At 34.4% G+C, this 60,403-nt stretch overlaps 1 protein-coding gene and 1 long non-coding RNA gene across 5 annotated transcripts in view; both read left to right on the top strand.

The window, feature by feature from the left end:
* The first annotated feature begins 28,809 nt into the window (after positions 1-28,809).
* LOC111921685 (uncharacterized) lies at positions 28,810-31,652 on the top strand. Of its 4 annotated transcripts, none has more exons than XR_006187481.2 (4): positions 28,810-29,563; positions 29,638-29,771; positions 30,191-31,098; positions 31,332-31,652. It is a non-coding gene; the product is annotated as an uncharacterized LOC111921685 (long non-coding RNA). The 4 variants fall into 4 exon arrangements; XR_006187479.2 differs by having other exon boundaries at positions 29,638-30,327; positions 30,468-31,098; XR_006187480.2 differs by having other exon boundaries at positions 29,708-31,098.
* Positions 31,653-57,848: 26,196 nt separating this feature from the next.
* LOC111921684 (calcium-transporting ATPase 12, plasma membrane-type) overlaps positions 57,849-60,403 on the top strand; it is a 3,429-nt gene continuing 874 nt past the window's right edge. The window contains exon 1 of the mRNA XM_023917269.2: positions 57,849-60,403. This exon is cut by the window's right edge and continues 874 nt beyond it. Within this exon, the coding sequence (XP_023773037.2) occupies positions 57,946-60,403 (2,458 nt within the window). The 5' untranslated portion in view covers positions 57,849-57,945.

Below are 60,403 nucleotides of genomic sequence, written 5' to 3'. Positions count from 1 at the left end.
CATATCCTTAATCTAGTCCCTACTAAAAAGGTTGCCAAAACACCTCACGAGATGTGGACTGGGAAAGTTCCCAATTTGGACCACATCAAGATTTGGGGTTGTGAAGCTTTTGTGAGGCGTGAGACTCATGACAAGCTTGAGCCCCGAAGCGAGAGGTGTATTTTCATCGGCTACCCACAGAGATCCTTTGGTTACCTCTTCTACAGACCCAGTGATAATGTGGTCTTTGTAGCAAGAAGAGGAGTCTTTCGTGAGAGAGAATTCATAAGCCAAGGGGATAGTGGGAGGCAAATTGACCTTGAAGAACTTCAAGAGTTGAGTAGTGAAGGAACCTCAAATGCTATCAGCCAACTTGAGGAGGAAACTCCTGTTGAGCCGATAGATGAGTCTGTACCTCCAAGACGTTCCACTAGGGTGAGGAACACACCTGAATTTTATTATGGTTATCACATCACCACTGAAGGTGATACATTTATTAGTGATAGTACACTAATAGATTTGGATGAACCTAATAATTATAAGGAAGCTATGGCAGGCCCTGAGTCTGCGAAATGGAAGGAGGCTATGGACAACGAGATTCAGTCCATGTATGACAATCAAGTTTGGAACTTGGTTGACAATGTACTAGGTCGTAAGACAGTTGGGTGCAAATGGATCTTCAAGAAGAAGACCGACATGGATGGGAAAGTACACACTTATAAAGCGCGACTGGTTGCGAAGGGCTTTACTCAAACTCCGGGAGTTGACTATGATGAGACCTTCTCACCAGTAGATAAGATTAAGTCTATTAGAGTGTTGTTAGCCATAGCTGCATTTCATGACTATGAAATATGGCAAATGGATGTCAAAACCGCTTTCCTTAATGGGAAGTTGGCTGAGGATGTTTACATGGCTCAGCCAGAGGGTTTTGTCGATCCAAAATACCCTAATAGAGTGTGTAAGCTTGAAAAATCCATTTATGTATTGAAACAAGCATCTCGCAGGTGGAATCTTTGCTTTGATGAGAAAGTTAAAGAGTTTGGCTTTTCTAGGAGTGAGGATGAGTCTTGTGTGTATGTCAGGGCTAGTGGGAGCATAGTTAGCTTCTTGGTGTTGTATGTGGATGACATACTTCTCATAGGAAACGACATCCCAACTTTGCAGGAGGTTAAGGCCTGGCTTGGGAAGTGTTTTGCTATGAAGGACCTTGGGGAAGCTGCCTATATCCTAGGGATAAGGATATTGAGAGATAGGAGTAAGAGACTAATTCGACTTAGTCAAAGTACTTATGTGGATAAGATACTGAAGAGGTTCAGTATGCAAGATTCCAAGAAAGGAGAATTACCAATCCAGAGTAATGCCAAGCTAAGTAAGACTCAGAGTCCGAGTACAGAGGCTGAGATAGCTGAGATGAGTCAGATACCATATGCTTCCGCTGTGGGCTCGATCATGTATGCTATGACTTGTACTCGCCCTGATGTGGCCTTTGCTTTGAGCATGGTTAGTAGATATCAAGGGAACCCTGGCAAGGCACACTGGACAGCGGTAAAGAACATTCTCAAGTATTTGCGGAGGACTAAGGACTGGTTCCTTACCCTCGGAGGCAGTGATGACTTGAGAGTGGAAGGATATAGTGATGCTAGCTTTCAAACTGATAGGGATAATTTCCGCTCTCAGTCAGGCTGGGTCTTTATCCTAAATGGAGGATCCATTACTTGGAAAAGTTCCAAGCAGGAGACAGTAGCTGATTCGACTTGTGAATCAGAGTACATAGCAGCAAGCGAGGCAGCAAAAGAGGCGATATAGCTGAAGAACTTCATCGGAGACCTTGGAGTTGTAGCAGCTATAAAGGAGCCAATGGAAATTTTCTGTGACAGTGAAAGTGCGGTTGCTTTGGCTAAAGAACCAAGAGATCACGGGAAATCTAGGCACATTGACAGAAAATACCATTTCATCAGACATAGAGTATAAGAAGGACTCCTCGTAGCAAAGAGGGTATCATCAGATGAGAACCCGACAGATCCCCTCACGAAGGGACTAAGCAGGGTTAAGCATTTACAGCATGCAAGGCGCATTGGGCTGAAGGATGATATTAGTTTCAATAATTAGATTCCTGAAACTTGTAAAATGTAATTGACATTTGATGATAAATAAAAGTTGTTATTTATTTATGAGTAAGGTGTTACTATCTTGTGTTGATTGTTTACTATGTTTCAATTTTGCATGTTTTTACTTCCAGAATAATTATGTTATGGTATATATCATATTATTCAAACCATCCACAATCGGTCAAACTTTGGAAGTAAGTATTGATTCAAGACTGTCATGAATCTGGCTTGTATGATTTGTCTAAAGTGCTTTAGACAATGCAATGGTTGCTACAACATTCATGAGTACTCATAAGGGCTGAGTATTGGATTCAACCCACACTCACTTGCATCACTTCATGGAATTTATCTCGAGTGATCGTGAGACAGTAATATCATATAAATCTTCAAACCTAGAGATATGAGTTGTTGACTATGAGTTGGTTATTCATTGATTGTACGAAAACGCATTGGTAACTCGATGTTATAAAATGTGCCTTTGTGAGTAATTCAACAAGTAGTTAGTACAAGCATATCAGTCGAAGTTTATCTGTTCCTTCTAGAAATAGAAGCGATATATGGGCCCCTCGATGATTTGGTTTTGACCTATGTACCGGGCCCGGTCAGAACCTAATTGATGTGTTCAATTTAGTTCTATGTCGAAACAAATCGGAGATCAAGAAACAAATGCTGGACAATAAGTAAGACCATGTTCCATGTGTTTGTCCGGCTGATATCATGACAGCAGAGGATTATATGATCACTTATCTTAAATGACCTATCATCATCATCTCAGTTCCGAGAGACTTTGAAAGAGCTACGATGCTAGTCGGATTTTGAAGTCATATTTGCAAATATAGTTATTAGACTTATCCAAGTGGGAGACTGTTGAATATAGTGTCTAAGTCCATAAATTTATTTGGTATGTACTTGATCCGACCCGGCATGGTCCATTTGGGTTGCATGACATTGCAATACTTGGATAGACTAAATGAGAGAATATGGCACTTATGATTATTAATATATTATAAGTTCTAATATATTAATAATAGTATTATTTAATTAGTATTTGATCAAGTTTTAATCTAGTATTAATTTGGTGATCAAAGTGAGACTAATTAAATATATAGGGTTGATTATGACAATCATCAATTCTTTTATGGTGAATTAATGATCCATGGTTTATGGGTTATGGATGTAACCATTTGGAGCACCATGGATAGTCCATGGGAGTTACAAACCCATGAGTCATGAGAAATGAAGAGTCATGACAATTAAGAGTATTCATGTGAAAACCCTAATTGTGACACCACTATAAAAGGGACCCTTTGGCTAGTGAAATCGGACCTAGTAAGGTTACTAGAGAGGGCATAACCGATTTTGAGTGCTAGAAGTATTCTCTCAAGTTATTCCAAGTTTTGTGGTGTTGTGTGAAGCATTTGAGGCACAACATTTGGGGTGCTAGGCTCACAAAGTCTTGAAGGAATCCAAGCAACAACAAGGTATGTATTTCTACTAGTTTCTATGTTTCATATATTCCCCATGCCATGCTAGTTAGGAAATAACCTTGAAAAAGAAATTTGCATGTATATAGAGAAAACATAGATTCAAGGTTATTAGGGTTGTATGTACACTTAGGAAGTGTTAGAATGCTCAAAACCCATCAAGATTCTCAAACTCCCGACCCTGAACTTCTCAATCCATCAAACGTTGTACCACTTCTTTTCCTTCTCGGAGGTCGCGCACTCATTCTGGATATGCGTGCTCTTACCTTTGCACGCTCGGAGGATTCTCCCCCACTTCGATCCTGCTTAACCCTTGCTGCTCAATGCTCGAAAAGAAATCCCAATCCTCGCCACCATTCCATAATCAACCTGCTGAGGAACCCCAAGCTTACCATAGCTAGGGATCTAACCAATCCATTTCTAAAATCATGCGGCTCCGGACTAGCAAGACATACCAAGTTCCTCCCAGGCATGCTACAGTTACTGCACCCTAAGCAACCTCCCCCAATAGGGCATATCCCTTAACTACCATTCAAATATCCAAGGTATATAGATGGCATATAACTCGATCACGATCAAGCCGCCCAAAAATAAAATACTCATACCGATAATGATGCAGAACAATAACAATATAATCATGCTCAAATAAAAGAACTAAAAACGAAAATCGTATACCTGCAACGTCCGATGTTGCTCGCGCCTCCAAGGTAGTCATCTGAAAAGCCCTGCCTCCTACCGCAGGCGCCTCTGCACGGCCTTGACGGCCGTATGTGATCCTCAAAGTTGCAGGGGCAGGTGCCATCATCCTTCCTGTTGAAAACAAACTGGGGCACTGGGTCTTCTTGTGGCCCCGCTGATTGTAGTGAAAACATATCAAGTCGGATCCCTGAGTGGTGGTAACAGTACAATCCCTGCTAAAATGACCAGTCCGACCACACTTGAAACATCCAGACTCACCGCCGCTACCACCCCTGCACGCGCACCCGTGCGCCCTGCCACACTTCCCGCATCGGCTGCGGTCCTGATAATCCCTCGATCTCGAATCTGATCCCTTGGGCCTTTTGCCCGAACTCGCGGCTACCTGAACCTCATCCGGCTTCCTCTTCCGGATCTACTCCAAATCAATTTCCCTCTCTCTGGCCTGAGAAATCATATCTCCAACGTCTTACAGCCGGACCTGCTCACGAACTCCCTGATGTCAGCCCTCAACATCTCGTGATATCGGGCCTTCTTCATCTCCTCATCCGCGACATACTGCAGTACAAGAAGAGCCCTCTCCCTGAACTTGGCGGTGATCTCCGCCACAGTCTCAGTGGTCTGCGTCAAATCCTGAAACTTCTGTGCTAACTGTTGCACCTCAATAATTGGCGAAAACTCCGCCCTAAACCTGGCCGAGAAATCGTTCCAAGTCATTGCGTCCAACGCAACATCATCCCCCAAAGCATGACCAATCTCCTCCCACTAATCCCTCGCTTTGTCCTTCAGAAGACAGGAAGCGAGTCTAACCTTGTCCCCCTCAGGACACCGGCTCGTACGAAATGCGTTGGCAACATCGGCCAACCATCTGCTGCTGGCGATGGGGTCCCTATCCCCATGATAATCTGGTGCCCCGCAAGCCCTGAACTCTCGAAATGTCAAGGTATGCGCTCCCATCAAAGCCATCATCTTGGTACGGAAGGCTCCCAACCTCTCATCCAAAATCTCTAGTATACCCTCCTTGACCGTGCCAAAGATCACATGAGTCTGATCTAGAATACTGCGCATAACCTCGGCTGATATCAACTCCCTCATCCGCTCCTCTAGCTGCTCGGCTCCTGAACCCGAGCCTGATCCCTCTCCGACGCCTGGTCCGCCCACTGGTCTCTCTCGTAATGTCACCATGCTGAAAATATAATACATCCTCTATCAAAATACTCATCACTACTGCGAGACCAAACACACACCCTACCAGGTTCCCGGTCTCGTCTCGGCCCTTCCCGAATCGAGTACAGATCCTCTGCTTTCAGTAGTACGGGCCCATACTACATTCCACATCTATCCGTACTGTCCTCAGGAATTGCTTCGACTCCACCAGGTCCCTTGTCCACTACTACTGCTCCCAACACTATCTCATCCTAGGCTTACCCTAGGGAAACCTCTGACTCAACTCAAACTAGTCCTCAGCTGCTGAAGGTCTCCTTGTGATGCCAATTAGCCATTACCTGGATACCATCACATGTGACGAGGCTCAGATAATCCTTCGAGTAAAAGACTCGTCCCTACAACGGTTGGATTCAAACAAGAGCTGCAAAATAGGGCCAAATCCAGCACTCTGAGATTATTCAACCCTGATCACATGTGACGTGATGTATCCACCTAGTAGCTAACTCCCATCACTCGGAATCCCATATTGCACAAAGCAAACAACATTCAGACAAGGGGAAAATCTAACCAGAACATACTCAAGCAATCATATCCACATAGAAAGAATTTGAACTAGCATACAACACAAACTCATAAACTCAGGCATAACCTAAACAGGCTATCCTACTACTGTCTAATAAGCACTATCATGCAGCTCAAAGCATATATAATAGGCACATAAGGCATACTCCCTAGATCCTTAGTCCTAATCTAGCATGCTGTTCTACTAACTGATAATCATCACATAAACTTGTATGGGTAATTTGGGGTACTTACTTGAGCTCGGCTGATTGCATGCACCACACCCTTTTCTCTTATCAAAATTCTTTTCTTTTGAATTTGTTTCACTTTTCTAAAACTGTTTCATTTCTAAAACTCTTTTTACAAAACTTGTCCTTTCATTTTGAAAACTTTTATCCCAATCCCTTAGTTTGAGTTCAGACACACCCGAGGGTATATTCGAATCCCTCAAACCAAGGCTCTGATACCAACTTGTAATGTCCCAAAATTCAAGACAAATTTTTTTTTTTAATAAAACATTACTTAAAGCAAAGTCATCAATCCAAAACATAATCAGAGTATTAATTTCCAAAACAAATGTTCGTTATCAGAGTAAACATTCGTAGGCTGTCTAATATATGGTGTGTGCCATGCGATCACCCCGAGCTCTTCCCTCCGCTACCGGAAGTACCTGAAACCAAAACTGAAAACCGTAAGCACGAAGCTTAGTGAGTTCCCCACCCTACCACATACCATGCATAACCACATACTGCACATACTGGGCCACGCCCGCTATCCTGGGCCTCGCCCCCTACCTCGGGCCTCGCCCGCTACAATGGCCCCACTGCTTCAGGCTCCGCTTGGCTTCGAGCCCCGCTCGGATACAAATCTGTTTCACTTAGGCCTCGCCTGTCACAGGGCCTCGCCCACTAACAAATAATAGCACATAAACATATCACATCACATAAGCTAAACACATACTAACAGATCTTGTCCTAAGGCCTCGCCTGTCTCTGGGCCTCACCCTTGTCCTGCTACTGATGAGTCATGGAACCCCGTCCATACTCCTGCTGATAGTGAGGTACGGGCCCAACCCACCCTCACTCCTTCCTTAACTTGGGCCTCGCCCCTGATCTGCTGCTAATGAGATGTGGAACACCATCCACACTTTGCTATTGGTGAGTTACGGGACCTCGCCCACACTCACCTCCCTACCAGGCACATACAAGTATCACACAGACAACAAGTATAAACTATCACCTAAACCATTCCTTAGGCGCTCACCCGCTATCATTGGACCTCGTCCTGAATATCATACTAGCATACTGTGCCTAGAGCTAACCCCCGGGTCTTCTACTCATAACTACATGGGCCGACATTGTGTCCGTAGACCCATTCACACAAAATGGAAACTCACCTACACTTGCTGAACTTGCTGATAGCCCCTCTAGCTGTTTCCCGGCAACTTCCTGAACTCCTGCTCCACTAGCTCCCCGAGCTACCAATATCAATGCAACACTTAGTCTAACTGACCCCCGAAAGTCAACCCAGTCAACGCTGGTCAAAGTCAAAGTCCTGGTCATAGTCAACCTCCCAGGTCAACCCTACTCGCCGAGTCTGCCTACTGACTCGTCGAGTTCATAAGCTCAGAGTCCTTCCATCCACGAATCGACTCGCCGAGTCTACCGATTTCCAAGTCCTGACTTGTCCAACTCACCGAGTCTCCACTCGACTCACTGATTTAAGTCTTAACTCGAAGGGTTTGGGGTTTTGCGTCTTGACTCGCCGAGTCCAAGACAACCTTCAACAAACTCGCCGAGTTCCTACCTAACTTCATTCGACTTGCCGAGTCTACCCATGTGACTTGCCGAGTCACTCCAGCTCTTAATCCATGTAGTGGCTCTTTGAGCCAAACAGGGGCTCCAACACATAGATCCATACTTCCAAGGCCTGTTCCCCACGTAAAGTGGCAAACTTTACGTGTAGATATGGAGATCTAGGCTAAATACACCATAAACTAGGGTTTAAGGCAACCATGCTTCACCAACATACCAAGAGCTGATACTTTATGGGATTCTAGACCAAAACATGCTTGGATCTGTGGTAGCAACCTCAGATCTGAACTCCTAACTTGAAATGGTTACAATCATGCCAAGAATGCCCAAAACACACACATAGATCTAGGTGCAAAGGAGTCCAAGAACTAGTTTATTACCTCCAAATGCTCAGAAATGTCTTCCCAATCCCGGATCTATAGCCCCCTTCTTGCACCTCCAAGATTATTCTTCCTTCTCCAAGCTTTAATGCACTCTTCAAGGCAATACCGCAATAATTAGCTCAAAAATGGATATGGCGGATAGGGTTTAGTGTTCTGGGTTAGAGAGGCAGTAGAGGAACCCTAGGGAAGAGAATGAGGCGCTTAAATAGGCTCCAAGTCCCGGATTTAGGGTTTTCCTCGTTCAGACCAAACTCGCTGAGTCTCCTTGGCTGACTCGCCGAGTCGGTCACTTACTCCTCGACCCGGATCCCGCTTGGACTCACCGAGTTCCTCCTTGGACTCGACGAGTCGTCCCTTAAAATTAGGGTTTTCTTTCCTTTCTTGGCCATTCTGACTTTGGGTGTTACATGGAAGGTCTCTACTGTTTGTTTTTGTTACGCGTTTAGTTCATGTCTTACCTAAAAAAATTATTTTGCCCTTGATTTTTTAATTTATTTAAATAAACACACCCTCAACCCCACCCCACCCCTTCACCTTACCTAACCTACCATATTATTTTTCTCTATTTAAATAATAGTCTTTTTAGGTAATGTAAGGACCAAACACGTAACACGAACAAATAGTAGGAACCAAATAGTAACTTGATGGCAACATTAAATCTTAAGTTTTTACAAGTTGTGACGAATCATATCATGTGTAAGACATGACTTAAGACGACTTCTTATATATAATAAATAATTCTATATATATTTTTTAATTTTATTTATTTTTATATGCATATATGATTTAAGGTGACATTTTTTTAAAGCGTAATGTCAAATACAAACTTTTTAGTCATTATGCAACATAAAGAATCCATGACAAACTTTTTAAAAACTTTATTTCAAATATTTGTCCTAAAAAACCATGTTCATCGATTTTCTTTTGGGTTACCATAAAAACCCTTAAGTTTTCAGGTTTTTTTGTTCGGTTTTGCCTGAAATTGAATTTTATGTCCGTTTTTACCCTCATACTTTCCAAAAATATGTTCGATTTTATCATTTTACCGGTTATAACAAGTTTTCCATGCAGTTACCATTATATTAACTTTGCAAAAAAAACCCCTTAAGTTTACAACTTTTACGTTTTTACCCTTAAGTTTATAATTTTTTACCGTAAATATTTTTTTTCTTCATATTATACTTATTTATGCAGAAAAATCGTATTTATATACGAAAAAATGTTTTCTTAAATATTGCATTTACGTTATTTTAAAATGTTATTTCTTTATATATATATATATATATATATATATATATATAATAATAATAATAATAATAATAATAATAATAATAATAATAATAATAACAATAATAATAAATGGTCCGTGTGGATTCTCAAGATCTAAAGTTTAGACCCCATGGTTTAAAAAGATCATAGATGGTCTCTGTGCTCTCAAAACTTATGACGATTGGTCCTTATTGCTAACTCCATTAAGTTTTGTCCGTTAACTGAAGGACAATTTCGTCATTTCACAACCACATGGACAATTTCACGACCACATGGAACCTACTTTTTGATCATGACTTTAAAAACTTCTTGTAGAATAACAAATTCTTGAACAATTAATTGAATAATAAAAACAAAAAATACATTATTTCTTATAGAATACGGGTAACAATAGTTAAGAATTACATTTATTGTTAAAGAATAAAATTAAAAAAACTTTCAAAATGGGAAAGAAAACATCAAAATCTAACAAAGACACTAATACATTCTAAAAGAATAATGTTGGTTAGAATCACTTTCAATTTTGCGGACCGTTCTTCAAGCATCAACTTATGTGAAAACAAAACCAAATTGTAGTTTAGATTCCAAAAGAATTGGAATTCATGATTCCATTCCAACAGAATTGGAATTCATGATTCCTTTTATGTTCTTCATGTCAATCTCAAGAATTGTACCACACCTTTATGTTTTCTTTCCCTTAGATCGCAATGTACTCTATATCTATCAAAATTCACAAATTTACAATAAGATCATCAAGAGAATTGATTTTTTTTTATCTATTTAACTATTAAAACCCAATCAAAGAAGAGATCATCACCATTGTTCTTCCTTCTATTTTCTGTCAAATGAAGCAATCAAAGCCTTCCCTGTTCTTCTCCTTTGTTTTCCTACCAAAGAACACCACTAGATATGGGTAAATTCCCAGTAATCAAGAGAGCAACAACCCTCTCTTGGTCATCCTTGCTCATCACCGATTCCACAAGCAAAAGCCACTGATTTGTTGCTTCCATTACCATTAAAAATTAAACCAAAAAAAGATGAAGAACGAAGGGGCTGCAGAAACAGCCCCCTGCTAACCTGTTTCACTGCAACTCCCCCTTCCCCTTTCCGTTTCAATTGTCAATAGCCCCATTTTCATGTTCTCTTCCTTGTTAAAACAACAAACCCAAACACCCATCTTTTCCCTCTATTGATTTCTGTTTAAAACAAGAAAAAAAAACAGAAACAAACCTCAAAAAAGTAGACAGAAATGCCGACTGCCACCACCCTAGACGACCCACTGCCGCCCTACAACTCCCATCTGCACCCACCGAAGGCCACCATAGCTTTGTTGCTTCTTAATTCGGTCTATCCAAACCCCATAGGTCCTCCCATTTCCCATCGTTTTCTTCCTTCTCTGTTGTTCCCATAGACCACAAAGCCCGAAGACCACATCGAATTGCGAAGCCATCCGACAAACCTTCGTTGCTCCGACCATTGTTGTTCGCATTACTTCTTCAGACCCTTTTCATCTTCATTCATTGACACCTAGCAGCCGACCAAGAAGAGCGCATCGTCGCTCACCGTTGAAGGAAACCCACCGCTCGTCGATCACCAGTGTTCGTTGTCGCTGCTACGGTGCCTTCGTCACTGTTACCGACCGGTTACATATCCAAGCCACCCTTCTTCTTCTATTTTGTTAGGGTTGCGTTATCATGATCAGATGAAGATGAAGAGGTTTTCCCCCATCAATTATTTTTGGATGATCAGAGAAGGGTTTCCAAACACTACAAGTGTCGATGCTAGGGCTTTATCGGGTGGGAGATTGAAGATACGCTTATTTATTTAGGTTATAAGTCAATACCATGATTATATGGATTATTTTTGGAACTTACTAAACAAATTACTAAATTATCTTGATTTATTTATTTAGTTATTTAATTTTTTATTTAATTTTGATTGACCCATATTTATGCATACAATAACACAATAATTACATTAAACACCTAAACCTCTCTCTCTCCCTCCCTCTCTCTCTCTCTCTCTCTATATATATATATATATATATATATATATATATATATATATATGTTGGATTAATGTCTAAGTACATAACTATAATTGGTAAGACTTGACCCGACCCGACATGATCCATTTGGGTTGCATGGCATCGGGACATTTGGATTGACAAGATGAGGAAAAAGGATACTGGTGATTTATATTAATATATTATAAGTTCTAATATATTAATATATAATCATATTATTTAATTAGTATTGATCAAGAATTAATTTGTAATTAATTAAGTGATCAAAAGGAACTAATTAAATATGGACTCTTAGATATATGTGTGTGATGGGCCAAGTTCATTTAGGTTGGGCTAAGCTTTCATGGATAGTCCATGGAGTGTTTAACCCATGGATCATATGAAATGAAAGGTCATGGGTATTAGGGTTTAACCCTAATCTCCACATTATATAAAGATGTCCTTGGTTGGTGAAATTTTCACTAGTGTGTGTACACAAAAGGGCAAGACCAATTTCACTAGAAAGAACGAAAGTATCCTTATTCTCAAGATTAGTCAGATTGTTGATGGTGTCGTGTGAACCATTTGAGGTGTCACACTTGGGACACTAGGCACTCAAGCTTCATGGAGTTAAGCAACAACAACAAGGTATGTATTATATCTGTTTTGTTACCCTAATATCAATGTTTTGGTATGCTAGTTAGGATAATACCCTGGATATTCATATTTGTATGTATAATAGAGAAAACATAGATCCAAGGTATTTAAGGTTGCATGTACACCTAGGAGTGTTAGAATGCTCAAAACCCAATAGTGGTATCAGAGCCTAGGCTTGTTTTCAATTATACTTGATGCTATTTGCAAGAAAAATCGTTTTTTTGGAATCTGCCAGTTCACCACGAGGTGGTAAAATTTACCACGTGGTGGTAACTGTTCAGTGAAAAAAAAACATTTTTTGGCCTGTTTTGTATTAGAATCATTACCACAAAGTGGTTTTTGTTCATAAAACTTGATTTTGATGTTATGGTAATGTTTATTCTCATCCAAATAAATGATAATTGTCAAAGTTTCAAGACTTTTTTTTTAGTTTATGTGATTAGCTAAGTTCTTGAAAATTGTTAATATGAATTATCTTGTTCTTATGAGTTGTTTTAGATTAATAGAAAACTTATATGAAATTCTTGATATGGATTTTTCATGCTTATGAGTTTTGGTAGATCATAGGAATTATTTACAAAAGGTGTTTGTTAGTTAATTCTTGATCTAAATGTATTTTAATGGAGTCAATAATTTGTCCTCAAATTATGGATTACCAAAAGTTTTTGTGTTACTTTGTTTATGAGTTGATTTAGATTAATAAAAAAAAATTATGTGCTATTTGTTTTCAATCCATATTGATCTAAAAGAAGTTCATAAAATATGTTTTTGTAACTTGTCTTCAAGTTATATGAAAAGTCATATTTATGAATCTTAAAACTCATAATTATTGCCAAAGGTTACACAAAAATGAAGAGTCTTTTTCATTAAATTGTTTTATGACTCCATAATTGGTCCTCAAGTCTACTATAATAAATGAAAGTTTTTTGCCACATGTCCTCTTCTCCTTTATTTGGACACATGGCATTCTCTAGAATTTTTAAAATTTTCTATTTTCCACTTGTCATTTTATTGTATTTTTCATTTTATTAAATTAAAATTTCACATTTAATATGTAAGATATTTATTAGAAAGGGTTTATATATGTAACGTATTCAATACATTAAAGTCTCATAATTTTAATAATTCAAAAAATTTCTCATTTTTTTTATAAAATCAAACATTTCAAATTGTTAAATTTCATATTTAATTTTTTTTAAATAAACCCATGGAATACATGGGTCTCACACCTAGTTATGAATGTTTAAGAGTCACTTCTTTAAAAGTGTTATTAAAGAATAAGAGGTTACATTAAAATGAAGAGTCTTCATTTAAATGAACCATTAAACTCATAAGTTATGAAACGAAAAGTCTTGAATAGTTTCAAAGCTTGCCCTCAAGTTTTGAAATTTGTAAAGTTACCCCTTCATGTACACTTTAATTCCAAATTGAACCTTAGAATTTTAAAAAGTTTAAAATTCAACACTTATACTATTATTATAATTTTAATTATATATATATATATATATATATATATATATATATATATATATATGTATAAGATATAGTCAATCTTACCATTAGTAGGTCTCATTCACGCAACCGGTCTATAAGGGGGGTATAAGGTTACTGCCTATAAAATGGCAGTTTAATGGGTGTCCACTCTCACCCACCGCTTCCTTGACTGGTGGAGGGTCGTTAGCTGAACGGGTAGGAAAGGACTATAATTCTCCCTTCATTAAAAGTATAATTATAAATACTAAGTAACTGAACACTTATAAATTCCCAATCATAGTTACTTAGGAAAATGTGAAAATGTGCTAACCCATGAAATTACACTTTGTACCTTACCAAGTCGTTAGTGGAGCGTTTGTGGTTAACCGACACACTAATAAGGACTAGTAAGAGTGGCAAAGGGTAACTTAAGTTTATCATAGATCGGTGGAGCGTGTGTGGTTAACCGGCACATCGATTATGTGATAAATATTAAGGGTATCAAGTATATTTGCATGGTTATTCACACCTTGTTTGTGATCCTCAGCATCCCATTCACAAACCTGAGAGGGCACAATCGAGATTCAAACATGCCATTGAAAGTTCAATGTACTCAAAAGATCTAGGAGTTTCAAATCCAATTAAAACTTAATTATATTTTGTTGTCATGGTGGAAATTGGTAAATCGTCATTTACCTACCTTCAACTATTTTATAACTTGGATTACGGCACCCCTCTTCCAGTTATAAATAGGTTGTTGGGTCCTAGCCTTAATATTTCATATTGGGTGTCATATTAAGGACTTTAAATCAACTAAACTTGAATTTCTCCCATTATAGATGTCTTGTTAAGACATCTATGGTCTTCCCAAATCTTTAGGAACAAGCTTCCTAATGAAGATGATATCCTAAATGGCAATCAAGGTGAAAGATCAATCCCTTAGTAGTGCATAAATGGGACTGGAAATCATGCTTCACTTCCTCCACCTCCTCCAATAAATCTCCCTATCCCGCAAGTTTCAAGACTTGATAAGTTTTAAGTCACTCAATCCCTATTGGCAAGCAAAGTCTATGTGTGTTTACATCTTAGAGGTTATGTCACATATTGACAAGCCGGGAGAGTCGGGTGTCAAAGTCTCGAGGTAGCTGGCCGTTGACTTGGTTCTTTAGTCACTCCCTGATGACAAATCTTGACATAACCCTTAATGATCTTACTTATTTGCTTAATGATGTTGAATCAAAAATGATTTGGAGCATTGGTAAAGAAAATTTGGTTGGAATATCTACTTCCCAAACCTATTTGGACATTGACAATGGTGACATTGGAAGTCCAAAAAACTTTTTCTTCTCAATTGAAAGGGATCGGCCATGGTCAAGTCGTTTGACCTAATGGTAAGGAGAAAGTCTAAGTCTGTGATAGTCCCGTATACCATTTCCAAAGAGTCCATATATTTCTTTTGCCAATAAAAGGGACACTGGTTGCGAAGCTGCCCAATTTACCTAAAATTTCATAAGGAAGGTAAAGTCAAAAGGTTTGACTTTGCTTCGGGTAAACTCCATTATCTAACTCTATTAAGTCTCTTTTTTGAGATTATTAATTCATAATGTAATCTAATTACATTTTGATGTTTTAGAAAATCAAAGGAAGCTTAAAGAAAGAGTATGCTGATTTTGATCGTGAAAATGGTTCGGTGATCAGAATTTTGAGCAACTGCTTAAGAGTTACGATAGATTGCTTAGGAATAGATATCAACATAGTTTTCATATTTATTTGCATGGTAAGGATAAGATTTTTCCGCAAGTTTTTTTTTTTAATTTTTGTTTTATTTATTTTAAGTATCCTTACAATGACATTTGTGAAAAAATTGTTGTTTATATGTTTCCATTGATAAACAATATTGGTAAATAGATTTGATTCTTTCATTTTTGATAGTGTCATAATTTACCAAATAAGAAAAGATTCTCATCACCCAAGTTTTAATTGGATAGAAACTTGGAATCATGCAAGTTGTATTGTGTGATGAATAAGAATTTTCATCTTTGGGAAATTAAGACTAAGACCTTGTTCACATGTATGTGTGAGTCAAGTGAAGGACTAAAGGATTGGGTACACTTGGTTGTGTGCTGGTCAGGTCCACCACAAAGGTTGATAAGATTATTCGTTATGATTTACTAAAGTTTAGTAAATATGGTTATGATTACAAGTTTAAAAGTAATTCTGGAACATTGGAAAAGTTTCAATGTATGACAGAACGGATAAGAAGAATCAAATAAGGCAGGAAGATAAAAGTTTCTCCAGTCTGAAGAGATGGGAGAGTACTTGAGTATCTTGTTTTATGATTATCTTAGTGATTATGAAACCATATCACAATTGATCCTCTAAAGACACCTTAGTTAATTTGTTTGGCTAAGAAGAGGAATCATGAATGGTTGAAATGGTTAAATCAAGAAATAAATCATACTTCGTTCCAAATCAAATCTTAGAGTCATACTCCAATATTGAGCCTTGAGTGACATAATCTTAAGAAAGGTTTAAAACACTTGTCAAATGTAGAGTAAAATGTTTTCTTACTCTTGTACATTTGAAATTGGTAAGTTGTGATGTTTTTGATAAAATAAAGACCAACTAAGGCCAATTATGTGAAGTGCTTGTCTTGATTAGAATCCACACTATCTCTTAAATATTTGGCAAGAGAGTCTTATATGTCAAGAGGACAGTGGGAGTCTAAAAGATCCTGAAATAATTTCAAGAACTAATCAAGAGTATTGTTAATCACTAGCCCACGACCTTCAGTCCATATGTGTTTGGATTTGCCACTGACCTTGTCTTGTGATTATGGTTATGACAAATTCACATGGATAGGAACTCTTACACCACATAAAATCTAAGTGTCATAAGGTTTCTCTCCGATTCATGAAAATGATGGTGAGGAAACACTTTCACTAAGTAGATTTTAGGTAGATGGCAAGTGTGATATTTGCATTCTCAAAGTCGTTAGTGGAGAGTGTGTGGTTAACCAGCACACTAACATGGACTTTTGAGGAATGGCAAAAGGTCTAAACAATTAAGACTATGATTACGACATCCATTTTCATAGTTCTCAAATTGTTTAGACACACATGTGAGCTGTCTAAGGAAAGGTGTGTGATATTGATAAAGTTTTATCAAAGCATCTCGTATCAGAAGTCTGAACTTTGGTAAGAAAGTCAATAAAGTATTGATTTCTAGAAGTTCAACTGATTTCTGAGTAAATGTCAAAGCTAGTGGGAGCATGAGTGTATTGCTAATAATCATCATGTTAGTGGGAGCATGATAATTATGATAAAGGTTGCAAGTTAGCAATGTTAATTATAGAAAACAAAAGGTTTCAATTGGGAAAAAGTTGTTTTGCTATAATTAAGGGAGAGGAAATTATACTTCATCTCAAATCTATAAGCTTAGATCATGAGATTTTAATCATATTTAGTCAACTATATATATATGAATGTTATGTTGGAATGGCTCAACATAAGAAAATTCTATATATGGGTCCATTATTTGCGTTCTAAAATTCGATTATGATTACGACATCCCTTTTCATTATCTGAATTATGAGAACTTGGCAAATTGAAATGGAAATATTATAGCAAAGGACTGGTCTAGTATCATGTCTTTATGTGAGACGTCATGAATCGTGTCCCATATGCTTTAGATATAGGATCAATTGCATGTGCTATAATATTCATCATTTCTAAATTTTTCAAAATGCCTGGGGCATTAAGAAGGGAAAAGGTCTAGAATTGGATATGACTAAAAGGATTAAGTAATTGTTGAGGACAATCTAAGGTTTACCAAAGATTGGTTGCTCAGGGACAGTTGGAAGTATAGTGTTGATTGTTGGAAGGACCATATTGACATATTTTGAAAAGAGGCAACTCTTGTTCAAGTGATAGTCAAAATGGAAATATGGGAATGTGGAAGTTGTTCAATAAATCTGTGTAAGATTAGGAAACTTAATGCAAAAAGGATGTTTCCAAGGAGTTGATCTCCTTTGGAATGCTCTGTAATGTTTGTTGTCAAGTCTTTGTGACTTTGTGCATAATCATTACAAGAGGATCAATGCATATAAGTTTAGAATCTAACAGATTACGGTAAATGGCATTAATTTGGAATTCCTGCATTTTCGGTAAGGATTCGGGAGTGTGAAAAGAGAATCATTGAAATTATGCTCAATCAATCTATTTCAAAAAGTAAAGATCATAGGAAAACATAGTGTGCATACTTGGTGTATATCATGACTAGTGTTTAGAAAAACATAGTTGACATGCTTGGGGCATGGGACAACTACTGTTTTAATTCAAGTATAAAGTTGATAGTTTGAAACAGTATGAAATGAATGATAGGTAATCGATATGGTGATAAATAAAAGATGTTTTATTTATATTCATAAGTTCTGAGACCATATTAGATTCGATTATTCTTGTGTTTCACTTTGCATGTTTTGACTTCCAGAATAACTAGGTTGTTCTTCCTGAATGACTAAGTTATTCAAACCATCCACAGTCGGTCATATGTTGGAAGTAGATATGAATCAAGACTGTCATGGGTTGGATTATAGAGGTCTAAGATGTTGGAAAAAGTGGTACTACAACACTCATGAGTGCTCATAAGTTCTGAGTATTGGATTCAACCCACGCTCATTGGGATCACTTCATGGATTTTATCACGAGTGATCATGAGACAATAATATCTTATATTCTTCAAGCCTAGAGATATGAGTTGTTACTATGAGCTGGTTATACATTGATCGCACGAAAACGTATTGGTAACTCGATATTATAAAACGTGCCTTTGTGTATGATTCAACAAGTAGTAGAACAAGCCATATTAGTCGAAGTTTATCCATTCCTTTTACCCTTAAAGGGATAAAAGCGATATTCATGGGCCCCTCGATGATTTAATGATGATACATGTGAGTGCTTGGCCAAGACATGACTTATTTGATTTGTTCAATTAGTCAGTCGTCATAAATCGGAAATCGGGAAACAACAGATTGACACAGAGAATGATTTATAATCCATGTCTCAGTCCATATGATATCTAGAATGTAGGAATATATGATCGCTTATCTAATGGACAAGTCATTGACAAAGTTCGGAGTTCATCGACAAGGTCAGAGTTTGACAGAAGCTTTTGAGAGCTATGATTGCTAGTCGGGTTATGAAGTCATACTTGCAATAATAGTTTTAGACTTATCCAAGTGGGAGACTGTTGGATTAATGTCTAAGTCCATAACTATAATTGGTAATACTTGACCCGACCCGACATGGTCCATTTGGGTTGCATGGCATCAGGACATTTGGATTGACAAGATGAGGAAAAAGGATACTAGTGATTTATATTAATATATTATATGTTCTAATATATTAATATATAATCATATTATTTAATTAGTATTGATCAAGAATTAATTTGTAATTAACTAAGTGATCAAAAGAAACTAATTAAATATGGACTCTTAGATATATGTGTGTGATGGCCAAGTTCATTTAGGTTGGGCTAAGCTTTCATGGATAGTCCATGGAGTGTTTAACCCATGGATCATATGAAATGAAAGGTCATGGGTATTAGGGTTTAACCCTAATCTCCACACTATATAAAGATGTCCTTGGTTGGTGAAATTTGCACTAATGTGTGTACACAGAAGGGCAAGGCCAATTTCACTAGAGAGAACCAAAGTATTCTTATTCTCAAGGTTATAGTCAAATTGTTCATGGTGTTGTGTGAAACCATTTGAGGTGTCACACTTGGGGCACTAGGCACTCAAGCTTCATGGAGTTAAGCAACAACAACAAGGGATGTATTCTATTTGTTTTGTTACCCTAGTATCAATGTTTTGCTATGCTAGTTAGGATAATACCTTGGATATTCATATTTGTATGTATAATAGAGAAAACATAGATCCAAGGTATTTAGGGTTGCATGTACACTTAGGAGTGTTAGAATGATCAAAACCCAACAATATATATATATATATATATATATATATATATATATATACACACCTTAATAAGTATTTACCCCTAAATGTTGAATTTTAAGAGGTACAAACGTTACTGCAATATTTACAAGCAATTTATGCATCACAAACTTAAGGGTCAACAAATGAACGAGTCAAAGTTAAACAAATGTTCCTTCGATTTCTGCCTCTTCACCAGGTTCTCACTCCTTATCACCTAACAACCTCTCCACTATATCACTATTTTTTTGCCCGATGATGGTATACATCTGTTCATCTTCTTTACAAATTATATCTCCCTTCCCTTATCTCATTCACCATTGAATACCTTCTACCTTCAACCCCATACTTCCCTCGTCACCTCCACCACATTCTTTCTCTCATTCTCAAACCATACTCCTCTTTCTGTCGTCGATTTTTCTGTCTCCATCTTAGATTGGTCGGGTCATACAAACGACAATGCAATCATGAGGCTCAGGTAAGCATGAATCATCGAACCCCCACCACAAGGCCAAGCGATAAACACACCAGGGTTGCTGTGATTTGATGAAGATGGAAAAAACTTGGTGTGTTCTCACAATCGAGCCCTAAATCTGTATGGATTCAAGATTATGTTTTTATATTTTCATTCTCTCTTTCACTCTCATATAATGTTTTCGATCATTAGGCTTTGTATTGCTTCCCTCCTGGATTATAGTAAGGTATGTTATCCTTAAAAATTCCCTTTGTTGGTACATGTTTTTATTTCATCGTAAGTTATCTATTATCGGTTTTTGTCTTTCTTTGAGTCCCAGAGTTTCTATATATCACCTGAAGCATATAAAGGTTACTCTTTCAGATTGGTTAAAAACCGAAGGAAATAGAGATCGACATATGAAGACAGAACTTTTGTGTTCTTGTTGTTGATTATCTTTCATACGTCGATGGTCAATTTTTTTTACCCCATTGCATTCTTGAAGCTGATTTAAGAGCATATAAGGCATTTGGTGAAATTCTCATAAATGTTTTGTGATAATGGAGCTATTACTTGATGGATATAAGTTTTTTGGTGAAATTCGTATAAATTTACTTGTTCTTTTTATTTTTTGTTTGATTTTCAATCCCTAATATCTGTTTTCACATAGCAATTTTTTTATTCATAATTCTTTTTGTTACAGGGTCTTGATTTTGACATTCTCTTGGGTTTTTTTACTTTTGGGTCCTTGTTTTGGTTTCCTATTGCTTTGGGTTTTGATTTCCCAACTTTGATGGAGGAGGAGGATTGTTCTGTTGTGTGGTAAAAGTTGGATATTCTGATACTAATTTACGGACTAAATTGCCCTTTATTTACACTTAGTAATTTTCTTTCTTCTTTATATGCCTTTAACATCCATCGCTAACAGGGTCACATGGTTCTTAATCTTTTTTTTTTTATTATTATTTGTTATCATGGTCACTTGTGAGGAATTGCAAGGGCACCTCAAAAGTTAACTTTTTGAATTTCATACGGACTTTTGAGGTCAAATGGCTGATTTTAATTTTTAAAAAGCACAAAGCAGGAAAGCATGATGGTTATTTGTTTTTTGTTTACATTGCTTATTTGATTCCCAATTTGATGAAAAAAGGTTGTTTTTTGTTTACATTGCTTATTTGATTCCTAATTTGATGAAAAAAAATGTATTTTTGATTCAACATTAGGTCTTTTTCATCTTAATTTAACTGTCTGTCAAGTTTGTTAATTAGATGACTAATCTTTTGGAGGCCAAGTTCCATGTATGGGTATAAAAATTGAATTGTTTATTGATTTTTTCTAGGTAGGTATCTATATCCAGTCTCATTTCTTCATACAAATAAGGAAATTGTTAAATGAAGTTTGTACAAAAGATATTGGGAAAGATGGTTTGGTTGCTTTCCAATCGGATCATGTGAGTAAGGTTAGTTAAGGTAATTTCTCATTTTCAGATTCTTTTTCTTGCATTATTCTTTCTTGCTATATTGACACAGGAAAATTTAAGAAAATAAAGTTAAGCAATAGCATTTTCGAAACCAGGTAGGTCTCATAATTCATCCTCTTAAGACACTATTGATCTTTATAAATGAATTACAAGGTCTACCTACATTATTCTCTCCCTCCGCAGCTTCAACCCTTTACTCTCCTGTACTATGATCATATGTACGTATTTTACATGCCAAAAGTAGAATCCTCAATTACATGTTTCACTAAACTTTGTTCGTGGTAGTTGTGTATTGAAATTACGTATTTTTCCTTTAAATGTAGTATATGTTTTATTGTAATGTTGACAAATTTCATAGTGCATATGATATGATGTTTGATGGTGGTTCTTGCAGTTAAAGGATGTTAACTAGTGTTTTTTGATGGAGGAATAACGTGAGGGACATATTTATTCAACGCCTATAAATGATACTGAATATGGAAGTCATTATGTTACTAGGATGGATCAACAAGAAAAGATTTGGCTTCATCTACATCTAGAAGAGTGAAGGAAGTGGCTTTGCATCTTTGTTGCTTCATTTCCTCTAACATAAATATCATTTCTTGATAGAAACGCATAGGTCCGTTCGTCTTTTAATTTTAGTTCTTCTTCCATGTCTTTCCCTTTTTTTTCTATTTCTTAGAAGGTGGACATCAATTCGATGTTGTTTTTTCCCTGTTTATAGCTTGATGTTTGTCAAAATAAAGGACAAAATCCAAAAACAAACAACCTATTTTCATTAGTTTATTGATCTAACCACTAAATATTTTGTCCTAATTAAACCATTTAACTGTTTAAAAAAACATTTTTTTCCAGTTAACCGGTTTTGATCTCAGTTTAAGATACTTAAAGCTTTAGTGGTTTAGCCACCTATTTTTTTTGGTAAATAAACCATTTTAGCCTTTAAATGACTAAATAAATTTAATGGTTTACTAACTATATCTAAAGAGTAAAAAATATTGAAACAACTAAATTGATAAAATTCTGAATGTATTGATGAGTATGTTATATATCATCTCCTTTTCAATTTATATTTTATGTTTGGGACTAATACATGTTACCTTTCAAGACTCATTGACACTTATTTAAATGAAATGACATTTATTTAAATGAAATGTTTATTGTGTAATGGTTTGCTACTAAAAGAGTGTTAATGTTATAAAATATTGTAAACATCATTTTTAAAAGAATCTTGCTAAAATTTTATCAAGTTATGCTTAGTTGAAGGGCATTTCAGATATTTATTTTTTCTTTTTCATAGATGTAGGTGTATGTTACAAATGAGGCAAGTTCATTATGTAACCATCTCTCAAATGGGTCGGTCACCCTAATGTTATTGTTGATGTCAAATCATTTGGTTTGAAAGCAACGATCAATGTTATTATTTTTATATAATATTAATACACAGTGTTGTTTAAACCAAGTGGTTTTATAATAGCAATACACATAAATATTTGAAGCCATCATTGTATTTGACATTAGGTAACACATTCCGCAATGCAAGAAATAGTGTTTGCATGTTTGTGTATGTATGTGACTGTGTATGCATGTGACTCTATCGTGTGTAATTATTTGTAAAAACAAATGATAGTAAGCTGCTATTTCTTGATAATAAATGAATGTAATTTGCTATATCTTGCATTATATTTTGTTAAATTGCATGAAATTAACAACTTGCTTTTGTTTATAAAAGTGTGTTGCTATTTCTTGCTAATAAGTAAAATAAGTTGCTATATTTTGCATTTAGTATATGAATGTAAGTTGAAAATTTGGCACCTGCTGTCTAAAAGAAGTCAAATATAGCCATAATCATGGATCCTATTATCCTTATTATAAGCTTGATCATACATCTATTACGGTCAGAATGCAAGAAAAAACAAGTTATTTTCATTGTAGATTCCTTTTTTTCGTCTTATTAATAACATACAACTTTAATTAATTTGTTGTCGTAGAGTCATTTAGGAGCTTCTAATATGATATTTTGGTCATTTGTGTCGAGCTCAATATGATTGATTTTTATGGTACTAGAGGGAAAGATTATGGGCTACCTTTGTCTATTTTTATAGCATATTAGTGGCTTTTCATGTTTTGAAGATCTCTACACTGTCAATAAATGTAAAACACTCAACTATTTGCACAAAAGAACCAATCGCTTCTAGAACTAATTTCTGAAAAAACTATTTACACCCGTCGCTTGGTACGGGTAAACGGCTAGTGTGTATGTATATATATATATATATATATATATATATATATATATATATATATATATATATATATATATATATATATATATATATATATATATTGGAGAGATTTACTAGGGCTACTGGAGAGCATGTTGTACATGGGCCTTGGGCCCCGCCCAAGCTAAGAACTTGGGCCAAGACCGTTTTTTAGAAATATGACCATGTCATGGCTTTAATTCTTATATTTTTTAGTTCTCTTTTTCATTGTATGCTCAACATTTCGTGCAACTATAGTTGCACCAAGATGTACTTCCACGCTTAACATCAATCAAATAATCAGCGGTTAGCCCATTCGTGAAACGATAGATTCTTCCCCTTTCCGTTGGCAACATATCTTCCGATATTAGAAGTGTGTCCGAAATCTTTTTCATATATTTATCTACAGATAATTTGTCTTTGCAAAGTGCAAATAATTCATCCACAACTTTAAAAGGTCCCGATTTTGCACAAAAAATGACTTTGATTCTTCCCATAAACTTATCCCAACTTAAATGGGACATTTTCTCTATAAAAGTGGGATAATTTATCCTTGTTTTTGATCTTCATGACACTCACTTACCCAAAGTACTTGTTCTATCTCGGCAAGGTAACAAAACAAATGGTTACTTTGGGATCAAAAACTCTCATCCTACTTTTTGACATAAGAGCCAAAAATGATTTAAATGTGCATCCATTTTTAGAGTTAGGAGCGAATCTGAAAATTAAAATGTTTTTTACTGTGATCCGATCCGAAGTCATAAGAATTATGTGAGTTTGGATCGTAGTTTATGAACCATACCCGGTAGCCCTTTTATTGAAAGGGTTTGATGTCTTAATGGGTTAAAGAGTTAGAGTTTTTGGTATTGGACACTTTATAGCATGTTCATGTTGAAATATACCTCAGGGCGGGCCCCATATTTGTTTATTGGGTTGAAATAAGCCCTAGGCCTATGCCCAATTGTATGTTTGGTATGTGGTACTTTTGTGGGAACTCATTAAGTCTTGTGCTTACAGTTTATGTTTATGGTTTCAGGTACTTCCGGTACAAAAGGAAAAAACCCGGTGTGATGACACAACATCCTACCCTCATGATTTCCGTACTTTTTGGTTACTATTACTCTGATGATTTTAATATTGTACATTGTGAATGTTTTGGAACAACTTTATGACTGAAACTATTGTTTTTAAAAATGAAAAATTTTATCACTGTTTTTGGTTTGTTACAATAGAAACTCGACTTTGGTTTTCTGCCTTTGAAATCCAAACTTTCAACCATTCAAAGTCGGAATTATAATCTTTCGACTCATAAACCTTAATTCGACAACAAGGTATTTTTGGATCATCAAGCCTATGTCACAAAACTCATTAGCTATATGTGAAACCCATACTTTCGTCAACTTAACCACAATAGAAAATATGACTTGGACCATCAATACTAAATGATGAGATTTTAAATTTTGGATTTCGTTGCTTATGCTTTGACCATTCAATATCCAACCATTCGACTTAAACCCATCATCACTTTTGATTCACAATCCCATTCACTATCAAACTATCCTTCTTCGACCACAGATACCTAAAATTGAACTCTTCCTCCCTATAGGGTTATCTTCGACCTTAAGCATCATTAAATTCTCGTTCAACCATAAATCCTTTGATGTTGAACTGAGCCACCATTGAAGTACCCTTCATTCCTTTCGTCTTTGTCCCTTCACATATGAACCCACTGAATATATCGAATCAGAAATAAAACATATCGATTTGATAATTCCATCATTGGCACACCATTGTTGACCATGTAATACGAATTATGAATCGAATTTCAAATAATATCACCGCCATTAGATATCAATTTGACCAACACTAATTAATTTATGCTTCTCAGTTCTTGTATTCTAATCAAATAAATTTCGATATCACTCCAGTTCGTTACTTCGACAAACAACAAAATTTCAATTTCACTTCAATTTTTCATATCCAACCAATCAACTTTCAATAAAATTTCTTGTTCTTCGGCTGTTCTTGGTTGTTTTTCATCGGTTCTTTGACAATCAAGAACTCAAGTAAATTAGAGTCAATCTTTCAATTTGAATAATGTTTGGCAATCTGCCTTTGCTTCATCGACTTGTAACATTGGTTCCAATTTCAGTTATGATTTTATAAATGACCCATAGATTATTGACTTCACTAAACCGCATCGAAATCTTTTGAACTCTTCAATAAGATTAAGATAATATTGAATTTGGAACGAACCGAGAATGAACAAGTAGCGATCTCATGAAACAAATTGAGATACACAAACTGATGCAGCGTAAAAAAACAACACAAAGATAACCAAGAATGAACATGTTGATTCTAAAAGAATAGTCAGGACAATCTCTTCAAAACCACGTTGATTCTACGAATACCGTGGGATTGGCTTCAAAATCTGGGTTAACACACACATAATTTGGGAGAAAATCGAAAGTTCATAAAATTGATGATCGACCATCCAAATTACATCCAAAACAGTTAAATAAGAAGCAGAAATTAAAATGAAACTCTAAAAGTCCATGGGCCAAATAAAAACCCAAAAATTAAGGAAAACAACAAAATTGTTCATAACTCCATTTAGAAAGCGATTTATGGACTCAAAAATGGGTAAGTCCCCTTTGGGGACTTATTTAGACGTGCTCCTTTCTCCAAGCTTCGATTTGACTGGTCGTAGGCCCGAAACGGAGATTCGTAGCCAAAGTTATGGCCATTTCCGTGAAGCCCCTTTAGTCACACGATCCTCCACACTAGGCCCACATCACAAACATACAAACAGATTAATCAAATCAATTTGGTCAATTACGCCTTTGAGAACGCGTGATTCAGTGAAAAGGACGTAAAACACGAATTCAAGCCGATAATATGAAATTTGAGAATAATCTTGATGCCGATTATCACCAAATCGAATGACAAATCAAATAATATGAATTTATTTGTGAATCGAAAAATGATTTTGAAAGCCATGTGATCGATAAAGCAAATATCGGGAATCAATTTTATAGAAGAACGGTAAAAATTTGATGTTGAATTTTACATAAGCTCTGTATCTTGAAGTCATGAAATCGAGAATTGGTTTGACTTAAGAATGACGATCATCTGATGTGAACGGTTTGATTTTGGGTCAAAAGAAACATGAATAATAATGAGATTATGATTTGGATTGGGCTCAATATACGAAAAGAACATGGGCTTGATTTTTGAACATATCACATCAAATGATTTTGAATTTTGATTAGGCTTGAAAATTGAATGGGATCAACAAAACATAAATGGATCAACAACCATTGGAATTGAAAGCAAGTATATCCAATGGAATCAAAATAATAAAAAAACCATTTCAAAAACATGATTGCAAGATATTTTGATAGATTTTGAATTACAAAAGATAATTGGATCTTCAAATATTGAATTCAAAGCAAGAAGATCCAATGGAGAGACTCACTAAAAATTCGAATCTTCAAGTCGATTACACACCAAAAATTATTATCATCAATAATCGTTGATCTTGAAAAAGCAGTTAAACTTTCAAGATTAAGCTTTGATACCACATGTAGTATCTCAATGAATATGACAAATGCGGAATTGAAGAATCGATGCATAATCGATAAGAATCGGTTTAAAGTTTAAGCACAATTTTATATAGATATTGGAGAAAGTATAAAAAAAAAATAGAAGCATGTGCTCTCTCTCTCTCTCTCTCTCTAATCTAGAAATCTATATATAATGAGAGCTCTCTCAACCTATATAATGATACTAAGACTTGTATTTATAAACTAGCTCAACCCAAAAACCCATATCAAAAGGAGAAAGTCTAAGACACCATCAAATGAAGAGCTTTGCATCATAACATCCTTATTGATAAAAATATGTTCGTATCTGTGAAAATAACTTTATGTAGGTGAAAGAGGTGCAACTTAAGGTTTATTGTTTTGTTTGTAGGGCATTTCTCGACCGGATACCTTTAGTTGCAACCCTTAAACATTATGGGATAAACATAATATTTGATGAATGTAAGAGACTAAGAGATGTGGGGCCAATGAGGAAAATACAAAGCATATAATGTGTGAATGCTCCATTGCGAAACCACATGAGAGTGGACTCTTTAATGGTGTGGCATAAAGATGAATCAGAATTTCAAGACAAAAGATATATTTAAATGGGGCTCCAAAAAAAAAAGAAATTTTACTAGGCATGCTATACGACGCGTTTTGGGGTTTATAAAAGGCGTGGAACGAATTGAATTTGAATAATGTGAAGACTTCTTCTACCAAAGTGTTAAGTGTATGATGATCTCGTTAAATATATGGTGTTCTTTTGGTTTAAAGTTTAAACATAAAACGAATACTGAGTTTTCATTTGGACTGATTGGGCTATTAACCATATTCTTGGGTTGTAATTATATATGTTATCTTCTGTTGGTTTTATTGTTGTAAGTTTCACTTTGTACCATTTTCCTCACCTACGCTTCTAACATATTTCCCGGTTCGAAAAAACGAGAGTATAATTAACAACCTCCTAACCTTACTGTTCGCATTCTCCTTCTCACCATTTAATTATTATTTTTTTGTTCTTACATTTTATTAGTACATAATTTTTCAATATTTTTACAATTTTGGTCCAAACACATTTTTTTTCTCACTATTTTCCCAACTTTCGTTTTCTTTTGCAAACTTAGTCTAATCATTTTTTTAAAAATAAAATTTGCTTTTTTATTTTTCTTTTGCAAATTTTGTCTAAACATTTTTCATAAAATTTGTTTTATTTATAGATCATTCACATAAACGATTTTTCAGGAGTTTAAACAAAATAAAAATAAAAAACTCTTTCCATTTAGAAAAAAGCTACTGTGGAAGGTTTTTCAAACTCAAACTTTTTTAAAGAGTTTGTTAATTTATATATATACTAATTTTGAAGTACATGTTGAACAGTTCTGATTTCTGATTGGTTGCTGAAATTTTTTTTTCCTTTTTTTTTCTTCAGTTGTTGTCTTATGTGGTTATTAAATTTGATAGTGGATTACAAATGTCTTTGTTTCTTAAACTGTCACCGCTTCTGCATCTCTGTGTAGGTGATAGTGGATTACACATGGCTTAATTTGTTAAACTTGGCTTAATTTGTTAAACTCCTTTCTACGTGTTTCTTTTCGTTGTCGTTCGTTTTTGCCACTTCCACTTTTCCCACCGCTTACCTTCTGTGTCGCTCTTTTCTTTTATTCTTCTCAGGAGGATCGTCGGCTTTCTTTGCAGGTTTGTCCTCACGCATCTTCCTCCGTTTCTGTTTATTGGTGTTGTTTCTTTGCAAAATTTTACTTTCCATTGTATATGTTTATGTTTCAAATTGTAAAATGCCAAAGCGGAACTCTGTTTATCATACCCACTGTACGGTGTATACGTGTTTTCCTCCATGGCTTCTGCTTCGTTTGTGTCATGCTCTCTTCAATACTATGGTGTCCTCCACCATTTCGTTCCCCGATTAAATTACTCCACCACACCACCACCGACTCCAACACCGTTAACTACCCACCGATTGCCTCATATCCACTGCCATAGATTTCTCAAGCGGCTTCTCCCTTTTTTCTTCCTTTTACTTGCGCTTCCGTCGCATTTCGGAGTAGCCACCGGGGTTACCATCGATCCATCGCCTCCATCTACTACAACTTCCACTTCGTAAAATAACCGTCGGATGAGTTGGTGCTGTTCTAATCATCTCCATCGATACTGATAGGTAATCGACAGGTAATGAATTTCCTTTCTTAGGTTATCATCTTTTTGATCGATCAAATAACTTCTTCAATTCGATTCTTACACAGAGAATCTCTAGCTGTTTCTTCGTTTTTCTTCATTAATTGCTAAAAAAAACCTCAAATTTGGGGTGGATAGGATGGGCGGTGGAAGCGGTGATGGTGTGGTGACCGATGGTATTGAATCAACCAAGGCTGGAGGTGTAAGTTCCCATAATTGAACTCTTATTTGTTCTGTTTTTTCTCATTATCGATTGTGATAAACCCATCAGAGAAGACAAATGTACTGTTGTGAGGTTGGAATATGCGTAGCAAATTAGGAACATAATTTAGGGATTTGTGTTGTTTTGATATTATCACGATTTGAAGACGTATCTTGGAAACAATGGAAATTTCGTAGTTATGCTTAGATGCTATTTATCTATTATTGATGAACATTGTTTTATTTGGAGAACATGTTCAAATATGTTTACTTCTTGTGCAAGTGTCTTACATGCTCTGACTTAGGATTTTCACAGATTCAGTTCAACTTTGTTGTGAGTGAGTGGATGTTTGTTTGGTTTAGCTTGATCGCTGTCTAATTTTGAAATCTATGTTAAATATACACATGGAGGTGCATCAGAAGCAGATATTAGAGTCCTTCCTAAATACAGATATGTACATAATGAAGATCCACTTGATGTTGGGGGTAGAATGGTCCCTTTTGAAACAAATGATCCGGATTTCTCCTGTGAACATGTTCTTCGATTCTAAGATGCGGTAAGTTTATTCCCAACTATAGACCTAATTGTTTGGATGTTTTTTGTAAGCCTGTTTGGTTCCCGAATTCTGATAGAATCTAACAGCATTAGAATTTGAGATTCCATTCTCTATGTTGTTTGGCTGCCAAATGTTTTTAGGTGAGAAGTCGAGCCATGACTTTGGAGAGTTATATAAGATCAAGTAAAGATATACTGAAACATGCTTCAAAGCTTCTTAAGGCTGAACTTCCTCTATCACTTAGATTAATTGGTAATGTTTATTGGGTGAAAATTAAATAATAATATTTATTAACAATAATCTAAATTCAGAAATAAAATGCTTTTGATTTTGTGTGGTGTCTGACAAGGAAGTTGATGGAAGCATGGCAAATGCCAACCATGTGAATGTTGATGATGATAGTCAATCTGATTCAGAACCAGTGGTTGAGTGGTTGTATACTGCCCCAATTTAGAAATCAGTAATTCCTAAATTCTAATTTGATACTGTGGAAATTCTTGATGTACATGCTAATGGCAGTGTATCTGTTGCTTTATTGGTCAAATTCAAAGGGTTTGTAAGTGTTTTTAAGAAAACAGCTTCCGGAGGATTAAATGACCGAAAAATCCTTGGAAATGAAGCTTTAAGATTCTCTCATCGAATCCCATCAAAAAAACTGACTGGAGCAGAAAGAGTTGGTGTACCACTTGGATCTTTTGAGCTTAATACAGCTTCTTTACCAGATGATCTTCAAGACTATGATTATTCTGTCAATCCTGCAGTGCTTAAAAGGTATATTTCTCCACTGCATTGTGTTTTGTAGCATTCTACTTTCATTTTGTTTTTAGTCATTATGAAGTTTGGGTTCTTTGCAATGCCCTTTGTGGTGAATATTTATGATTTTGGGGATTGTCTATGTTCAAAATAATAATGCTAAAGATTACCTAATCATCTTTAGAATATGTTTACTTCACAAGCTAAAATTGCGAATAAATAATGTATATGTCTCTGTTTATTTGCAACAGATGGTTTCATCAGTTTCCAAAAATGCAGTAAGATGAAGTTATAAGCATACCTGCACATGGTAATAACGTCTGAAATGGAATAAAATTTTCTTTTAGGAAGTTTTATGAAGTTATTCTTAAATTGTTTTGTTAGAATTTTTAAACACATTGATAACTTTTACATGTTACAAAATTAGCATTGGGAAGAATTTAAGCTTTAAAGACATTTGTGCCATCCATTTTAGATATTTTAGTTATAGATTTTAAGCAAAATACATACAAGAATCCATTTATTGTTCTTCAGATCAAATACGAGATGAGGCCACATGTGTCATTTGCCTTGTAAGAATTCAATTTTTACATTAATATATATATATATATATATATATATATATATATATATATATATATATATATATATATATATATATATATATATATATATAGTTGATTTGGTTTAAAATTTTTAGGAAGAGTATGCGAATATGGATGATATTGGGATGTTACAAGCTTGTGGCCATGGTTTTCATGTTGACTGTATCAAGAAATGGTTGTCTATAAGAAGAACTTGTGTCCCATTTGCGAAGGGGAACCTGTGAAGTAGAAATGAAAATAAACTTATTGTAAGATATTGTTTTGAAAATATTCCCGTTTTGTCCATCTTCTTTGGCATTCCATCCCCGTAAAGCGGGGTTCTTTCCTAGTTAAAACGTATTTTATATGAGCGTTTTCGATAATTATATGGGTCATGTATTTTTCAACTAATTGTAATTAAACAATAAATACAAACAACCTTCAAAAAAACAATTTAAAAAGACTATAAAAAAACAATTTTAATTACTATTCTTTTTTTATTTTGGCCATTTTTTTCTTATACAATTTTGGCGCAAACAAATTTACTTTTTTTTCCCCTAATTGTTTTTACAAATTTGCTTTTTATGTTTTATAAAAGTTATTTTTTATAAGAAGTTTATTTGACAACTTCTTTTATGTATTTTTTTACAGCTTTGTTTTTGACTAAATTGTTTTAATAAGTTCTTTGTTTACAAAACCTTTTTTACAAGTTTTTTTTTTTATACTTATATATTTATGCATATTTTTTTAATGATTTTCCTTTTTTTACCTTTATGTTTTTATGTGCTTTCTTTTTAAGTTTTTGGTTTTTACATATTAGTTTTTGGTTACAAACTTTGTATATATTTGTTTTCTTGCATTTGGATCGTAAAAGCATATAATATTTTTTTATATTTGTGTTTTCACAAGTCAAAAGTTCACTTTTATATATATATATATATATATATATATATATATATATATATATATATATGGTTAGGTTATTTTGTTTTAACTATCTATTGTGTGCATGTAGGATTGCTTGTGGACCAATCATTTTAGTTATTTTAAGAAAGTAATTAATGTATATTACATGTTGAAGATATAATGAATATTAATTAAATATTCAACATTTAATATGCATTAATTACTTTCTTAAAATAACTAAAATGATTGGTCCAGAATCAATAATACGTGCACATAATAGATAGTAGAAACATTTGAACAAAACTCTCTCTCTCTCTCTCTCTATATATATATATATATATATATATGTGTATGTGTGAATTATGTGTTACCTATTGAATGTATATAAATTTTCGACAGAAATTTACATGAGTTTCATCCTTAATAGTTATTTTAATGAACTTATTAAACTATTTACAAAAAAATTAATGAAAGGCACTCGTCCAATGAAAATATGTAAACTCCTTTGTGGAAACTTTGAGATGAGTGTGGTGGCATGGATACAATATACATTCATATCATAGTTGACTTTTTGGTTGTGTTCGTCGTAGAAAAGGATTCATACATAGGGGACAGTTCTATACAGGGGACAGTTCAAATAAAAACAGTAAATAGTGTGAGAATGTAAAAACATTTTTTTATGTTATTATTCTGCAATGAATTTTGTATCGACAACTTTATGTCATTATTCAACAAAGAATAAATGAATAGTCAAAGGTCAAAATTAAAATTAGAATTTACTACAAAAATGCACATACATAAGTTTATAATAGAATAATAACATTGTAATGAATATATGACTAACCGAAAGTTAATATTTATATTAGAATTACTTCAACAATACACATATACAAAAATCATTACAGAATAATAAAATAAACATAGTGTTTTTACGTTCTCGCACTATTTACTGTTTTTATTTGAACTTACTTCTATATATATATATATATATATATATATATATATATATATATATATATATATATAAGTTATTTTGTTTTCACTATCTATTGTGTGCACGTATGATTAACTATATATATATATATATATACACACACACACACAGGGAGTGGTTCAAATGAGAACCAAAAAATGTTAAGAACCCTAAGAACCCTCATTTTCTTAGTAAACATGTATTGTGAGTAATATTAAATATGTTAAAATCATGATTTTTTTCTTATTGGTAAAAAAAGGGCAAAATCGTAATTTTTACAGTCTAATATATTTATTCATACATTCGTCTATATTTTAACACAAAAATTATACGAAATACCACTTTATATAGTCCGTTTACAGTTTAATACACATAATTCACAGCTTAATACAATCCATTTTACACTAATTTACAATTTTAGATAAGCTAAACCCAAACTCTACCACTACCACTACCATCACACACCGCCACCAACCACATGTGTCAGCGTGTCGACCATATTTCTATCCAAATACAGATCTGTATATAAAGTCAAACATTTACAACTTAAATACTATATTCACAATTTAATAAAAACTTATTAATTCACTCGTTTTGAATTTAATACAAAACAATTATAAAAACTAATGCATATTTACATATGTATATAGATAAAAAATAAATATAGTCACAAGACAAATAATACAAAAAATCATACATCAATAATTCATATTTTAACACAAAATTTACAAAAAATTCACACCAAATGCAGTCAATTCATAATTTAATACAGTTAATTACCATTTAATACATAAAATACAACTTAATATAATAAATTAATAATTTAATACACATAATTCTATATTCTTAACTTAAAACTTACATTTAAACTTTTAGATTTAGAGACTAGTGTTTATTTCAAAGTTTAATTTACATAATATTCATAGTTTAAATTATATATAATTTATTTAAATTAAAGAAAATCATATATGTGTATAATGCTTCGTTCTTCTCAAAGAAGCAAATAGAATATTCATAAAAAATTCACAGGTTAATGCAATCGATTCTAATTTTAATACATAAAATTCACAGCTTAATACAATAAATTCACAATTTTATACCTAAAAATTATATATTCAGAACCATATTTTCAACTAAAAATTATATTTATACGTTCATATCTAGAGACATTTATATGTATTAAACTGTGAATTTAATATATTAAATTGTGAATAAAATTCAGAACTTAATACATAAAATTCAAAGTTTATTACAATACATTCATAAATCATTTACAAGTATAATATCATATTTTAGTGTACCAAACAACTCATTCACAGTTTAATACATGTATAAATTATCTTATATTTCAGAAACCAACATCAAAAGAAAAACATATACATGAATCATAAAAGAGGATAACTTATCTGAAATCAACGAAGAAGATGAGTGAGAAATAGAAATATATCCCTACTCTACCACCACCACCACCATCAATACCACCAACTACCAAATGTCACCGCCAATCATCGCCACCGTCAACCACCGGTATAAACAACGCCAACATCCTTCCCTCAAAAACCAAATTTGGATAAAAGAAATCATAATTCACAATTTAGTTTAACATTTCAAACACTAAATCACAACTTAATTCAATATTGCAGACACTAATTCACAACTTAGTGCATCAGAAAAATACACATTCACAACTTAATAACTTACATATTCACAAATTAATACATTAAAAATGCATATTCATAGTTTAATAACTTTTTGAATTTGGTTGAGACATTTCAAACACTTTGTGTGCACCACACACATCAGATGCATAATCACCATAAAACACCAAATCTGATCAGATATATAAGATGATATTATATTAACAATTTATACACTCATTCATAGCTTAATTTACCATATTCACTGTTTAAACTCTAAAAAAACTTCATTGTAGCATTCACAACTTAATAACTTACCTAATTCCATTGAGGCATTTCATCAAGCACTTTGTGTGCTTCTTTTTTTTTGCAGAACTTTCTTATGTAAACATCATCACCGAACACCAGATCTGATGCGGTGATGGAATTGACATTGGCAATCGTGAAATACCAATCATACAAACACCTTATCTAACCTGAAAACAGATAAACCCATCAGATCTGATTAAAATCAGGTGGTGTTTGACTAAATATCAAAGAAAAATAGAAGAATGTGAGTTGCAAAGAAGGGGAATATGGTCAAAAAACAGATCTGGTAAGGATGAGACTGAGATTTCTCATATGATGGAAATACCAGAGAAAAAACAAGTGTTCTGGAACAAAAACCGGGTATATTAGCATCTGAACATGCACTAAATACAACAGACATGACCAGATCTGAGAAATCAGTGCATATTTGGTTAGATCCGAGAATTTGATGGCGACTGGTGATTTTTCTGGACAATCTAAGGTGAGGAAGCTCGCCGGAAAACAAGAAACTTTACAAAATCGCTCTAAATTTCTGATCTGATCAGATCTATGCAAATCTGACCAGGTCTACACATATCTTGTATGATAGAGGCTGGTGGCGGTCATCATCAGTGGTGAAAAGAGGTTGTGGTTATGAGCGACGATGGAGGAAGATGTCAGATCTGGAGGTGACGGTGGTCATTGATGGCAGATCTGGAGGCTTCCGGTGAAAATCCGACCAAATCTGAATAGATATGTTGAGTTGATAACTCTGGTAGTTCACAATCTAGAGGCATGAAAACAGATCTGAATAGATATGTTAAATGATACATAGTAAACCTTCTATTTCGTGAGAATTACAACTTATGCCATTCCGTGTTTTGACAAGAATTTCCCTTAATTAGTTGGTTCTTAGGTTCTTAATCTTTTTGGTTCTCATTTGAACCTTTACCTATATATATATATATATATATATATATATATATATATATATATATATATATATATATATATATATATATATAAGAGAAACCTTATGACATCATCTTAAACATTTCGCACCCTTGATTGTGTTTTAATCTTATGTTTTGCACCCTTAGATCAAATTGTTGACATCATCCCCAAATGGAATGTATTTAATTCCAATAAAAGTTTTCTATATTTTAAATCTTGAATTTCTGGTTATAAAGGTTTTAATATTGTCAACCAATTTTATAATACATAACTTCTATTTAAAATTAGGAAATGTAATAAAGACGATTAAAGCTCACCAAAATTAATTTGAATAAGACGGAAGTGTCATAATTTTAATTCAGTTTATGTTCTTTCTCATTAGCAGACCCTCAGCTCTTTTCTTCTTATCGACGCCCACACACACAAATCCTCCATTGTGATATGTTGAAGCTTCCTTCTTCCGTGCCATTGTCGTCGCCGACATCTCTGCCTCTGTGACAAACCAAAACTTTCCATTCTATTCAACGATTCACTTCAATATGAGTTAAAACTATTTCTGCTAACTTTCAAACTTTTTGGAATAAGTTTGAGTGGTTTAAAGTTAGTGCTTCAAGAGATATCAAGAGAGTGGATACCCTAGGGTGTACTATGTAGCAAAACATGCCTAAAATTTCAAGAGTTTTGAGTTTACGGTCCAAAATGGTATTAGGACCGTATACCCAAAAGACTATATAAGTGTGACTTAGTTATTTTAATCACTTTTTCACGATTTCCAAAGACTAAAGCCATTTCTCTCTCAAGTAGCATCCTGTTTTTCTCCAAGATCTTCAACTAGTAAGTGTTTCTAGCCTTAGTATGTTACGATCAAGTGTTACACTCCATGAAAGCATCAAAATACCTCAAGAACAAGGTGTTCACGGCCCAAGAATCTTCTTGGATCGTGAACACTAAAAATGGGGCTTAAATGTGCCCTTTGTCCCTTTAGACCTTTGAAACAAGCATAGAAACAACCATTAACATGTTTAAACCATAAGAGCCTCAAGAAAACACCCAAATCACAAGGATAAGGTGTTTACGGTCCAAGAATTTCCATGGACCGTAAACCCTATTAAGGTTGCTAAAAGTGTGCCAAAGTGCCTTAACCTCTTGCCAAACCCTAGGAGCAAACATGTAACCTTCCTTGGATGTGTTTAGCACATGTAAACCACAAAATGTCCCATATATATATATATATGTGTTTACGATTTGGGGATCTCCCAAAATTGTAAACACCTCTTAGACATGTTTTGATGCCCCAAACTCATTCCTTAAGCTTAGAAACTAGCCTAGACCTTTACCTAGAAGTGTTTAGGACTTGAAAACTTCATTTGACCATAAACCATTTGAGTTTACTATCGTAAACTCAAATTCATATGGTCCAAAAACCGTAAACCCTATAAAATGGGTGATATGATGCCCTAATCACTTCCTAAGGCTAAAACTTGAAGTTAGGATGCTTCAAAAGGACTTCTAGGACTTCAAACCACCATATGGTCAAAGTGCCATGAGTTTACGACCGTAAACTCATGGGTTTACCACCGTAAACTCAAGTAGAGTGGGTTACAAAACCGTAAACACCATTTAGTGCCATTTCACTTCCCTTGTTGAATCACATGTGATTCCAACACCTAGCCAAGGTGTTTCCTAGTCCTAGAAGGTGTTATCTTTCATATAGTTGTTTATAAACACTATATTCATGTCAAGATGTGTCCTTATATATCATTTAGGACTTACTGTGTCTCGGGACTTCATTCATGGAACTTCTCATCCTTACACGCATACCCGTTTGAATCACCCACATCAGGTGAGTTCATACCCCGTAATGAATCATTTAACTGTTTTAAACTATTTTAGGGGGGGGGGATACTGGTTGAACACAATGATAATTGTGTAAATATTAGTTGTTAAACATTCTTCAAAATGTTACTTATGTTAATTATAAGTTGTCAACACATTTCAAAACTCCGTTATTAAAGTTGCAGCGTAACTTAGTAGAGAAAGGAGTCATTTCAGTAACAGTCGAAGTAAAGCATTAGTAAACTATTATAGGTATAGTTTAGGAGAATGCTATTCATTACTTCTAGTACAATGAAGCACACAAAGAGTCAATATCATAACAGAACAAACAGTGAAGAGAATCAAACAATTCCAGAACAGAACATAACAAACAAGTTAGTTTGCTATAGCATGACAACACGCAGACAGGATCTAATTATACCAATGAATCGCTAACGCATTAGTGATAGTTATATTGGGTATACATGATCATATAACTTTAATGTGAATTACACGGCTTGCATGGATTTGCTAGGGTCGCGTTGGGTTCCCTCAATCTCCTTACATGAGAGCGTTTAGTAGGGGTTCTAGCTTTCACATTATGACCGTAATAAAACAAATATGTTTTTAGGTTAATAGTACCTCTGCATGTCATTATAAACGACATCAGGGTACTCACTTCTCCCATTACTTTCATAAAGTGTCGGTAACACTTGAAGGTTAATCTATTTTCTATTCGAAATGGTTATAAACTAGGGAGAATATACATTACATTTGACAAAGGAACAGTCGGGTTTAACTCAGAACAGAAGATGCCTTGGTAGAAGGCTACGATTAAAGGTTAGGATCTTAGTGCTAGCTTTATGATTCCTTAATGTATACACTATAGACTACGTATATGCCAATAGATTCCGACAGCTAATAGGATGTGTGCCTTCGCTTCATTTCCTGTTCTCGTTTGATGTGGTCTTGAACCGAGTTCCACCAATCTATTATCTACTCGAATATATATATATATATATATATATATATGCTTAGTATACATTAAGTCATCATAAGGGTACCAAGTATGGATCAGGTTATAGGACACAAAGTCAAAACACAGTTTTTCTAGTACATAACTTACTTATCAAAGTTAGTGTTTTTGATAGACAAAACTAGAGATTTCCCAGAAAGGGCTTAATCCATTTTATTAAGCAGTGCAGCTTTTAAAAGACTTTAAGTGAGTTAACTCTATAATGCCTTGGTTTATACACCATGTTTATATATAGAACTAATATCTGATAGATAGTTAAATTTGTGTTTTCCCCCGATGTCCTGTTCTCGTTGGATTGTGGGCTTAGGGCAGATTCCCCCAATTAACTATCTACCCGATATCAGATTATATATAGCAGTATAAACAAAGCTATTATAAAAGAAATCACCGTAGTCATTATTTTACTATAAGAAATATAGGTTTTCTTAAAAGAACTCTCCATTAGATATAAAGGAACCATTACAAATAACTCCATGAGTAACAAGTGAATACACCAAGGTTATATATGACAACGATCTAACAACCAATGGAATGTGTGCTATCCGCCTTACTTACTGTTCCCCGTTGGGTTGTGAGTTTAGGGCAGATGCGCATAATCGATTGTTTATTTACTCTAAGTATATATAACTTGTACCACTTAGTACGCATAGAAAGGCTTGTAGTGTCATTTTACTTAACTTCCATTAAAGTAGGAAATATAGGATTTTCTTGATGAACATGCGATCATTTCAAAACAAAACTTACAACTTACATCACTTGTGCTTATACATTTTCAACCACATTTTTACAGCTTACTCACATCACTAAAATCTTATGAACTCACCAGCTTAATTGCTGATCAACTCTTTCAAATAACTTGTATTCTCAGGAGACTATTAGACAGGTGCTCGTGCTGAGACTTCAGAAGATGGAGCATTATAGCTTCAAGTCTTGTTTTGTTATTTGATTATGACTTCTATGTTTTGTGGACACATACATTTTAAACACTTTCTTTCTAAATGAAATGGTTGTTCATTACTTGCTTACCATATACATATCTCGTGATACTTGACATGACGTCCTCCACTCCCGAACGTTTCCGCCGTTCCGGTTTTGGGGTGTGACAGCCTCCAGCTCCGACTGTTGCGCCTCTGACGACTTCTTTCAGGTAATGTTTTCGGCATATCTATTTCTCTTGCTATGTAACCGGTCTTCCTCTTTCTCCTGAATTCATGGATTTGACATAAAATTTGTTGTTCGTCAATATGCGACTATAATTTAACTTATGGTTTCTTCAAAATTGTTGGTAATAATAATAATGAGAAAATTGGTTATGTATGTTTTAATCGGTTTGAAATTGGTTATTTAACTTTGACGTACTTTTGATTTTCTGAATTGAAGATGAAACACTGAAGTTTCAGAACTTAGCACTCATCAACGTCGAAATTCTGCTACCATTGGGATATCAGAGAATGAACAAATGTTGAAACAGAAAATTGATTCTAGGTTGGTCTTTATTTTATAACAATCCTACATTGTTATTATTTATGACATGGTCGTGACCTTTTTTGTTTTTTAATCTTTACTTTTTACTATATATTTGAATTTGAATTTTGGGGTGTGATCATTTGTGGGATTCTGAGAAGGATTGCTAAGAATCAGTCATTCTATTCCTTTCCCCAATTCAATCATATCAAACTGTAAACTTTCTTAAGATTTCTTTTTGGCAGGAATCTCAAAGTTATCCAGCCAAACATCTTTTATTATTATTTTCATCGTGTGCTTAAATCAAAATCATTATTCTTATAAACAATAGGTGAGTTTTGTATAAACTGTTTTGTACTATTTAGTTCACATAAAAAAAGTTATCATGGGTTTCGTTGCTTAATGATTTGGTTTAATCTATCTTTCTGACCATGAATCAAACCGAAATCTAATAAAATTTATTTTTATTGCAGATTTGTTCATTTCAGGTTTTCAAGCATCATGAAATTACATAAGCTTATTCCTTATGAGCCCTAGGTATATACAACCCCCTTCACCAAAAACTTATTTCAATTTTAGTTTTGCCTTCTTGATTTGATCCCATGAAACCAATACATCTCCTCTGCTCTATAAACTTATCCCTTGGATTATTGAGTTTTTTCAAAAGTATTCATCATATACCTATTTTGTTATAATTTCAGTTCACGGATAAATGTTTTGAATCAAGAAGAAGAAACCACCACAACGGCATTTTCCATGTTAAAAAGGCTCAAATGTCAAAGGGCATATTTTTCAGCTATGCTTATGTTCGTCTCTTTTCCTGGTTGCATAAGTATTTTAATTCTACAACTACAAAACCAGAAAAACTATAAATCTTACAAGACATTTTTGATTTGTTTTAATTAGGATAATTATTTTACTTATTATACATTATTTTTTAGCTAATTGTTATATTATTTTATATTTAAGATTTTTAATAACTTAACTTTGATTCAACAAGATCCATGTTATATACTTCAGAGAAAGTTTTAAAAGTCTTTTTGGCCTTTTCTCATATTTTCTATCAGTCCATGTCATAGGTTTGTAATGACTTTGGGTTTCCCTGATTCATGAAAGATTGTTTTGTCAGATCATAATTATCAATTGATTTATGTACACAAGCAATCGAAATAAATAGTAATGATTGATCCCATGTATACATAGGTATACACAAGCAATCTGAACACTATTTCTTGTAGCATTATATATTATAATAATCGTAACATTTTGATTAATTATTATCACATAATCATTTTCTATTTTTTTTATCTTAATTAATGTATATGAATTATTTTAAACAGGCTGATATAAATGAAGTTGCATCAACATTCACTATGGTAAAAAGACAAAAAGGTAGTGAACCATTACTCTTAGAATCCAATAAAGATGCTTAAATTATTTCTGAATCATCTTTAAACAAGTTTGTTGGAGCAGCTGACATGCACAACTTAGAGGTATATTTAAAATAATTTAACTTATGTCTATTAATCTTAGAAATAAATGCAAGAAACATCAACACACTTTTATTTATTTGTGCCTTATACCATTTCTACTTTCATTTCTTTAATATACAAATCAATGAAGTACAACCATCAACGATACTTCATTTTTCATAAAAATGACTAAAAAGTCCTTGTCTTTTTTTAGGAAATGGATCCTCCAACTACCCTTACATGTAATTTAAGACCATATCAAAAGCAAGTTCTTTATTGGATGACATCAAAGAAATGTATGGATGTTGAAAAAGCAGAAGAAACACTTCGTCTATGTTGGGTTGCATATAATATATGAGATGAGTATGAGACTTTATTGAAGCTCTTTGTTGGTTTTAGTTTGTTCTTACTTATCTTGATTTACTTATCTTGATGGGAGACAGCTTATTCAAACAAACCCTATAGAACTCATCAAATATGGTACATGAAAATCAAATACCATTTCCGACTTTCCATTTTTCATTCTCCTTAGCAAAAGTTTTGGTTTTTATGTTAAAATCAAAGACCCTTTTCTTAAATTTGATTAATAATATTTTTTTAAAAAAAATATATTATAATTGGTAGAAAAATGTAAGATTTGGTTTGGATGCAAGAAACAACAATGTACTTTCATTGACTTGTTTATTATAGAGTTGTACTTTGGAAAATCTACCCATTTATTAAATGTCATCCATATACAAATCAATTTTCACTGTAGAAAAATGTAAACATAAAATGCTATAATTCACAATGTCTTAATAAAACTGAAAGTACATTGTTGAAATAGAAAGAATTTAAAGTATGATTATATATTACAAAAATAATTAAGTTTATGTTGTTATTTCTTGTAATCTTCTTTTATATATTAGTTAATACGATTCTAAAAAGTAAGTCGCTTTAGGTATAATATTGTATTGCAAAAAGGTTAAACTGATAAAAAAAATTAAAAAAAGAAATTGGATGTACAATTTAAAAGTTGTATAAAGCATAACAATACTTTATTATATCATTATTTCTTTTATATATGTTTTTTTTCCTTTTTTTTTTCTTTCTGCAAAAAATAACAATTAACTTTCATTGGATTGTTTATTAAGCATCTTACTAACTTTTTTTCCTAATTATAATATTGTATTTTGAAAAGTCTATCAATTTATAGCAATGTCATTCATATACAAAATAATTGCTATCTAGGTATGAAAAAAACGAAAGTATGTTTTAATTTGGGTAGATTTTCTAAAGTACATTGTCTTATTATGAAATGAACTTAAATTACAATGTTGAAATGACATGCGTTGACATGAATTAGCAACTAAGATTTCATTTGTGATAAATAAAGTCGTTCAACTAATAAAACAAAAAATGTTGTCTAAAAAATGTACTTCAAAGATTATAGATGTTTAACAATTTCAATGTATTTTATACATATTTCAATAACACCAATAACCATAATTTTTTTTATAGTTACTGTGCAATATCTATATACAATTCTATGTTTTTTTATGTATTCTTCCGTGTTTAACGCGGGTGATAATCTAATATATATATATATATATATATATATATATATATATATATATATATATATATATATATATATATATATATATATATATACACACACACACACACACACACGAAACAAAAAAGAAATAACAAGTACAACACCCAAGTCCATTTAAACAAAATAAACATGAATTTGGTATATGCTTCAAACCTCTTCATAGAGCCCTTTTAAAGCCCATAACACGTTAAAGGTTTCCATTTAAAGTACACACAATAATCTTTTAAAGATTCTTGAAAACTTTAAAGCTACCAAATTCAAAGTGAAAGTGAAATGTTACTATATCTATGAAAAGTTTTCGTGTAAGCATAAATCAAAGAATCTCATATACACGTTTTCATTCTATTATATTACTATCGAGTTTGGTCCGGACCAGCTTCGTATGCATTTCGCAGCACTTGGTTGTTCAATAAGTGGAAATATCACAACACTTTCGAGTCATCTTGTTCGTTACGGGATCTTATGTTGGCTGTGAGAAATTTCGTAGAAGATAGGAGGCATTAGAATGATATTTGCATACAAAGTGCTTTTAGGTTTTGGGTGTCTAGAATATGTGTTTTTGTGTAGAATTGGTAGATGACTTTGATTTCAACTAAAACTTTATTCGGGTTGTTATTATTTTCTTGAAACAAAAAATTGACTTTTTTTTTGAAGTTTGGAAGCCTATATGAACATAAATGTGTGTGTACAAGTGTACATCACTATTTAACTCCTTGTGTTTCCACTTAGTCGGCAACATATGCTATATGACGAGGATATTTTTCTTAAGTAGTAATAATAATAATAATAATAATAATAATAATAATAATAATAATAATAATAATAATAATAATAATAATAATAGATATTGAAGGTTGGAAGCCTATATGATATCGAATTATTTTTGTTCAGCAATATAGATGTAAAAAGGCATTGTGTATTTGAACTTGCTTTAATATCTTTTGATCCAAATGGTGTATAATGTATCATTAACATACTTCTGTTTTTCAAATCATTTCGTTTACATCATACTTTTTGAATTTGTACTGAATTTTCATGAACATAAACCATTAAACAAGTTCAAATGCTCATTTTTTTTTTGAAAAAATTATAATTTTGGTCCCTATGATTTAGTGCTCTTTTTGAATCAAGTCATTTTTTGTACTTTTAACACTAGCAGTCCCTAGTTAAAATTTTTGTCAGACATTTGGTCAATCCGTTAAATGCAACTTGACAAAACTATAAAAATAGTCTACGAGGATAAAATTGTTATTTATATAAAGTTAACAGTCAAGCTGTTAAAGTTAATATTTTTGGACAAAAAATGCACAGGTATCCAAAATTGGATCATTTTTGCACCACAAAATATTTTTGGATCAAAACCATATAATATTTATTATATATTAATAAATATTATTTTTAATTTATAATATTTATATCCTAATAAATATTACATCTTCATCGGATGTCGGACAGAAACCCACCAACCTTTTATAACCAATGATGACGGTAGTCACCTGCGATAACACCACTACCATCAACCGATCACCACCACCACTTTTAATGTATATAGGAGTTTGTTGCCCACTATGTTCGATATGGTGGATTTCAGCGGATTGTAAAGAGTTTGTCGCAAGTGGGCTACCAGAGATGTTGGATGTAAAAAGTTAGTAGGGTTTCGTCGGACCTCCGATGAAGGTTTATGGCAGTTATCCCGAAGTTTTCGTTGATGAACAGACGACACTTTTGCGTATTCCGACAACTTTGTGGTAGAACTAATAAAATAAAAGAATTAATATTATACAATAAAATAAATTAATAATATAATAAATATTATTTATTATATAAAAAAAATAATAAACTAAAAGTAATATTCCAATAAAAAAGAATTAATCCAAAAAAAGGAGTTAAAAAATTAACTAAAAGACATTATTAATCTAATGATGTAGTATTTTGTAACATCCCAAAAAACAAGGATAAAATTTATTTTTTAAATTCATCCAAGTCATACGATACTAATCTCAAAATAGTCATAAGTGAATCATAACAACGTGTTATCAGAGTACAAATTCTCAAAATCTCAAAATACGGAAACCATAGGGTGATGTGGTGCGATCAGGCCGAACCCTTCCCCTTTGAGCTGGAAGTACCTGAAACATAAACTGAAAACTGTATGCACAAAGCTTAATGAGTTCCTCTAAAATACCACATATCATACAAGCATACAACCAAAAATATTTGGGTGCTTACAATCCCCTTCGGTCTATTTCCAGTGGATACTGTCAAGCATATTTAGGTGCTTGGAACCCCCTTCGGTCTATTTCAACCGGATACTGTCAAACATATCTAGGTGCTTGCAATCCCCTTCGGTTTATTTCAACCGGTGATGTGACCTTGGCTCCGACCACCGACACTGAGGATGAATTCCTTCGTCGGAGGGATCTGCAAGTCAAAACAAGTAAGGTCGTCAGCAGTTCTCCAGGAAAAGGTCCTGGAAAAATGCTTCGACGGTCAAGTCAGTGGGAAATATTTGGGTATGAGTGATAAGAACTGAGAGAGATCACTTACTTCTTAAGGCAAGATGGAGATCCTTTTATACCGAGGATCCTCGTTAGTTTGTACATGGGACATAAACTGTAGTTCCAACATGATCCGTTACTCTGATTGGCCAAACGCATCCCCTGTTGTGTCGGGGCCAACGATTGGCTCAGACGATAATGCTCTGAGCATACTCTTTGTCACTTGTAGTCGTTGTATTTGTCATGTAGCGGATAGTGCTCTTGGCATGGTCGGACCTTCCGTGCGGGTGTCTCACCCCTGAGGAAACGCCCGGGTGCTAGGGAACCTGTTGGAGTGACCATGCTGGGCCTGGCTAAGCTGGTTGGAGAATCCTCCGGCCCGAGTATCCTTCTCTTGGCCTGTTCCAGGAGACGCGTCATCAATCAGCTTGAGTATGCCAGCGTACACATGGGTACGCCGAGCATACGCCAGGATCACCCCGCTGATGCGCATGCAAGGAGTATGTCATGCGTACCTAATGTACGTCCAACGTACTCACGAACCCTTCATCACCTTTTAACTGAAATAAGTAGAATAATAGATTAATTTCATACCTGACGACCTAGGTGGTACATATTTATTAGGATATAAATATTATAAATTAAAAATAATATTTATTAATATATAATAATCCAATAAAAAAGAATTACTCCAATAAAAAATTAACTAAAATACATTAATAATCCAATTTAATAATAATTATTAATATATAAATATTATATATTAAAAATAATATTTTTTCATATATAATAATCCAATTAAAATATCCGATAATAAAGAAATTAAAAAAAAAATAATTAAAAGAAATTAATAATCTAATAAAACAATATTTATTAATATACAAATAGTATATATTAAAATTACATTTATTAATATATATATAATAATTCAATAAAAGTAAAAAGAAGATATGTAGAAATGGTCTTTGTAGTTTGGTTGCAGAAATGGTCACTAGGGGTAAAATAGTCATTTTAAAAAAGTTAACAGCCAAGATGTTAAAGTTAACGGAAGAGGGACGAAAACCACAACAAAACTTGTTGAAAATGACCAAATCAGTAACTTTTCAAATGTTGGACCATAACCACATAAAATGAGAAACCATATGGACCATTTTTGCAGGTTTCTCATGCAACTCGGTGAGTCTAGTTAAATGGCCTCAAGTGCTTTGCACATCAGGAACAAATGAATCTTCTTTTAGATAAAACTGCAAAAATGGTCCCTATGGTATGTATTTTTTGATATTTAATCCAAACTTTAACTTTTTTGGCTTCATGATCATTTTAAGCTAGTTTCGTCACTCAATAATCTAAAATAACTTTAATACCTTCATCTCTCTCTCTCTCTCCCTCTCTCTCTCTCTCTCTCTCTCTCTCTCTCTCCCCGTAATTGTGATCACATAATTTCAATCCAATATACTGAACTTGAACTCCATCAGAGTAATCCAAGCTTGGAATCTCGTCTAAACGACTATGATTCTTAATCAAACGCAAGTCGAATTAACCCTTTTTCATTGTTCTTCATATTCACAAGTTTACATATTCAACAAGATGTCTAGCCAGACCGAACGTTTGAATGTCGTCCCTACTGTCACAGTGATTGGAGTTATAAAGTCCGTTTTGTAGGAGCAACCAGAGGCCAATTCTAAGCATCCTTAAAAAATTGTCACAACAAAAGAATCAATGAAAAATGTAATGAAAAACGTTGTTTTCCTTCTACTACAAGTTGGTAAACTCGTTGAAGAACCGTGGAATTGAACCATTTAGATGATTTCCTATAATATTGAACACATGGAGATTCTTCAAATTGGATAACGGATTAGGTATTTTTTCAGATATCTGATTAAATCCAAGGTTAAGAACCCTAAGGTTTTCGAAATCTTTGAAATTAGAGTTTAAATTCCAATTGAGTATATTCCCTTCGAGATCAATCACTTCCATCTTCTTCATACCCCAAATTTCATCAGGAATTACACCACTTAAATCATGGAATGGGAGTGAAAAGATTCAAAGTTCTGAAAGCTTTGAGATAACATTTGACAACTTACCCATCAATTTCACATTACAACCCACATAATTTTTCATGATTCCAAATCCATACAATTGAAATTGATCATATTCATTACAAGTGAAAGAGCCTAAATTACCTCCACCAGTGATATTAAGAGCTACAACCAGATAATCTGACCCGCATGAGACTCCGACCCACGAACATAGATCCAAATAGCTTTATCTCCAGCTTGCCAACATTCCCGACGGGTTGGAAACGAAGCTCATTATAATGCATTAAAAAAACTCAAATAATCTTACCAAAAATCCAATTAGGCTTGACAACAAAATATGGTGATTAGTGGATATTTTTTTTTGTTTTAATAGATCATGGCTGATTTATTTTTATTTTTATTTTTTTTTATAAAAATAATTTTCAAGTGCATAAAATTCTATATTTATTTAGTATTTATATTTATCTAAAAAATAAAATAACTTTATGCTAACTTTTTACAAAAAATTATATAGAGAATGAAAGAAATACAAGAGTAAATTTAGAAGGAAGTGTTAATGTTAAAAATGAAAAATGGACTTGATTCAAGGGACAAAAAGCAAAGAGTAATTTTATTAATTTTTTGAATTTTAACCAACTTTTTTAATGAACATAAATCATTAAACAAGTTCATAACTTCAAATAATTCGCATTTTCTCCATCAAACTTGCAACATCCGATTCGAGGTATCTTTCATTTTGATCCTTGGTGTGAATATAGTTTGCAAATTTTGTCCTAGGGGCATTATTTTAATTTTTGGGAAAGGGGAGCCGAAGTTGGGCGTACCTCTTGTACGTAGGGCCTATGTAATCAAGGGTCAGACCCTACTTTTAGGGTTTTGACTATATTTAAGCAACCTTATGCTCAAGATTTCCTCCTTAACAACCCCCATAGCTTATTTTGAGTCCAATTTCGAAACCCTAACCCTATTTAAGTGAGAGTTGTCATTTGTGTGTATCTTGGTGTGTATTTGGTGTATTTTCAAGAAGAAGAAGCTTGGTTTAGGAGCATTGATCAAGGAGGAGCTTGTAGATCCAGATTCCATTAACTATTTTTAGCTTCATAAAGGTATAAAGCTTTGACCTTGCTCATTCTATGCTTAGATCTAGATCTAGTAGAGTTTTGGTCACTTTTTGGTCCAATGAATGAGATCTAGTGGGAATTTAGCACTTCAGAAGTTATGAGTTACTCTTGTTGATGTTATAAAGTTAGCATCTTGATGGTTGAGGATCAACCATGCATATATATATATATATATATATATATATATATATATATGTATGTCCATTTGGTGAAAATAGGATGCTAAATCTATGGTTTGAGTCCATTTGAGCCATGTAAAGGCACCAAGTTAGTGAATTTTTGGATTAAGACGTTACCTAAGGCCTGGATCTAAAAAATAGACATTTGGTCTTAAAGCATTAAGTGTTGAATGACGTTTTGGTCATCAGAGGCATACATCGGGCGTTCGGATGAAGCCCCGTAACCTTGGTCGTAAGGCAGTACGCTAACCATGTGGTACGCTAAGCGTACTCAATCACGGGCCTTATGGGATTTTCAATTTTGGGCCATTAGACTTTAGGGTTTTGGGCCCTTGTTGGGCCACCAATTTTCCTGAGTTGGGCCATTGTTAGGCCTTTGCCCTTCATGGATTTGGGTCCATATTAGGCCTTAAGTGTCTTTTAGGATTTGGGCCATTATTAGGCTTTTTGTGCCATTGAGTGTGGGGCATGGATATTAGGCCAATTGAGGGAAGGGTAAATGGTCTTTTACCCTGGGAGTCAGAATTAATCGTTTAATCTCTCAATTATGGTTATGACCCAATTATTAATTAGCGTTTTATTTGATTTGTTAGTGCGAGTTTTCTGATTCAACAGGTTGAGCATCTATTTGTTTAGCAGCAGAGTAAGGTGAGTTTGCTCATTATACTATAGGATACTAGGGTTGGATGTGCTTTTTGTCTTTGTAACTCTTGTTGTATGGTTGTATGTCTGCTTATTGTATGTATGTAGAGTGAAATAGAACCGAGGTGAAATAGACTCGTATGGTTGAAAAATACCGATTGAGTTGAAATAGACTCGGGGGTGAAATAAACCCGATACAACCTTGAGCTTACATATGAGTTGAAATAGACTCGGGGGTTAAATAGACCCGATACAACCTTGAGTTGACATATGAGTTGAAATTGACTAGAGGGTGAAATAGAGTCGGGGTGAAATAGACCCGGTACAGCCTTGAGTTGACATATATGTATGTATGCGACATTTTGGGGAATTTACTAAGCTTTGTGCTTACGGTTTTCAGTTTATGTTTCATGGGAAGAGCTCGAGATGATCACATTGCACACACCATGATTTTCCGCTTTAATGACTCTGATGTACTTTTGGGTTATTTGTGGATACTCTTTGAATACTTGGTGGTTTGAAAAACATATTTGGTTGATGTTTATTTAATTTAAACAAATATATTTTGGTTTTGAGTTTTGGAACATTACAAAACTGTTCCTTCATTATTTTTTCCAAACTATAATTTATGCCAGTTGATTTAATTGAAAATACAAAATATCAAAGATGGTGTACTTACATGATTAGAATTAAATAAATATGTGATTGATAACTGATATTATTCATTATATAATTTTGAAGATATAGTATAATGACCATTTTGTTTTTTTTCCGAATCAAACCTTCTTTCTACTATAACAAGTCTGTTGCAAGCCAGACGAAAAAAATGACTCAACCGAGCCCGAGACACTATTCACCAAGTGGAACTATATACTATATTTACTAAGCCCACTGCTCCTTCTCCTATACCTGGCTGCTTCTCGCTCACCAAAGCATACGTTTGTTTATCGGGACGGGCGACTCCCTCTTTCTTCTGGTAAGAAATTAGATTTTCCCTCAGGTTCCTCCCTAACCTTAGATGGATAATGAAATGATTAAGGAAAAGGTGCTTTTGACCATAAAATATTGTTGCTGGAATGAAACACAACCTCAGAACAAAATTATGGTGCTTGCTGGTCCTGATGGTGGAACTGACATTTATGGTTGGAAGGAAGTGGCCCCTATTGTGGCAGAGCAGAGTAGGCAACATCACTTAACTTTTATAAAGGTGGCAAAATTCGGATCAAAACAAGTACGGGTTTTTGGGTTGAGTCGCTATCTTTTATCCAAAAATCTTTTAACTTTTTCATAAATAATTGATATGCTAATGGGGGTGTTTGATACATAGCTGACTGGTCCAGTCAGCTTGTTTGATAAGGCTCAATGTTGGATGACTCGGTTACTAATCGCTGACCCATCTCATGACTCATTCCATACTTGAAATGTGGCCGGCCCAAAAAAGTCTTTTATGCCCTGAGAAAATAACCCCCGTCGTTTGACTCTGTTCCTCTTGTGCACTTTGAAGGCGACGCTCCTCCCTCCTGCCTCGCCGCCGTTGCCTGAAGCAGAGCACCGACCTCCATCTAAACGCCAACACCACATTTGTTGGCCTCCGCCAGGTACCTTTTTTTTTTCATGAAATCAATTGAAAAACTGATGTTGGTGTTAATGGATGAAATCTGAATTTTTCTCTATATGAATTTTGCTCCTCTCTCCTGTCGAGATGAATTTTCTCTATATATGAAATTAATTTAAACTAATTTATGCTCTATATATGTATTAATTAAGTGAATCATAACTTTTGCTATGTTGGTATCATACCTACATGTATGTATGAAATCTGAATTTTGCTCTACATTTATGAAATCAACGGAAAAGTAAAATTGGCAGATTCTGTCATTAAATATATGTTTATGAAGTTGCTTAATTTTCTTTTGCAATTACCAGTTTTGGATCTTATGTTCTTTTTGCATCAGAATCGTATTCTGTAATTGATTATTTTGGAAGGGCATCCCCAAACACTAAAACAAACTACTAGTTATCATGGTAATTTCAAAAGCCAATGTAGGACATAAGATGAAGTGTTTTAATAGCAAAGTACTTTACTTTTTACTAGTAATCCAATAACAATGTATGATTTTGGCCGCTGTTATAATGCTTTGTATAACATGGCAACTATTGTGCATATGATTTGATTCAACAACCAAAGAACATGATTTCACTCATGAAGAAAAATGTTTTCTTCTTCATGTGCTGTGAAAAATTTTACTTTGAATTTTTTTACCCTAAATGTAATTGCGAGAATTGCTTTTGTATTAAATGACATTGCAGTAACTAAATAGATTCATCCTGTATTGCAAACATAATAAAATGGTAAAATGATACATTCTGATTGTTCAAGATACTCAGTCAGATCTATAATCAAATAACATGGTTTCAGCCAAATGTAGATTCAATCAAAATTTCTAACACAATTAACTTCTAACCTAGTCAACAACTATCAAACGACTCATGGTTATAAATATTATATTATAATAAACATAATTTAACATTTTAAATATAAAATGTTAAACAATGTGTGCATTCAAAATATACCGTAAATCTATTAATCCATATTAAGAAGGTCAAACTCAGTTTATTTTAGGATATTATTTTACTTTTAAAAACTTGGAAATGTTGTTACGACCGAAGATCAAGTTTTTGAGAGATCAACTTCGGTTATCTCATCATATATGAGAATACTTGGACAATGTTGAGCATATCCATAAAACCACTCCCAAAGTGTTATCTCCGTCATGCAAAAATGAAAAAAATAAAAGTACTTAAAAGAAAACTAAATTCAATATATTTTTATTTAGATTAGATTGTAGTGTAAGTTTTGTTTTATTATTATTTATTTATTTATTTAAACCAAATATTTAAGACGTTGACATAATTTATAGGAAATATTCATAAATGGTCCCTATAATTTTCAAAAAAACCGAGTTCGATCCTTATTTTTTTTTCGTCTTCAAGGATGGTCATTGTGGTTTAAAAACATTTATTGGATGGTCCTTATGAACTACTCCTTCATTTTTGGTTTGTTAAGTCTAAACATGTACAACACATGTGATGGCAAAATTGTCTTTTACAAACCATATAAACCACTATTCTTCCCCCAAACGCATCCGTGGGCAGAAATATCAAAACATCTATATATTAGGGATCAAAACTGTTAATTACCCTAAAAGTTACACTAAACAACTTCTTCCATATTAGCCTTTCATCATAGCCTTTCATTAGGACCATTCCACCCCCCCCCCCCCTCCCCCCCATCCGTATAACAAACTTCATCGCCATTTGCAGATAGCACAACAAATCAACATTCTTCTTCTCACTCCCCTCTATTAACCATCTATGGCCATCTTCATCACCTACTGCTTTATCCCAAATCATATGTGTGTATTTCATTGCATGTGAGAGATGCAACGAGAGTGGGTATTCAGATCTTCAAGCTCAAGCTTCACTAACTCTCCTTCACCAACTTCCTTTTCTTCTTTCCATGGCTCCAAGCTACCAAAAATGATCTCCACAAGGTCAAGAACACACAAGGATGATAAGGGTTAGATTTTAGGGTTTCTGAGCTAAGGAGGCAGGGGCATGGGATATAATGACATATTTATATGGCTGAACCCTAAAAATTAGGATTTTTGAGTTAGCACACGTACGTTGCGCGTACCACTTTGTACGCTGTGCGTACGTGCATGGCTCCTCGTTTTCCTTGATCTTACTACCCACGACGTATGCCAGGCTTATGCCCAACGTACGACTTCAGCTAGCCCAAACACGAAGAGGCCCAAGCTCAAGCCCAAACAACTTCATGGCCCGAAACAAATAAATGCAAGATTAAATAAATTAGCAATACCTTGGAATCACGAATGTTACACTTGGAGAACTTGGCATATAACCTCTCCTTCCTCAACATTCCAAGTAACTCCCGTAGGTGTTCCTCATGCTGCTCGCTAGTCTTGGAGTAGACCATAATCTCATTAGAAAACACGATAACTGACCGATTGAGCATCCACCTGCTCACCCGATTCATCAAATCCATGAATGTTGCAGGTGCATTGGTGAGCCCAAATGACATTACTACGAATTCATAATGCCCATATTGAGTTCGCAAGGCCATCTTCTCAATGTCCTCCTCTCCAAATCTCATCTGGTGGTATCCCGACCTTAAATCGATATTGGAGAGCCAAGATGCACCCAACTGATCGAAAAGGTCATTAATTATTGGGAGTGGATAACCGTTCTTCACTGTCAACCTGTTTAACTCCATGTAATCAATGCACATTCGATGAGAACCATCATTCTTTTTGACAAAAAGGATCAGTGATCCCAAGGCGAGCTACTCAGTCAGACAAAATCCTTGCCCAACAGCTCCTGCAGTTGTGAGGACAACTCTTGCATCTAAGGTGACGTGAGGCGATACGATGCCTTAGCAATCGAGGCCGCACCACAAATCAAATCGATCCTAAACTCCACATGTCTCACGGGAGGAACGCCTGGTAAATCTCTCAGGAAGACATCTATAAACTCCCAAACTACCTAGACATCAATAATTGACTTTTTCCATTCAACCCGAGTGTCGACTACATACGCGAGATAACCGAAACATCAATGCTGAAGACATTGCTTAGCCCTGGTAGCAGAATTGAAAGATGAACCAACCCTTGTACCCTCTCCATAAATGGTTAGTTCTTCCTCACTTGGGGTTCGAACAACCACTAGTTGTCTCTCTCTCTCTCTCAATCAATCAGAGCTCCAAACATGCTCATCCAATCCAATCCTACAATCATGCACACGTCCCCATAGGGATCGAAATCAGATCAATTGGGTAAGACACCCCATATATCCCCAAAATACAATTACGGGAGATGCTCGAAACAGAAACCTTGTGTTCGTTAGCGATGGTAACTCACAATAGATACACCAACTCCCCAAGGGACATATCGAAACTTCTGCAGAAGGATTGAGATACAAAGGACGACTCATATTCGAGTAAAAAAGCACTAGAGCAAGCAATGAATTCACTAAAAAGGTAGTCATTGAGAATGACCAAATCCATCAAACTAGGGCTCTGATACCAACTTGTAACGTCCCAAAAATTACAAAGATATTTTCTATTTTTAAAATAGATTAACCAATTAAAACTTTTAACTTAAAAACAATAAGTAACATTCAATTTTTTGAAACCATAATGTTATTAGAGTTGAATTACAAGACAACAAAAATCATTATTTTCGATGCGTGTATACAGTCACACCAAGCTCTTCTCACGAACAATCTACAAAACATTTATATCCATACCTATAAGCATAAAGCTTAGTGAGTTCCTCATTACACCACATATTCCATCATATATACAAGGCATCTAGACAAAGTACTTGGCTCTAACTCCGACTTACCAACTCTCCTATCAACATGTATATAACATACATAACAATCATACATAAAATAATGAGTTTATCTCAACCCCGAGTGAATGCTATGAGCCAAATCATAGTCTTGTAGTCACTTTCTGCAATGGGCGAAGTCATGGTCTTTCCTTGTAATGCCAATGGTCAAATCATGGTTTTCCAATGGATGAACATTTGCACGTGATTTGCTACGAACAGTAAATTTATGGTTGTTTGAATTCATTTTTGGAACGCAAATGTTTCAAATATGGTATGAATCGAGAATGATTTGTGTGTGAAAAAATATAATAGATTACTGCGTATTTATAGTGTTTTTTGAAATGAAAAATCAGCATTCTAGCCATTTGCCAACTATTGGTTAAAGTTCAAATTCGAGTTACGGTGAAACAGTAACGTGCGGGACACATACCATATTTTTTGTGGGGGTCGGCGAGATGTTTATCGCAAACTACGGTGCAATACCATATACCGCTATGTACAGTACACCGCACACAGACAGATGTTATGATCGCATAGTTCTTTCTTTAATTTAATGTTTTTTTTAATAAACGATAAAAACACATAAAATATGGAACATACCATAAAACTAGATCTGATTGATCATTTTTTTTTTTCGATTATAAAAGGGGTTGCCTAAAAAGACACCTCATATTGCAATATGGACACCTTAATTATTTGCCCCTTAATTAATTGCCCTTATTTTCTAAAATGTAATTATTGTAAATCATTTGATAAGCTTTTGATTCACCGACCTGCCGCCGCGTAAACCCATACCGGAAGCAAAAACACCTGTCACTTAACATCTCCCTTTTTTTAACTTCATGGGAGATTTGTAATAATTTGCATGGCTGACATAAATATGTCGACTAGCTCACGTTTTGTCAAGCTGCTCACGATAGCTTTTGACTCGAGTTCTTTTATTTAGGACTCCGAAGTCGATATGTTTAGTTTTAAAAGTTTTTTAGCATTTATATATTCGAGTTTTGTACAAATTCCATAAAACCGGTGAATTTTGATAAGAACCTTTGAAATTTTGACGGTTTAGATTTCATTTAAAGTCATAAACTACTTTTAGCGAAACTTGCAAAAGAAAGTACTTTTTGGATCGACTTTAAATGCTAGGAAAATTCTCATACCATGTGTTCAGTTTTACGTCAAAATATGATCTCAATTGTTATCGACTATTTATCACAAATAATTTAATGGGAATCAAATAAAATCATGTTATTCATATTAGGCCATCCACAACTATTCAACACTATTGTCATTCTATTTTTTCATATAACTTTGTCATTTAATTTATCCGGTTTATTTGGACTCTATAAAATTTAGCAAAATTTGATTTCGTAAAATAATAAAATAATGTTGATGGTTAAATTCGATCTTTCTACAATTTCGACCAGTTAGGATTTTGATATCTCGTTCTCACACCTATATATTATTTAAGGAGGTAATAATATTTTAATATATGTTTGTATGTGAACAGTATCTAATACATTTACATTGTTAAGTTTCACTATTCTAATTTATCTCAATGCCGTGGACAACAAGTAGATTTATTGCTAAGTAATTCTTCTCTAATTGTAACAAATAAAACGAGAGTTAAGAGTTTACGCGGTAGAATCGTTATTAATTTTGTTTTGAGTACAGGAATAGATTTCGTGAGAAAAATAAAAAAAGTCAAACACATTATATTTATTGTTGTTTGAAAAAAAAATTAAAGTGATGTAACAACTTCACGTCGTCACGCACACTCCATGGCACCAAGAAACAAACTACCTCATTCCTTTATTGGCTTGACACGAATTTGGTACATTGTTTGAACTTTTTTTGTGACAATACTTTGTTGACTTAATTAAAGAGTAATTATATATAATTCCCATTAAATTTCAAGAAAACTATACTAGCTATTAAGAAATTACACGTAGTATTTACGAATTTATATTTTAATTACCCTTTTAAAATCGAAGTTTAACGACCTATAACTATTATAACATAAACATTAAAATTTTGATTTTGAAAACACGTTATATAGAAGTAATTAACCTCAAGTGAAAATACCTCGTTACCTGTTATTTGCTCTATTCAGAATGACATAGGTACGAAGGTACCAGGAATATTACTATAAAGACGTAAAAAGTTCCTCGGTAAATAGGAACCGAGTATAATAAATAAATATACTCTTTAAATTTTTGCATAAATACAGTATTGCTGAGAAGATGAATTCCAAGTTCTTAGAAGTTTCCTTAGACATATCTTGGATATCTTTGGTATATAAATTAAAGACCGTAGCCGGGAAACAATACACCACACACCATCTTCAACCCCTTTCACATTTTCCAACTTTTGCAATCAAAATGGTACAAGAATTCCAAACACACGACATCGGCATCATGTTGTACAACATAAGCAAAACCACCCTCACAATAGCTAAAAAAAGATGGCGTCGTGCATACTTCACCATTTACTTCTCCAACACCATGGTTTCCATTGCCAAAAACATTGTCTCCAACTCACTACCAATTTCAGAAATCATCTCCATCCCTTCCTATTCTGTCATCGAAATCATCCAACATCATGTTCCCAAGAAGGGTATCAAAGATGTGTCGGATATTAATCCGACACATCTCACTGACACCCTAAAAAACAAAGACTTGGAAAAGCTGCACGAGTTTGGTGGCGTCAACGGCTTAGCCAATGGGCTCAGAATTAATCTCGAGAACGGGATGGACTCTCGAGATTTAGACCGTATTCGAACGGTGTTCGGTTCGAATACTTACACAAAGCAACCTCCAAAAGGTTTGCTTTATTTTGTTATCGAGGCTTTTAAAGATATAACCATTCTTATACTACTTGGTTGTGCCACACTTTCTCTTGGATTCGGAATCAAAGAAAACGGAATTGGAGAAGGATGGTATGAAGGTGGAAGCATATTCCTCGCGGTATTTCTTGTTATCGTTGTATCCGCGATTAGTAACTTCAGACAAGAGGGTCAGTTCCACAATTTGTCGAAAATAAGTGATAATATCAAGATTGACGTTGTTAGAGAAGGAAGAAGACAAAAGATTTCCATATTCGATATAGTCGTTGGAGATGTTGTGATTTTAAACATCGGAGACCAGATTCCAGCGGATGGGCTGTTCATCGACGGGCATTCCACTCTAATCGATGAGTCAAGCATGACTGGCGAGAGCGAACCATTACATGCCGATTCCCTCCGGAATCCGTTCTTGTATTCCGGTTCCAAAGTGGTCGATGGGAATTGTCGGATGCTGGTGTTATCAGTCGGAATGAACACCACGTGGGGAAAAATGATGAGTTCAATCACTAGCGATAACAATAACGAAGAAACACCATTACAAGCTCGCCTCAACAAACTGACATCCTCAATCGGAAAGGTAGGTCTCGCTGTCGCTTTCCTAGTTTTAACAGTTATGTTAATTCGTTATTTCACGGGAAACACAGAAGACGAATATGGTAATAAAGAGTATAACGGGAAGCGAACTAATATAAACGAGGTGTTCGATTCGGTTACACGTATCTTCTCGGCGGCGGTAACCATCGTGGTGGTGGCCATCCCGGAAGGTCTACCGCTAGCTGTCACGCTCACACTCGCGTACTCCATGAAACGAATGATGAGTGATCAAGCCATGGTTAGGAAGCTATCCGCCTGTGAGACCATGGGTTCAGCCACTGTTATATGCACCGATAAAACCGGGACTCTAACCATGAATCAAATGACTGTAACAAAGTTCTGGCTCGGCCATGATTATATTTCAAGTTCTACCAATGTAATCGCTGGAGAAGTCCTTCAACTTCTACACGAAGGAATCGGGTTTAACACCACGGGTACGGTTTTCAAATCAGGAGATGTAACCGAATACTCCGGGAGTCCAACTGAAAAAGCGATATTATCGTGGGCGGTTACAAATTTGGAAATGGACATGGAGAAACTGAAAAAGAGTTCGAGTGTTGTACACGTCGAGACGTTCAACTCGAAGAAAAAACGTAGTGGGGTTTTAATCAGGCGTGAGGCGGACCACACTATACACGTGCACTGGAAAGGAGCTGCTGAAATGGTTCTCGCAATGTGCTCAAGTTATTACGAGAGCAACGGGTGTATAACAATTATGGATGACGATGAGAGAAAAAAACTCGAGAAAACAATTGAAGGAATGGCAGCGAGTAGCCTAAGATGCATTGCTTTCGCGTATAAGCAAGATGAAACACTATCAGAAGGAGGGTTGACATTGCTAGGGATTGTCGGGCTAAAAGATCCATGTAGACCAGGAGCCAAAAAAGCTATAGACACCTGTAGGTCTGCTGGGGTTGAAATCAAAATGATCACCGGAGACAATGTTTTCACAGCAAAAGCAATAGCCACAGAATGTGGAATACTCGAATCCAGTGAAGAAGTATGCGAAGAACAAGTGATAGAAGGTGTCGAGTTTCGTAACCTAACAGAAGAAGAAAGAATGCAAAAAGTTGATAAGATTCGCGTAATGGCAAGATCTTCTCCCTTCGACAAGCTTCTAATGGTGCAGTGTTTGAAACGAAAAGGCCACGTGGTTGCAGTCACTGGGGATGGAACAAACGATGCACCCGCGCTCAAAGAAGCTGATATCGGTCTTTCAATGGGGATTCAAGGAACAGAAGTCGCGAAACAAAGCTCAGATA

The sequence above is a fragment of the Lactuca sativa genome, chromosome 9, assembly GCF_002870075.4.
Source record: "Lactuca sativa cultivar Salinas chromosome 9, Lsat_Salinas_v11, whole genome shotgun sequence".
Classification (NCBI taxonomy): domain Eukaryota; kingdom Viridiplantae; phylum Streptophyta; class Magnoliopsida; order Asterales; family Asteraceae; genus Lactuca; species Lactuca sativa.
The sequence above is the reverse complement of the archived record's forward strand: the minus strand, read 5'-3'. Positions and strand labels throughout refer to the sequence as shown.